General features: G+C 39.5%; 2 protein-coding genes across 2 annotated transcripts; one reads left to right on the top strand and one right to left on the bottom strand.

Moving 5' to 3' along the window:
* Window positions 1–21,969: 21,969 nt before the first annotated feature.
* Window positions 21,970–58,114, top strand: TRPM5 (transient receptor potential cation channel, subfamily M, member 5). The gene is made up of 24 exons (XM_010079098.1): window positions 21,970–22,086; window positions 23,076–23,256; window positions 23,408–23,574; window positions 26,879–27,059; window positions 29,502–29,566; window positions 31,454–31,645; window positions 32,931–33,033; window positions 33,900–34,018; window positions 34,248–34,595; window positions 36,795–36,926; window positions 38,034–38,157; window positions 40,206–40,351; window positions 41,118–41,230; window positions 42,357–42,452; window positions 44,805–45,063; window positions 46,345–46,463; window positions 46,992–47,124; window positions 49,554–49,728; window positions 52,178–52,346; window positions 53,086–53,264; window positions 54,367–54,499; window positions 55,791–55,863; window positions 56,884–56,974; window positions 58,014–58,114. Exons 1-24 carry the CDS (start codon window positions 21,970–21,972, stop codon window positions 58,112–58,114), a joined length of 3,516 nt encoding a protein of 1,171 aa, XP_010077400.1.
* Window positions 58,115–61,488: 3,374 nt separating this feature from the next.
* Window positions 61,489–62,529, bottom strand: TSSC4 (tumor suppressing subtransferable candidate 4). The gene has a single exon (XM_010079097.1). It carries the CDS (start codon window positions 62,527–62,529, stop codon window positions 61,489–61,491), a length of 1,041 nt encoding a protein of 346 aa, XP_010077399.1.
* Window positions 62,530–65,063: the final 2,534 nt, after the last annotated feature.

Raw genomic sequence — 65,063 nt, 5'->3', positions numbered from 1 at the left:
CTCCCTCAGCACCCGCAGGTGCATCCCATTTTGTATTTTAATTTGCAACATTTTCAGGGTGAATACTTTAACATGGTAATGGCAAGTCCTGTTTTTTCCCTTCACGTGTAGCCATGCCATGGCATTAATCATGCTAATTTTGTAAAACAGCAGAATTATTTCAGTGGAAGAAGAGAAAAAAAATCCAGAGAGCACAGTTTATACATGGAAGGAGCTAAAAATGGGAAGAGGAGACAGATGAGTGTTAAATTTGTTTATGGAGCCAGGTAGCTGGGATTTGATAGTGAAGAGAACAGAAAAATGTGTTAGATAAAGAGGATACAGGCTTTACATTTTAAGGTGGAACTACTACACTGAATCATTTCTTAGAACCATAATAGTTCAGTCTACTTTGAGTATTTACAGAACTGTAGCAAAATGAATAATAACCATGATATTTGTAATTTCACAGTTTGGAAGTAATGTTTTAAATCTTTTTGTCTTTAAGAGGATTTTGATTGTAGAAAAGAGATGTGATAAGTCACTAAAGTATGATGATAATACACCCGTGAAGCTGATGGTAAAGCTCCCAATTCTAGAAATTTAATCAGAGCAGGACTGGTAAAGCATTCCTGAAAATCCCACCCCTGGGCTATAGTAGAGCAGAAGTGCCTGTACCAGCTTGGGGTTGCGTCTCTGTTATCCTGTACCAAGTTATGATCGGTGTTATGCATGCCTTGTCAGATATGCTCAATACATGCTATCTTTTCACTTTGTGCCTGCCTTAGAATTGTATAAGATCCTACTCCTAAATCACTGCTGAACGTTTACAAGCCGGAATTGGTGCAGCCAGTTACAAAGAGACACCTTGATCTTTTATGTGATTACTTCCCTGTGGAAGCTAAGACTCAAACAAACAGTAAGTATCTGAGTGTTCTCTCTTTTCTGAAAGCCTTTAACACTTATGTTGCAATTACAGGTTGTACCAGTTCTCCACTGGCATGGAAATCACCTTGTTTGCTGTTAGATTACTTTGGGGAATGTTTTTTTTTTTCTTTGTTCTGCTTTTAAAATGCCATTTTCCATTTCTGGACAGCTATAGGGGACATGGTAACTTTTGTCAAGGAGAGAGAAAAGAAAGGTGTTTTGTCTTAATTTTTGAATTATTTTTCTTGAATTAGAGCAAATATTTTGTTACATACATTTTCTGGAGAGTCCACAGTTTAATCAATCAGTACATCCTTTTAAAAATACAGACAGGGATGAAGGTAAATACAACACAGCACTGAGGTTAGAATAAAGTCCTAGTTTATATACTTTCATATAGCAAAAACTGTATGATAATAACTTTTGAAATATTCTCTATCAATTAAAAAATTCTGTTCACAGAGGTGTGTCACTACTTTAGAAATATTCCTTTTAAAAGCTGCAAAACAACTAAGTACCTAGACCTTATGATTCAAAGCAGAGGCAAGAGAAGTGTAAAGAGATAAAAGAATTTGCTTCATCTATAAATCCTGGGAAGATTATGGTTTAGCCATTTCAGTGGGGAGACAAAGATATATGTAAGCTTTCATTCATTCGTAAAGTTGCCATTAATAACAGTTTTCCGAGTACCTGTACACATTTTTGACTGGACACGTTGGTAATCTTATTTACCATTCTTTTTAATTGACCACATTCTACAACTGGTATGCTTTTATGCCAGCTTAACTTCAGGTTTTAAATTTAAGTAAAGTTTTGTTACAGGCTCTTGAATACATTCATGCTTCTTATGTATAAATCCAGCAGATTTTCCCTGATGACAGACATTGCTAGTCAAACAACTTAGGTAGCACACCAGTAGTAACTCCAGATATGGAGAGTGTAAATTATTTGAAACTGAAATGTGCCCCCCAAAAGCCTGACCATTAAGATAAAAACCCAATAATGTGCAGTTATTGCAGGAAGTTCGTCCTTCTCCACTAGTACCTAGTGGTCACTTAGCTGTGCAGCTAGGGAAAATCCCCAGGTTAGTTCAGCTCACTTTTTCCTTCAAGTGAATTTCTTCCAGCTTCCTTGATCAGGAAGATCTTGAGTTACTCTTGTCATTGCTCTACCTGCACTTTAGGCATCTATTAACCTTTGCTGTCTAGGCTTTCTCTGAGTCAACATAAGCAGTAGCACCATCAAGAAGTACCAGGGTAAGAATGTCAAGGGAAGGTGACACCTTTGCCAGTCATTCAAAAAGCACCAGAGTACAGTGCTGGTAATTAGGACAAGTGCTGCACAGAAAGACAAAGGAGATGTTCATCCTTAAGGATTACAGAGATTATGGCAGCCTAGTGGATGGGCAAAGTATGTCCCAGACCATACATTCAATAAATTGTTGCCTGAAAACTAGACAATATAGCCACGTCTATCCTGAAATGCTGCCTTCAGTGGCAAATGCGCTATCTACAGAGTAGGACTTGGAAAAACAAAACACAACCTATCTTCCTCCTCTTAAATTTAAAAAGCAGGAACAACCTAGCAAGCTAGCAATTGATCAGTTTTAAGTCAGAGACCACATTAATGAATCACTTCATAAAAAGACTAATCGCTGTCAAAAAGACAGACTTTTAGAAGTGTTTATGCAGTCTGCTCTTATATCAGTCTCTTTAAAGACAAATGGGGCAGACAGAGAAGAGCTGATAACTTTCTATTTAGAAAGTTTAAACTGGGTTTTAATTCTCCCCCCTCTTTGCTGGTGGGTTATTTTTATCTGTGGATGCAGTAAGTTCAGGAATCTGATCAGTAGGGAGAAATAACGTTGCAGAAGATAGTAGCATGCACCAGATATCTGGAGTTGGAGGCAATTCAGTCCAGCAGCTGACAATTCTGATTAATATTATCTGTTTGAATGCTGTCTTACTGCATGGTTATGTCTACATTTATAGCCTCTTTTTTACAATGTTTCATGGGTTTTTAAAGCATATTGATGCTGTCCTTGGAAGGAAAGTTATTGTCTGCCAATGCTCAGGTTTTAAGTCCTAAAGTAAAGTTTCAAGAAAGGTTCTGAGCATATATTTAGACTTACAGAACACAAACAATTTTTTTGTTTTGTTTTCATGTGTTCAAAGTTATGTATATGTTTAAATGATTAACTGCTCTGCAACTTAAATTTGAACCTTGCAAGGTAAAATATATATATATATATATTTGCTATTTGTCCATAGGATTAGTCCTGCTATTTACAATAGTACCTTTGTTCTTTGTTTTCAATGAAAAAGTGTCCAAAAAATAAAAGTAAAACCCCTTCCAAGTCAGACTGAGCAAGCATATATCTGCAACAATACTTGGTAGACTCTTAATTTTTCTTGTCAATGAACATTCATTTTTATGAAAGGCTAGTACCAGCCAACTGGTATTTGGGCTTATGTCAATAAAGATCAAGTTTTTTCTTCTCTATCCTGTTAGCCTGTTCTATTTGCTATTGTTGCTGTTTGTCCAAAAGCTTCCAGGTATAAGTGATTCTGAATAATTCAGGTCCTAAATGAAACACGACTTCACGGCAGAGCCCTTGAAGGGCTCACTGGCAGTAAGAAGAAAAAAGCAGAGCTAGAAATGTAGGTGAACTGCTTGGGTGCATCACATCTTGTAAACATCCATTTCAACAGTTTCTTCCTGCTCCCAACCTACTTGCAAATCTTGAATAAAGCATCAGGAGGTAAAATAAAATCTAAAACTTGTGAAAGCCTGATAAAACTAAGAGGGGATACCTTTACAAGATCTCAGTTACAATTTCTGACAGGCAGACACACTTCTGATCTGTTTCAGCATTTGCCCGTGGTGTGCCATCCTCCCTGGTTCTTTCATATGGTTAATCATTCATCAATTTTCATATTTGAAAAAGGATTCTTCTAAGTATCACTCCAAAAGAGGCTGACAAAATACTACAACCTTCATTTTCATCATTGCGGAAGATGTGGTATATTTTTATCTCAGAAACACGTGAGGCTCAATGGGCATTTGATTATTCACATAATACCATACAGGATACATTCTGCATATTCTTACGCAAAGGTATCTGAGGGCAGAGTGACTAGTGGCATTCTTCAGATGAAGAGATCGTTACATCATCATCTTGCATCAAAAGAAAATTCTCCTCCTTGCATTAGTCACAAACCCTCTCCTGGTTAGATTAAAACCAGTATCGAATAACACCGCTGAATAGGCTCCAAATAAATTAACTGAACTTTTCAAATTCCCCCAAAATTTTTTGCTCCATAGTTACTTATGGAGGGGACTGTGCTTAATAAAAGGATGTTCTGGTATTTCAGGAAGGATTTCACTCTTAACAGCTGAAGCAAGTAAAGAAATCACTAGTTATCACTAAATCTCCTCCTGGTCAAGGAACACTTCCTGCCTGCGGCCACGTTAATCTGTAACATATAATAGCCTACTTCACACATCTGGAATGACATGAGATAGATAATCGTTCTTCTTCACCCCACTTGGCAACCCACTTTTGATGTCAGGAGTCATCAGTCTGCCAGTTCAGGGTAACTGTGGTTGAATGCGTCTTTTAATTGCAGGCAGTTCATTGGAAAACTTCACTGGGATGTTCGACACCTGCAATGCAAGGAATACAGTGCTGATTCTGTAGCAGAAGCAAAGATTTTTCCAACAGTAATTCAAAGAGCTTTCTAATGCCCCAAACAAAAAAACAACAAATAATAGTAGAAAGGTACTCAGCAAGTAACCTCTCAATGCAAACAAAAGGGAAGCTACAAAACTTAGTAGATAGACCACGGGAGACCTGTGCAACAATCAGCTCTGCCAAACTGGAATTTCAGGTTGCTTTCATCTCACAAAATAAGTGTTCGTTTCACTAGTACCATTCTAACAGGTAAAGCTAAACAATGAAATACAATTTAAGGTCTTGCAAAAATTCTTTTAACCTGTTGCATAACAGTGTTTTAATGACAAATTCTAGTCCCATCCCTGACCTTTTGCTAATTGGGCTAACTGCAATTCTTTGTGTCCTCATTTTCAGTGTCTCAGAAGCACAGTCACTTATATTAGCAGGATTTCATGTTTTACAGTAGCTATGCTAAAGCTTGCTGAAAGCAAGCAGAGCTCTACACAGCTCCAAAACTTTGTGTGTGGAGAACACCACAACTACTTCTGCAGTATTGCAGAGGTGTAAAAGGGAACATTAGAGTGCCCTTGTCATGTCCCTGATTGATTGCTAATTACAAACCCAGTGATCCAAGTGATAGCATAACTAGTTTTTAGAAAGCATTTGTATGCATGGTGAGGCACTACCATTTGTTAAGTGGGGTATTAAACTGCTGTTCAAATTTGAAATAAGCTGAGGGCTCTGCTTAAGTACCATTCAGGGAGAAACTAAGCTTATCGATTTCAGACTGCACTGCATCCAAATGCTGCTCTTCTCAGAAACTCTGAAAAGAGACTAACTGTATTTGCTTTGTACTCCTGAAAAGAGCAACACATAACCTTACTGCTAAGTTACACGTCTTGAAAGCAGATGTGCTAACCTCACTAATTCAGTGAGGGGAAAACAACCCTCCAAACTCATATCCTGCTAGGAGAAAAGAAGTTGCTTTTTCTTGACAAAAATCTGAGATGATAACTTGATTCATATTCCCTATTATTTCAGAGAACATTATAAACAAACAACAATTCATTTGACCTGCAAAGTTTTTGGTTTTCTCTTTAAACACACCAAATACTTCAAAATAGCGTTTACAAATGTTTTTGTATATTCTATTCCTGGAGTTCCCTCTAGTGGCTAAAGTATCAAGTTTAGCTGGTCTGGCTTAACAGGCTACAGGTGTTTTGTCTCTTTTTTGTAGATACTTCTGATAATAGACATAAATACTTGAACATTGATATTCCTCCTTCTAAATAAACTGAAAATGAAATAAAATTATTTGTTACATTAAGAAAAAGGAAAAATAATTGGCACTTTATGAATAAGGAAGCTATTTCTTACAGTTAGAAAACTGTGTTACTGATTGAAAGCCTGATCAGCTTTGCCATTCAGCCACCACCACAGGTTTTTTTTTTCTTTTGCAGGTCTATTTTAAGACACGAAGAGGTAATACCTTATAATCAGAATGTCCTCTGACACAGCAAGTCGTTTATTTGAGAAGCCTGTCTTGTTCAGGTATGACAATTGATTTAATAATCTGATGTGTAAACCTCTTTTTAGGGTACATATGTTTTTAAAGAGAAGTTAAAATACTCTGAGGAGTAAGTTCGCATTTTAAATTCAGAGTTTTTTAGAACTCAGCAACTGTGGTTCTAAATTACAGGCTAAGGAAAGAAAGTTTTTTAGTAGACAGACATTTGTTGCTACTTTTTTAAACTGGAGATACCTGTGTGACTAACAGGCAAATCTCCATTTAAGTTCCAGGCTAGAATTTATCATGCTGGCTAAAATGCCTTGACAGGTGTAGACATACTAAAAATACAGTTCTGCAGAGATGACATCTTAAGCAACACTGCTTCTCGCTATTCTCCTGGTTCCTCTCATTCTGCAGTAATAAGGCTGTTCACCTTGAGATCCCAGATGCATCGACAAAGACTGAAAAGTCCCACTGTCCCCCCTTTCAGCTGCACCCATTTAAAATTAATTGGCCACAGACATGCCTGCCTGTTTCTAGTGCAGAGCCAGCTGATCACAGCCTAACTGATCCTCAATGTGACAGGCTCCCTTATATGTTCACACAAATGGCAACAACAGAATTGTTCATTAAAGTGTTACATTTTGAGCTAGGGGAGAAATAGGACAAAGTAACTTTTAGAAATCATCCTATTTTTGAAAATAGGAGACCTGATATTCTAAAGGGAAGATGATCCAGTGACTTCTTTTGATGCAACAAAGCCCAAAATATAACTCATTTACCTATCTGCCATAAACTGAGTCATAATATGGTAATTTAATGCAGCTGGGGATCTGACCATAGCATCTTTTCAGTACTGACTTACATGGTCTTTGCAGGGTCTTTTCAATATAGAGGGTCCTCCTGTCCGGTTTTCACATGGTGTAGATCACACTTAACAGCAGATGAATCTCTTTACATGTAAAACTGTGGTCTCTCCTGCACTAGTAGTTTATGACTCCCAAAATGTTGGTGACAAGGTAGAGAACATGAGAGTATTTTATAAGAAAAAGGTTGATGCCTTAGCCCATGTTTCCCACTGAAAACATGTCTCTGATTGGACTTCTGTTAATAATCTAGGCAAATATTTGAAAGAGAATAGCATAATATTTGACATTTACCATTACAAGCAACAATACATGAAAATTAAATCCTAATAAACTTAGTAGTTTGAAGGGTAAAAAGAAAACAAAGAAAAAGAGGGTGGACTTTAACTTGATGTATTACCCAGGTTTGCATAATAAATAATACAAAAGTATCAAAGAGAGCACCAAATTCTTGTATGTTGAATTTAAGAAAGTTTTTTCAGTCTTCCATCAGAGGAAAATTCCAGTCCCTAACCTTGGACTTGAATGACCAGAGTTCAGCTCCCAGTTCTCCCACAGACTTCCTGTGTGACCTCTAGTGTGCCATTGTTCTTATTTGTGCCTCAGGTTCTTAATTTGTAAATGGGATAATAGCACTGTCCTCCTTTGTAGCTATGACGATAAATGCAGCTGCTTGTTAAGCATCCACATTTGCTGAGGAAGAGGAGAAACAGGATTAGTCAGTATAAAGGTAGGAATGCTTTGAAACACCATATAGTGTTCTTGTATGCAGACAGAATGAATTAACATTGGGATTTTAAATCAAGACATGTTTTGAATGGAAACACAAACTTCAATTAATGCTTTAACTGCTGCTGATACCAAACAGAGATTCTTCCTCTTCCTTGTACTTGCCATTGCTGTGGAACTTCACCACGTGAACATGGAAATGGGCGTAACCTGGATTATCAGCCACATAGTAACAGACTGAGTTGTCATCGATAAGATGATGAAGAGGGTAAATTTAGACTAGACATTAGGAAGAAATTTTTCACTATGAGGGTGGTGAGGCAGTGGCCCAGGTTGCCCAGAGAAGCTGTGGATGCCCCATCCCTGGAGGGGTTCAAGGCCAGGCTGGATGAGGCTTTGAGCAACCTGGGCTAGTGGAGGGTGTCCCTGCCCATGGCAGGGGGTGGAACTGGATGATCTTTAAGGTCCCTTCCAACCCAAACCATTCTATGATTCTATGATAACACTGATCTTTTAAATTACAGGCCAACCACTGTACAAATTAAAAACAAACACAGCCCATCACAACTTCAATGGCTGGGGTTAATAATCGGAGGGGGAGAAATGTTAATCTGTTGAGGATGCAGCGACTCAAACATTGTGTTAGAAGACACAGTCGACTCAATGATCATTCAAATAAAAATTTCACCTTATAAAGCAAAGGAATGTAAGTAAAAAGTCATTGCATATACATTGGCAGAGTGAGCAAGACAGTGGGAAGGGTGGAATAAACGGTGTCATGAATTTGCAGTATAGCAGGTGCATTCAGCAGCTTACAAAACTTTCAATCTCAAGGATCTGTAAGATAGTAATCAACAATGAATCAAGCATTATTTCCTTCTTAGCAGATTGACATGAAGGCTGGAAAGCTACCAGGAAGAGAGACAGATGCAGGGTGTGGTGACTGGTCAGAGTGGCCAGGAAGCCTTACTAGAACTCTCCAGAAAATGTAATGAAACTGTCTAGGAAATGGGTTAGTAATAAACACCATACATTACAATCTGGTTCAGTTTTCAGAGAACATTTCTTGATTAAGGTCCTGCTTAATTCCAGGTTTTTATACTTAAGCAACTGTCACTGTTGTAACAAAGATCAAAGACTTTTTATGACTGTGATGCAGTGGAATTTAACACAATTATATTCCCAGTAATATAAGCATTAACAGAAACAGGGATAGTTAAAAAACGGTGACATGTGGACATACAAAAGAAATTACAAAGCAATCCGGAAAAATTGCACAGGTCATTACAAGAGATACAAAATCTGCTGTTCTCTGGAACAGACAGAATTTGGATGTCTGACTGTTTTATGTCATTTTATATTCTAATCAAAGAAGTGTGTCAGAGATACATTTTCTAAAGGTTTTAGAAACAAAGCACAAAGGAATTCAGACCTGCAGAAGACAGACAAATTTAAAGCCTATGACAACAGCAAAATCTGTACTGAGGACACTGAATATTTATGACCTACATCAACTTATGCCAAGAAAACCAAAGCCCCAATAAAAACATATAGGAGTCATACAACTTATTTTGACAGTGAAATACAAAAATATTTGAAGAAACATTACCATGATCATGAAAAAGTTGAAAAGCTCGGGCATATCTTTGTCTCCTTCAGAGTAGCTTTGATTTACAGCAGTCAACTGAGCTGCAATAATTTATACCAAATGAGGTCTGTTATAGATCAAGAAAGCCCCACAAGCAAGTTACCTAGGGAGGCATGGTGATGCAACATTTGTACTCTAGATACAGAATAAATCCCTTAAATTAATTCACTTTTAAGGCTGACATGCTGTGCATCAAAACTGGAAGTTATCAGTGAAGATAAGTGGACAGTGTTTGTTTAGAAACCTAAATCGTTAAGAGAGCATTTAGACTGCACACATGTGCTCTGGGAAATTTGTTAAAGATTTCCATAGCTGGGGAAGGCATGCAACTCTTCCCAAAGGGAATGAAGGATTAGTTACTGATGCAGTTACTCAACATCCAAATTATTGTAATAATTTCAAAAGTTAATTTAGCAAATACATTCACAGCTAAAGTCTTGGTTGTCTGTTTCTGGTAACTCTATGCGCCATTACTGCTACAGAGAAATGCTCATTATTTGCATCTCCATCTGTTCCACAGGGCTTATTTTCATCCCAGAGAAGAGCTATGGGTATTATTATACACTAGCAATGTTTACTTTTATTGTCACAGGGACAGGTGTGCCAAGTAATCTGGTAACATCTTCCCAAATAGGGAAAGGGAGCAGCAGCAAATAGCACTAGTAGCAAGAGCCACCTCAGTGCAACTCGGCCCTGCAGATGGACGGTCATGCCTCTTGCAAGGGACAGGCAGCAGGTAGGATCACTAATATGCTACATAAATTAAGAGATGCTTGTGATTCAACCAAGAAGAGATCATTACTTACTCCACATTTTCCTTCGCCTTCATCATATGTGAGTAATCAGCAGTGATACAAAACACTCATTGCTACTATTTCTTCCTTTTGAATAATGAAGTATATGTAAAACTTCCAGATTTTCTGTACCAGGAATTTCAGAAGCTATTTGTTCAGTCCTTTGTCTATGTTCTAGACTGCTTTCTGTAGTGCTTTTCTGCTCAGCAATTTGGTTTTCTAAATGAATTGTAGCTAACTTACTGTATTTGTCCTGTTCTACAATTAGACGTCAGCAATGTTCTAGTATTGCGCTCTCCACTGTTAAGCCAACATTTTAGCTTGCGCTAGGAATAACCCTTTGAATCTTCATAGATTGTATCTGGCATATCTTGTATCTGGCTGATGTGATTGTATCAGGCTACTGTTTTGGCCTGATATTAGCAGACTGCAGAACTATTATGGTCAGGCAGTTGTCTCCTATACAGCTGTTTCTGAGACAGCAAAGTACTACTCTCCTGCACTGTAGGTTTATCCTCTATGGGATTCTTCTACTAGCCCCGTGAGTTTAGGACATGAGTATGTGCTGACATAACTGTGCTACTCTGTTTTCCTCTTTCAAGTGTTTACTGTTCTCTCCTCGTCCTCAGCCCTTGAAGACAATTCCCAACAGTATCTCAGGGCACAGATGATGTCTTCAGCTCTGCATCTATTTAATATTTGCTGTTCTAAACTTTTCATGTATTTTTTATTTTATAAGACTGCACTCAGAACAGCAGACTATCTGAATGTTAGGTGACAGAGTGAAGCTAGAAAAAGCCCCCTTTATTTGAAGCTTTCTGATAAAAGACAGTCAGCTGCCTGTAAAGACTCTACATTCAGACAGGATTTCAGGGAACACAGCCAGAAATGCTACCAGGCCAGAGTTTGGCTAATTTTATTCTTCATTAACTCTTCATTTTCATCTGGGAAAGCATTTTCTCCTAGTGAATTAAAAGAAATAAAATCAGTTAAAAATAAAGGCAAAAGTCATCCTTGTCTGTGGTAAATTCTTTGAACTTTGTAGAATTCTTTTTATTCTAACAGATAGCTCAAGGGAGCTGCTCACGTAAATAAAATTAGGTACATGCATTCTCAAAGCACTAAGTCTGTTATCTTCAAAATGGGCTTTTTAAGACCTTCATAGAAGCAAACTGAATGTCTGCTATTTGGTATCACCCCAGATGATATGTAGCCTGTTTCAGTTTTATACTTAATATAATTCAGCATTTTATGCTACATATATTTTTATTTCATCAATATTATAATCATAGCCCACGTGGAACAGGGCACAGCATATTGACAGTAATACCAGCAGTTACACATTTCTACAGGTACATTTTAACTTTGCACTTTGGTAGCCAGTAATAATTTCAGAGTTCTAGTTTCTAGCTGTTTTCATGAGACTTGTGGCAAGTGAGAAAGCGGCTTTTAATATTTTCTAGACTTGCATTCTGTAAGTAGCTAGAAGGTACACTTTCACCTACATGGGTTTTGTTCCTCTTCTCAGGACCAAATTATGCTGGGTGAGGCCAAAGCCAGTTCCATGCAACTCAGAGTTTGGCTGTTGAAGAGGAAGAGGTATTTCCAGAGTAGTCAGGAGGCATACAGGGCTTAGTGCTTTTATTGGCTGGTTTGACCATAAGTTTAAACAGGCCTTGATGAACTACAAACAACCACCACAAAAAAATCACTGTCTGCTGTCTAAGAGAGGAAATCTTTCATTGCATGTAGCTTCCTTCAGCCATCTGCAAAGAATAAAATTCATTAATGATTTACAAATCAGTTTGGTCAGTTACGGAGCAAACCCTTAAGAGATAACAGGGAATTTCTATAAATATTCTTGTTCATTCCTTCACCTCCAAGTTTCATCTCTGAGGTTTCAAGCAGGAAAAAAAAAAAAAACTGAACAGGGCAACACTTTGAATGTGTATAAACATCAAGTGAAAGGAAGCATCTGTTATTCTGTTTCTCTCCTACAGCATGTTAACCTCTGTCAAGCACAGAACTCACTATGTTTGAAGATTTACCTCCTGCTTATAACTGGTTATGGCTGTGAGCACACCTGCCAGCAGAACTGTTCTAGACAGGGAGAGCATGTGCGTAGGGGCAAGGAACAGCGGCTTTGAGTACACAGTGAATTTGACAGACTTGGAGTCCCTGTGCCAGCACATGCCTCTTGTTCATCTGCAGGCAGAGGGGTTCTGGAGTATCCCAAACATATAAGAATCATCGAGTTCCCTCTTTCTCCTGTACACTGAAGCAGTCCTTAACAACCTCAGGACAACCATTTTCATCTATATGCCATGTTCAGACACTTTCTTCTGTGCCTTGCAGTTTTATAATCTCCTCATTCATTTTGATCTGATCTGAACCTATCTGATAAGTAACCTGAGGAAGAGTGCCAAAGAGCAAATTGACTATGATTTGCTGCAACTGTGGGAGAAAAATCAATACTATCCGGAGGAAAAAATAAAGGACAGGCTTCCTTGTAGTGGGTGATGGGCATATATTTAAAATATAGGCTTAGCAGGGCTTGCTGTATGCAAGAGACTTAAATTTCTGGAAAAAAAGATTTTAAAAAATACATCATAGTGCATTCAGTGGGCCTGATTCCTAAATGTACAACACAGCCCAGTAAACTCAGGTCCTTCAGCCCAAGGCTTCCTGAAATTCATAACCACATCCAAATATAACTTCAGTTTTGTAGTTAATGGAAAGGATAGAGAGATTCTTGTCTTATCGAGGGAAAAACTTAGAACAGCTGATGACCAGTTTTGCTATTACCATTTGTGCACAATGCACCAAGTTCAAAATTGTGTCTGCAGTTTTGTTATATTTAAGAAACAAACCAGACTATTTTCCTAAGGTTTGGAATTCTCAAAGTACACCTTGCATATGGTTTATGCAAAAGAGATTCTCAGTTTTGAATATACTTTCCCTTCAAGCTTACAAAATTTCCCTAAAGCACTGACAAGCTCTTCTAAATAGGAGATGATGAAAGCAGTCCCACAAGGAAACACAGTGAAGGGGTTTTTTTCACCTGTAAAAATTGTTCTTTTCTATAAAAGAATGTGTGGCTACAGGCATGAAATTAAAAAAAAAAAATTGTACACATGACAAACTTAAAAAGAGGTAAAGATTACTTTAGCATAGCATGAGAAGTGGAATTTGTAAAGATTGATACTTAGCTTAATGCTAGGGGGTAACTGTGAAGTCAGCTCTTGGCATCAAGAGAAACATTTGTGAATTTTGCAGATTCTACAAGTATGTTATATTAAATGAAGGAAAAATACCAGCTGATCTGAGCAAAACTACCCTAGGTTGTTTCAAGCCTTTCTAGTTCCCAGGTGGTGATCCTTTTTATTTTCTAACACATCTGCTTTCAGTAGTATTCATTGTGTCCTTTGCTTTCAATAGTACTCATTTGCCAGTGTCCATGCACAATCCAGCTTCCACTCAAATTTTCAGGTATGGTTTTGTCTGCCTTACTATTGCTCTTCCCGAAGCACTTGTTTTGAATTGGAACTATTCCCATGTTCTTGTATTTTCTTTCCGCATGAACTATGGCTGTGATTTTGCAATACATTATTTACAGGACTTTGCGCATTATGCTCTGTACCACATTAATGAAGTGATTTTGCTGAAAAATGACCTGGCAAAAATGAGTTCTTTTTAAGTGAACTTAGTCTGATTCACTGTGAGGCCACACAAAGAGTTGTGCTGGCACAGCTTCAAAGTGGCGTGCCATGCTGTGGGAACAGAGCAGTGAAGGTCCAGGAGTATCTGAAGCTAGTGTCAGCCTCCCCTACACCCCCTATACAATGTTCTATGTAATCCCAGCCAATTCCTTTATTCTAATTGAGCAGTGTTGCTGTGTGTTTTCTCTCATCTGTTCCATCTGCTCCTTCCCTTGTTTACTTCCCTGATGTCTACATGTCCCTTTTATCACCTCTCCACCCTCTCAGGCTTTCTCCCCAGAATAAATCCACTTCTGTGAAATTCACTGGCTGACATCCATCCGTATGCAAATTTCTGCAGACTCACTAAAAGTACATTACTCAAATAGCCTCTGGTGCTCTTTACTGTGTTAAGCAGATGAAGACAGAAACAAAAAATACAAAGTACCTATATTTGCATTAGCATTTTGCACATTCATTTGTTAAAGGCTTGGTGCTAACCCTATCCAAACCAAAGCACAATCCGCTCTCCGAGAAACCAATGGGAAGTCTCCTGTGAATACTTGATTTGCCTCACACATCCTTGTGTCCTGGCACTTACAGAAAGGATCAGGCTCCAGAGGCATACCCTAGAAATGTTAAACAAAGCCTGCGCTGGTTCAGTAACAAGGCTCTTGTTAAACACATCTTTTTATAGCTTGTTGTTGTTGATAGGGTTTTAAAAATATTTTTCCCCCTCTCTGACATTTTATTCTGATTATTGACCATGCATGGATACAGTAAAGAGGAATTATTTGCAATAACATCCTATAACAACTGCTGTTCTAGAAAGGAAACTGACAACACTGATGTTTTTGAAAGCTTCTAGTGGGGCCAATTCACAAAAATATATCTAGAAACTTAACCCAGACTTCTGTTTTACTAGGCCATTTCTATGCTTCACTTCTTTGCATGATTTTGCTTCAAGTTCCTTGTTTCTATTAATGTTTGCCCTTGTCTGGCCTTGTGTCTGCAAACTCATAAAATCTCTGGTTAGTGAACACATTCCCAAGGTCGCTGTCAACCTCAACTAGCCTCTCTCTCTCTCCCCTAGTCAAAGTATGGAAAAACCTTCCCATAGGTTATTTGCTGTGTACTTCTCGTATCCCTCCAGATCTCATCTCTGGCAGTTAATGACTTTTCTTAGCCCTCCTCTCTGAACCCGAGAGAAGCGTAGTTCAAGTTGCACTTGTCGTGACAGTCACATCTCTTTTGTTCTCTTTTTCTATTTGTGCAGTTCTCAAAGATTTATTTGCTACAGGCATGACAAAACCTGATACAGGACAGCTGGCCATGATTTCTGCCGGTGTATTTCACCATCCCTAGGTCTTTATGCTTTATTTAGCAATTCCTTGGCAATCATGGCAGATTATTCTGCTTTGTCATTAGGCTGTAATGCAGAAACATTTCATGTATTGTTACCAGAATTTGACTGTGCTAATTCCTGACAAACATTTTCCAAAGCTGCAACATAAATATAACCAAGACGTGTATAATTGCACATAGATGTATATATATACATAAGTCTCTCTTACAGATACACTTGCATTTACTTGCCCTAACAAATACTTCTTTTCGTCTTATATAATATAATCATATTCCCATGGCAGGTTTAGATATTTTTCCCTTCCTGGATTCTATTTAATGCCTTCTCATACCTCCCCTTCTCCATGGTATTTACCTTTCATTAAAATACTGGTTTTGTTTCTTCACAGTTAAACAAACACACCAGTTAGAGTTCATCCAGTTAATCTTTGGAGCACAGGCTGAAACTGCATATGAATTTTGCAGTCTTTACTCTGCCCTTCACCTCTCTGCTTTTCTTTATTCTGATTCCCTGCATCTGCTTTGTTCTTCATGTACATTATGTTTTAATTCAAAACAAGAATGAAAACAGGGCTACTATCTGAAGCAAACAATTCCATTAGACTGTTGCTGGCACTGGCCCAGTAAATGCAATGATGCAATTTTCCTTGAGTGAGTACTTGCACTAAAGTCAGGAGGAGCATTTGCATTAGGAAAGTTACATAAGCATGTGTGTATCTTGACGATCAGAGCTGCGGATGTATATCCAGCTCTTAGGGGTGTGATAACATGCAGGTTCAGGTCAAGTTCTCTGGGTCACAATATAAAGACTCCGTCACAATCGAGGACTGCAGCCTGGTTGCTTTACTTGCTCCCTAACCAATGGTATAAAGGTTTAATTCTCTCCAATGAAGTATTTCTCTGAGTATAGTTACTATTGTGTCCCTGGGCAGCTTTGTTACCGTTCATCCCTTGGGCCCATTACTTGCTGTCCTAGCCACAAATATAAAGAACACATCCTTCCTATCATCCTTTTGCACTGCTAGGCTACTACATTCTCCTTTTCCCTTCCTGCAGTCTTCTCTAATTTTGATTACACAATTCTAACTTGCTCAAGCTTTCCTTCTCTTTTTGTAGAAGGTCTCTGTCCTTGTTGTTGCTCCTTCTCAAACCTTCTCCAGCTGGTTTGTAATTCCCTTGAAACCTGGCACCCACACCCTGCAGCTAAAGCTGTCCTGATGAACAGCCAATGGCTTCACCCAGGCTGTCCTGTTTGTACTGTCCTGTACGGCATTTCTCTCTCGCAAGAGCAGTATAGCATTGCTCACTTGAGTTTGCTCTGCCTGTAACCCCGAGATCCTTTCCAGCAAGACTGCAATTTAGCCAATGGTATCCTGTTATGTGTGTTGGAAGCTGACTGCTCCTGCTCAAGCAATGTTCATTGTCTCCATTGCAGTTTCCCCCTTACTACTCACTTGTGTCATTACTGTGAGGCCTCTTTTTTTCCGACTAATAGTTAAGCCTCACTTTTTGTCAGGGTTGCTGGCTTATCCTGCACCGGTAAGGGCACAGTAAGCTTCCTTTAAAGTTTATAAACCAATTGATTTGCTCCATCTGCCACTGCATCTAAGGGGGGCTTTGGGACTGATTTAACATCAACAATACTGGGCTGATTGTATTACTATATTTAATCATTTCACCTACATATTCAAATGTAGTCCTTGAGTGGGTGGAGGAATCCGATAGTGATTAAAAGTCAGGGTGTGTCCCAGCCTGCTGATCAGCACACTGGCATGAAGGAGAATTCTTACTACTGCTAAGTCCTGAGAGCTAATGAGTACAGTACGCCTACTCTCTTAATCAAACCATTTACCCTTGAAGACAATAATTGAGGTCACACCATCCCTTGACTGGGCCCAATTTCACAAGATATGTTTGAAAGGCTCAAATTTGACCTCTCTTCCTTCTTCACAGCCTAACCTGGGTTAAAGTCTAAAGGAAGAATGTGTGTCCGTTTCATCCTTGTCACCCATCTGGAGGTGAACCATCAGTCATTTGTTGCCTCACAAGGAAGAGGAGCTGCACATTCACCATGGGCTAAGGGGCAGCAACAATAGCTGGAAAGAGCCTGTGGAAAACTGGGAGAAACAGCAACAGGAGTTGTAGGAGAAAAGGAGACTGGGGAGAGAAGGCATGGCAGAGGAGGGGTGGGAAAGCAGGGACAGGAGGGAGAACAGTCCAGAAAAGGATGTTCATAGGTGTCAAAATGTTTCTCAGTAGTTCTGATCTCATCACTTTTTCTTGATAAATCCTTCAGGAAAGAATCCCTGCAGGGATCCCTTCCCTACATCCATCATAACTGTCCCCCTGAAGTTTTACCTCCCTGCCAAGAAATCTAGCATGCCCAAATAAGAAGTTAGGACCTTCCAAAATGAAGGACTCAACAGCAGTAGGACCTGCAAACTCCAGCGTCACAAGCACTGGTTGTACAATGGTACAATTCTAACTGCTCCTGTTTACGAGGTTAAAGAAATAATGATTCATGAGACCGGCTGACACCTGAACTGATTTAATCAGGCCATCTCTAATGTAAATTATATTGACTCACATTTCCAGGTGTAGGTGGAACTGGCGATAGTCTTTTCCTCATAATTATCTTAACTTGCTTTGCTAGTTAGAAATAGTTTTCTAGGTTATATTTCCAATCACGTAATCATTAGAGGGACATTCTTTCCATAGATGTTTGTATTTATAGTCAATGGGAACATCTAGGACAGAATTTGACCTAGAAACTTAAATATATAGCAGCAGCCTAGATACAAAAATCTGTACTTAAGTCTGAACCAGAACTAAAGTAAGATTGTTCCATATATACATATGTACACAAAGTTTAAAATATGAATGCACAGATTGGAGTAGGCAAGATTTTTGTGGCTTTTTTTTCCTCCCACCCTTTAAGTATTTCTGATTGTTCACCTTTAAGTAATCTTTTTATCAAATTTATTACAATGGCATTCTCACAGATAATGGAGAAAAATGTGAAAAAACTTTAAGCATTAGGATTTTTTAAAAGTTGGAAGTTTCTAAAAAGTTTAATAGAAAATAGTATGTGGAAAGGGAGAAAATTATGAAGTTATAGTTGTCAGCCATTTGTTTTTCATCTAGCTGTCTTTATAGCCTTTGTCTCCTCTTTGCTTTCCTCCCTACCTTTCCTCTCATCCACGAAGTGCTTAGACCATGCTCCTCTTTCTGTCTATCTGCCTATTCTTTCCCAAGGCATGGACTTATTCCAGACCCTTACAATTAAACAATACTCCATGATGTTAAAGTGATGCAAGCTGACCGAAGTTAAGCTGACTGCAGTGGAATGTCATGACTGCGACCACAAAGATTTGACCCAATTGCTGTGACCTGACAACACTTGCAATCTAGTACAGCCTGAAGTCTCAAAGCAACAGCCCCCGAAACCACTAGAGACTTACATTAAATCTGGAACCAAGAAGGACAAGACTGAATTAAACCTAGGAGAAAGGCACTTCCAAAAACCTAATTGTGTTACACAGTTTGTTAATACATGCTTACTTTGCTTGTTAGAGGAGTGAGCGAGGTGTCCACATGCTTTTTAAGAACAGAAGACTTCACAATCCAGGAGGAAATGACAGAGCTGACTATATAATGTTCTGAATATATTCAAATATTAGGGACATAACGGAGTCTGTGTGCTGACTGATCAGTATCTGGCAAAGCTCCACTGCAGGGGTGGTAAGGTGATGTGCAGCACTTGAGCAGATCCAGGCAGTGTTCTGCAATTCTGCCCGTAACAGCAAGGGGTTACTCTGCAGCAGCTGAGTCAGCTATAGAGGGAGGTAAGGTAACATACAGTGTGATCAGCCTTTGTGCTTAAGAACCACATCTGCAAATCTTACACAGCAGACGAATCTGGTGATTTTGCAATATTAATAATATAAGGAACTCCTGGTTTTGTTTTTTTTCCACTTGTACAGTATCTATAGAGAAGCCTTTAAAATCTTCTTCCCCACCCCTTTAAATACCAAAACTACATTTCCTTGCTCCATTAGCACCATTGGGTGGAACGTTGCACTGACACGGAACCCTAGCACCTGTACATTACTGCAGTCATACTGGAAGTCACAGGATATCTCCTACCTGTTTTTTGAATTCCAAGGAATAAAAAGCAAGAAAAACTGTCAAATCGCACCAAAAACAAAACCAACAAAAACCCCACACAAAACACACACAAAAACCAAGCCTACAGTCCAGGATCTCATCTACTGTAGATTCTCAGCTCCGTATAGCGCTACACTGTATTCTTGCATGGACACCATTCAGAATCCTGCGTAATTTTTTACTTCTTTTGCCATTCTGTCAGTACCACTTTTCTGCTCTCGATACTGGAAGAATTCCTGGCTTGGAATATGAACGCAATAACAGCTGTAGAAGATCATAACAAATTCCATTTAGCTCTGTATCCCATCACAGACAGCAGCCTGGAGGGATGCTGGAGAAGCGGTATAAGAACAAAATGGAAAGATTAAGTAATACTTCCCCAAAATAAGCTCTCAGTCTCTAATGCCATGGTTCTGAGACTGCTCAATTAAAAAAAAAAAAAAAAAAAAGGGAAGGGAGAGAAATAGTGCCCTGTGCAGTGAGTGCCCTGTTCGGTGCCCGTTACCAGCTGCCTTCCTCACTTTTCAGTCTTATAAAAGCTTGTGAACAAAGCTTCTATTTCTGTATCTTATTTTTTTTGTCTCCTTCCCTGTTGTTCACTACCATTGAGAATCAGAATTCCTAAACAGAAAACCGAATAACGTGCTATTTTTTGGAAATAAAAAAATCTAAATGCAATAATATTCCTTTTAAATCTCAGCAGTGCAGTGTCTTTATTCCAAAAGAAAAGTCACAGATAAACACATGATCAAATTTTGCAAGCTAGAATCTAGAACTAGACTTAACATTAACCACTTGGGGCCTATCTATGAGGCCAAATTAACTATCAGATTACTTTGTAAATTGCTGTCTATTCCAAGTTCATTACTTGTGTGTAGATAAAATAATTGTGTACTATCTAGGACAGTGATGAATGGTGACTAAATGTACCTTGGTAATTTGGCCCTGAATACTTTTTTCTAATCAAATCCTTTGTTCTGTCAGCAAGCTCCAGGAAGTGATTTCTGTACTTCAGAATAGTAAAAATGTGTTATTATGGCTCTGTATTAACTATTTTTTTTCCAGAATGCTGTCTTCTGTGCTCCTAGGAGATAAAACTGTATCTCTAGTGTAAAAGTGGACTGAAACAAAACAGTGGGCTTTGCTGTGACTACCACTATTGATAATCCAAAAGGAGTTCTTTTAGGTAAGACTCTTAACTGGACTATTATGACATCCTACTGTTCAGAATAAACTGTTAATTCTCTCCAGAAGTGACTAGCATGCAGGCAGAGAGAAGAACGAGAAAGCAGTGATCTCTGAGAGCAGTTTGGGAGGTGGATACAGAGATGTGGAATAGCTGTAGGGGAAACAAATCATGAGAGGGTCCATAACCACTTTTCAGAGGCAGATCAGAGAAAAGGGCAACTCCAAACAACGTTTTCGCAGAAAACATAAAAGAGAATAAAATAGAGGCAGCAGTGGTGAAGCAGCCAGGATACAGGCTCCCGAGAGACTTGCCAGCCCAAGGGAATAGCTGGAGCGCTTGCTCCCTCTACTGGAGCATCCTCATGGACCCGTAAGAGACTTGCTAGTTTGACCCACTTCTAAGATCTCTTGGACTATGAAATGGAGACTGACACAGGGTTGATTAACCTTGCTGGCTTACTATCACAAGGATGTTTTTAAAGGACTGAATGTGTACTTAAACATGCAGATGAAGGCAGAGGGGAGAGAGCTATTTCATTGCTTTTGTTTTGAAAAGAAACAAAATAAGGCATACAAGTTGAAATCTGTGCTTTTCAAATCATGATTATATCAGTTCAGTCAAACTTGAACGTAGGAAAAGCAAGCAGACCTTTTCAGTGTCTCATGTAATGTAGAAGAACAATTCTTGCTATATGACCTTTGCTCTCAGATAGATTACTCACCATCATTCCCATAGCCATGCATAGAGAAAACCACCTGCCTTTTTGAACTGTGTGTTCTCGTCAAGTACAGCCTGGACTTAAATACTTGGCTGAGGAGGAAATAGCCTGTTCCCACAGCAAACAGAAAGTAAACCTCTCCGAAAGTATCTTCAGACAAATACAATGTCATCAGTCAGTTATTTAGCGTTCACGTTGGATAACATAAGTCATAGTAGCATGATGCATAATGACATCACAAAACCATGACTCAGACACTCACTGACAAAGGTCTACTCCTGCTTGCAATAGTTTGGGGCCAAGGCTCCTTTTTCTTGTAGAATTCAGGTCACCCTTGGGCTTCGAGACTCACCACATGACTTTGGACAGATTGCAGGATCTTACATCCTGCAACTCAGCTGACTGCTAAATCAGAGTTGAGAGTGCCTTACTCCTTCGTGCCTTTTTATAACTTAAATTACATCACTTTGGTGTGGAATCTGCCTCCTCCTGTATATAATGTTCAACATTTGCTACAAACACTTCCAATTATAGCTGAACCTTAGAAGCATAGAAGTAAGGGAGTAAAATATTTGATTAAAAACTCAGCTAGCTGTAAATTAATGGATTTTGTGTCCTTTCCAGTTTACACAGCTTCTCATTTTCCACTTTTCTGTCATCTCAGTCATCACCTTGGTCTACTGGTGATCACCTTGCGAATTCAATGGAGGAAACGGAAACCAAGCTCTGGAGCAGTGACAAAGAGGAAGCTTTCAAAAGAGAACTGCCATATTGTACAGGAGAAATAGACTTCACAGCTTCTGGGAAGAAACGTGGGAAGGTACAGCACTGAGGAGTTTTAAGTCTTTCACACTATTGCTGTTGTTCAGCTGTTATTTCTTTGAATTAAATATGTAAACTGTAATAGTGAGGGTCCATGTGCCACAGTGTGAGGCAGCACATTGTACTCAAAGGAGAGACCATACCTTCCTGAACATGAATGTGATATAAAATAAGGCCTATTAATATACAGAAATCAATCACTTGACTTACACTGGCATGCCACAGGTACACTTGATCACTTTTTCCTTTAAAAAAAAAAAAAAAAAAACCTCAATCATGTGCCCAGCTTCCTTCATTTTGCATCATCTCCCTGTTTTAACCTCTTTCTGCCAAAAATTAATCGCTATGGATTTCAACATTTCAAACGTACTTTGGAGCCTTTTCAAGACTCTCCTTAAAGCACTCTCTGTTCTGCTAATATGCAGAGAAGGATGTACATGGACAGACCCACCTCTTCACTAGTCCTGTGCATAAACTACTGCTAGAGCAGAAGGAATTTCTAGGATCAGAAATCTGCCTTAAGATTTTGCTTCATCATAAAATCTTAAGCCCAAAGCCAACATATATGCAGAACAGGAAGAAGTGATAGATTCATGTGATATGTTCTTGAAAACCAGACATGAAATCAGGTAAATATTTCAGCTAGTGCAGAAGCAAGAAACACCTAAGAAATTTGTTGGCTTTGCTGGACTGCCATGGAACTGAAGACAGTTCAAGAGGAATAGCAGGATTAAAGGAGAGAACAGTATGTCAGTCTGCAACACAGAATTAACCTGTGCAAGTGACCCAACTAGTGGGATGACAATTATACAGAAGCCTACTATATTCATGCCGGTATTTAGTTCTCTGTCAGGTCTTGCTCAAATAAATTTTTCTTAAATAGCCAAGTTGATGATGAATTTCTCTCTGCATTCACCATGAACAACATACCCACTATATCCTGCAGTCCCATTGTCATTCCGTGGTTTTTTGTTTTGTTTGTTGAAGTTTATTAAGGTCCCAAGTACCATTCATCCTGGAATTATATTCGAAGTTATGCTCAACAAATGGAAGCTACCTGCTCCCAATTTGGTTGTCTCTCTAGCAGTGGAAGAAGAAAATCTCCAGATTAAACCTTGGCTACGGGACACCTTAAAAAAAGGACTTATAAAGGCAGCTCAAAGCACAGGTTAGTGCTTTAGGCTTTAAAGAAAGTTACCCATCTACAGCTGATCTATCTAAAAAAACCTTAAATCCACTACTGCAAGTAACGTTGCTTGACACACAAACATGTTCATTTATAAATAAATGATCTAACTATTTTTTAAAAATAATTTCAGGTGCCTGGATTTTTACCAGTGCTTTACGTGTGGGAATAACAAGACACTTAGTACAAGCAGTCCGAGACCATGCGCTGGCTAGTACCTCATCCAAAGTAAAAGTGATTGCCATAGGAATAACTTCACTCAGAAAAATTCAGCACAGAGAAATTCTGGACAACACAAAGGTATTTTTCACTTATTCTACTCATGAGACTGGGTTGTTCCATAAGGAAGCTGCACCTTTACAAAATTTGGAAGCAGTAGGCAGAAGAATGTTGATCTCACTTGAAAACAAAAGTGGGGTTTAAAGTGTGTGTTGGGGGAAAACAGAAATAAAGAACAGGACAAACTTAGACCCTAATGATTCTGTGCCCTGTGCACTCAGTACACTTGGCAGCAATTCTGCACATATCCAGCAGGTGACAACATTAGACATTAGCTCAGTGACCAGAGTAAGGATGAACATCAGGAAAAAATAATGCATCATAAGGTACCTTGAATAATTTTTTTTTCCCCTTGTCCACTTACTGCAGAAGCACTTACTCCAAGTTATTTCATCAATACTGTAAAAAGTATATTTTCTAGTATGGAACACAATCCACAAATACTTCAAGACCAAGTTTTCTTAAGCAGTCATTGAATTGGTGTCTAATATGCAAAAATCTTGCTCAACACACCCAGCCAAAATTGCTAGCCATGCAGGATTTTGTCTGTACTTCACAATTCAGGTCAAAGCAATCAAAATTCCTGGGGAAAAAAAGAAAAAAAAAACCAAACCACAAACACCTAATAAAAAAAAAAAAGTTGCTGAAGATATCAAGGAAAGTTGATGCTGAATTGACCTGGAGGTGTAGAAAAACAAAAAATTATGGCACGGCCTTCTTATGACTGGATATACAGTCTGTCCTAAGCAGAATTTTATAACAACAAAGTAGATGTGTAGTAACAGTGAATGGCAGCTCCTCTGTGTTATTTTACCTCCCCGCAGAAGCTAAGAAACAAATGACAAACACAGCCCTTTGAACTCGCCCCTAGTTCTTCTCTCAGATAGGCTGGGAGACTGCCAGACCCTCTCAGCAATTTATTGTCATTGGGCTTCCCCTTTTTCCATCCTTTTTGCTGAGGACAGCCACCTGTGTGCTCTACCAGGTGGGACTCTTTAGCTGGAACACTTCAACCTATTTGTGTGGCTGAACTGGTCCAAAAGGACCTCAGAGGAAAGTATTTGGTTCACTGCATTTGTGAATTTTGTTCAGGAAAGTTGCTTTGGCGAATGTAAATTAATTATTTCACATCCTTCTCAGGCTAAGTGATCAAAATTCATCTGGATCTTTCCCAACCAGAAGGTACAAAACAAGTGCACTGGTCTTTTTATGGCATTAGATTTTCTCCCCCTCAACTAAAGCCTGATTTTTTTTGTTAAGGAATATTTAGTGTAGAGTGTTCCTGACCCTATGAGTTCTGGCATTGCTTCCACCCAAAGACATTCTGGATTTTAGTCAGTAACTTTAAGACAAAGGAACTATAGACAGGGATGTTGATCTAAACCCAGTTCTCTTTATACTTGGCACTAACACAAGCAGCTTGTTGTATAAAATAGAGCTAACAATCCACACTAGCGAGGAGAAAAACAAGCCCTGAATTCAGTGGATCCCTCCCATCTCTTCTGTGTTAATGGTATGCCTTAAACATCACTGAAAGATCCCTGCCACGTTTCAGAGAATAAATAGGAAAATCCCCGAGGGCCTTTTTCAATGGTTTCTTGTGCCTCCCAGTCCTAATGAAATGCCAGATCTTTGTGAGTAGGCTTCATGTTAAATGGCAGCAGAACATAGGCACGTCCTCTGTCAAAACAACATTTGAAGGCAAATTAATTGTATCAAGAAGCTTTCCCCAACAAATGAGAGACAGAGAGAAGGAGGTAAAAGAAACTTGTGGCACTTGCTGTTTGTAAAGGACATGCAAATTTACTGCTATGTCCCCTGGAACAGCCTCTGATGTTCTGCTCTTCCCAGAGCTGCTGTCAGGGAAAGAAGCCATAGGAACACACCAGATTATAGCCTTTTCCACCTTGCTTTGAAGGAGATGTCTCCCATTTGACTGTATGCAGCTTAATTTCAGAAAGCCACTTAGGGGCATGCTATGCAGTGTGCTCAACTCTTCTACCCGCAGCACGAATTTTTATGCAGTAGTAGTGGTGCTATGAGCTCCTGCTGATATTTTCACTGCCTCTCCAACATCAGCCTTAGCCTTGGCTGTGGAGAAGAACCTGGACAGCCCCCGGGTTGGGCTTCCTCCAGGATTCAATTGGGCACCTGCTCTTCCTAGCAGACACTGCCAATGCTGAGGTTAGGAAAGGCTCCACAGAAGATCTGGCTCTTAAAAACCAGAACATAAATCTCTGCCATACCTTAATGACAGCTAGGTTACTTGCACAGTTACACTGCAGTGTCTAGAAAGGCTTTAACATCTGTCTGTGTCCACAAAATTAGTGGGAGGAGTAATGCAATACAGAAGCACAATAGCCAAATGGACAGTTTAAGTTTTGTTCATCAACTCAAAGGCTGCAGGAGCTGGAAAAGAGACATGATAGAAGGAAATTCTGATTTTAAACAATTGCTTTAGTCTGGCTTACTTGTAACAGAACAACGATTACAGAGATGAAAAAGAAGAATAACCAGGCATTTACAGCCTGGCTTGCAGCTAACAATGATACACCAAAGTGGGTGTGCAACAGTGGGAATGACAGATTTGTTAAGGAAGTAAGGAGAACTTGAAAAAGTGTGTGCATGGAAGATCATATGTAGCGCAATCCTCAGAACAAGAGACTATAACAGGGGTTCTGTTTCACCAAGACAGTGGTTTTATGCAAAAATTCATTAATAATTTCAAGATGTAACACCGCTCACCCAAAATAAAATATAAGAAGATAGCACTTTCTCAAGTCTGCCTGTCAGTCACTCTTTTAGAATGCCATTTCCAAACTGAGAATAACCATTAGACCTTATATAACCCTGTCAATTAAATAAAGCTGCATTTAAATTGGTACAGACACATAGGAGACTAACTTATCTCCTGGGCTAAACATGGACAAAATGCTACTGAAATAAGTAGGTTTGCCCCTGTTTTCACTGGCTGAGACATCACCGCTCCATTCACAATTGTTGGGTCTCATGGCCCCTTTCCATTTGTCCAACAAACATTTCCAAAACCTCTGAATGAATGCCCATGTTTCAGAAAGCTTACATCACTATATTTTGCAGAGCCCAAGAGGGAAACTTCAGGGACTTCAGTTTTCAGTCCTGTAAAATCTGGCACCTTCCAGAAGGAACACATTCTCCTCCTCCATCCTTTTCAAAGAGTCTATCCAAGTGTCTCAAAGGTGTTGTGCTATGTCATGGTGCAGACAACACAAAAACAGAGATGAAGCACATAAAAACATGGACTGTGTTTTGTAGAGAACACCAACATCTCTCTTCCTCTCTCTAGAATGAGAGTCTTGTACACTACCAATCAGATGATAATATCCAAGGCCCGCTTTATTCCCTGGACCACAACCATTCCCATTTTATTTTGGTGGATCATGTAACACCAGATGAGGCAGATGGAACCATTAAGCTACGTCTCACCTTGGAAAAGCACATTTCAGAACAGCGTACTGGATATGATGGTAAGTAGACTCTATATAGGCACGTTAATTTCAATAATACTGATATTAGTGATACTTGTGGGCCCCCAGCCTTATCAAAGGAAAGTCCAGTTGTCAAGTTGGACAATCATCTACATAGGCAAGATCAAGTAAACACATTTGTCATTATGTAAGAGACAGAGCTAGGGTGACTTCTGAAGTTGAGAAAGCTGCTCTTCGAACCAAAAATCCTGACTTTTATCACATTTCCTTAAACATAGCCCAAAGCTGATCTTCAAAGCATAGCTCAAATTGCCTCAAAACACAATGAATGGAAAATGAATCCAGCTTTAAGTGCCTTAACCAGTGGCTCCAAGAGATGGATGTTCACTGTTGTATACTTTTATCCCCTCTCGCACACAGGGTCTTGAATTGCTCCCACACTGGAAGAAAAGACTTGTTCCAAAGCCCTCTGAAGTATTTTAAACCATGTTTACTTCGGTAAAATCTTGTCCTGGGTAAACAATGTAGCATCTAATGGCCATCTAAATCTATGTGACTTTTTTTATAATGAGAATTGAGTGCTGGGCAGGCCTCCCACTGCCATTTGCAGAAAGAATTCAGTTGCAGTGCTAATACAATGACTTTTACCTTTTCTTTGTTCCTTTAATACCTGCAGTACTAGCACAGCTGAAGCAGAGGGAGAGCTCACTTATTCACACTTGAATGCATCAATGGAATATTCAGTTACATAGCCCACAGTATGGTTGCACAGATGTACCCGAGAGCGTGAACACACCCAGAGAATGCCTAGCTGGTGACTCAGACAGAAAAGATCCCAGTTGGACTGTAATGGTAGGCTGAGGCTGCAGTGCTGAGAGTTAGAAAGTAGCCTCTTTCTTCTTGCAAAGCAAACCCAATTGAACAAATCTCAGTGGAACATTTTTCTGTCAAAAAATGCTGATTCTTTGACAAATATTTCCCTGGGCCATACTGAATTCAGTGATACCTGCTATAAACAAAACTAATGTAATTAATTTAATCTCTTTGGTATTCAAGCTGAGAAAAGCTATGCGACATTACTGAAATAAAACACTTTAGTAAGGTCATGTAGAATTTCCCTATTAAAAAAATACCTAGAAGTCATTCAGAAGAAATTTTTGAGATGCTGAATATTCTTTGCAATTAAGGACTTCCTACCTTCCCAGCATAAAGTCAGAATCCCCCCCACCCCTCCTCTAGCTAAATTTTATCTAAATCTATGGTAAATGAAGAACATTTGAAGCCATAAACATATCTTGAGGAATGTGTAGTCACAGAGGTGACTCTTCAAACTGGAACATCACTTTACAGAGGTATGGCAATGCTACACCATTCACTAAAACAAATGAAGTTACTTGCCAATCACGTCCTGGCTACAGCTCAGTTCTACCTTATCCCTGTAGAGATCCAACAAGTTTTAAGTAGCAATCTGTACACTGCTCTGGGAGACCTACAAAGTAAAACACCAAAAAATTGCTCAAACCAAATGCCTTTTATCTTCCAACTGAAAGAGGCATCTCATGATGCTGCTGCTTTGATGGAACCCTTTTAGGCCACTCTGTAGTCCCCATCAGGGAGTTCAGGGAGGATCAGGGAGTTCAGCATTTACAGTACAAACCATTTAGAAATAAGTGGGCCCCTGTGGTTTTTTTTTGCCTACATTGTTTCTTCCCCTGCGACCCTGACATAAGTGAAATATTTCATTAGCATTTATTTCAAATGTATAAGATTATGTTATTAATAATCACCACATTAGACTGTGCTGAATGAAATCTCAATCTGTTTAAGCAGAGTAGTAAAGAGTATATGGTTCCTATCAACTATCTGATTTATCTTACCCTGGCTGGCTTACATAGTCAGTCTCTTGGAATTCTTAAATCCTCCTTTTATCAGGCTTTTCTCCTGGATTCCACCACGCCTTCCTGCACAGCCCAGGCACATGCATAACACCTGGGACAAACTGACAGATTTTCACTTCTAACTGTATCTTAATATAAATCATGGTAGCTGCCCTTCTGAAAACCTAAGTTTTGTCTTGCACCCTAATGCAGCTCCATCCCTCCACTATCTGATCGCCTTGCAGTAAATAAGTACCTTAAAGTCAACAGCGCTGTGCCATACAACAAGTGCCAACATCCTTATTTTGGAGTTGAGGCGTACTGAGGTGAGAACAGATGGAACTGCTTCCCAGGGATCACACAGGACACGCAAGGCAAAGGTGCCTTTGTCCTGAATCTGAGCCTAGGACCCTACCTGCTAGGTCACAGGGTCCTTCTCTTCTTTTGCCACTTGCTTCTGCAACTGCCTGTGTTCTGCAGGCTCATGTTCTGGTAGGTACCAGAACAGCACATAACAGGAGAAGTACTTTCAAGCAGTTGTCAGAAACACAAGAGTTTTGTGAAAGCTCTTAACTTTTTAAGAATTAAACTGTCTGTTTCACAGGAACAGGTAGCATCGAGATCCCTGTTCTTTGCTTACTGGTAAATGGAGGACCAGGCACACTGGAGGTAAGAACCTATTTGCCATTTCAGAAAAATAAATCAAATGGTGCTAAGTAATTAATGGAAAATTTGGCTGGATGACAAACACATGTATTGGCACTTTACGTAAATTCAAAATTTGTATCTATAAACCATTAAGAACTGAAGTCTGTTATATTAAATTTGCCAGTATTTGTTTGGGAGAAATATTTCCTTTTGAGTAGGTGCCAGCTGATCATTAAAGCTGCCAGCTTCTACAGGGAGAAGAAGGAATACAAAACTGAAACAAACCCACAGAAGCCAGCTCCAAATCTAGTGAAATAGAAATACTGTGCTATTACTCAAGATCACATACAAAAAAAAAAAAAAAAGATTAATTGTTCAGTGCTGTCCAGTTACAGTGAGACAACTGTCTCTGTCACAGGGCTCAGAGCAAGTACAAGACCATGTTTGCTAGATATGCCATTTAAACCTAGTGTCCTAGTTCTACTCAGTAAACATGTATTGTAGGATAGAAGACGAGAGTTGTTTGCTAACAATCCCACAACTTCTTCAGCAAAGGATCAGGTTTGATTTTTTCCAAGCAGTTTTGCAACTTCAAAAACCTGGCAATTATGAGATACTCTTTGATTTCTATTTTACTTTTTCTGCTTTGGTTTTTTGGTGTTTTTTGGGGTTTTTTTGCTACTTTGTAGCAGCCTGTCTGTCCACGCGGCTTTTTTTTAATAGTACTCTCAGATGAAAAGAAGAAGTCTGCAGTACCTTTAGAGAGACATTATCCATAATTCAAAGTTTCCAAGTGATGAGACTGCCACACAAGCTGGCAACCTCTTTCAGAATGATGACTCGCTTCTGGTGACGTTTTCTAGTTTCGGTTTCCATTCACTGTATCTTGTCGTATCTCTGTCAGCTGGACTAGAACACACACTGGTATTAGTGTCTCACTGTTTAAACTAGGATTATGTCACCTCTTGAGATTTCCTTCTAGAAGCTAAATATGGCAGCATTTTCTTTATCTTGGGTGTTGAAACATCACATATCACAACCTATAAATCCTGTTTTCAAAGTCTGAGGGAACAAAGTGATTTGGATAGCAAAGGTGACTGGCTGGAGCTGCCCTAAATTTACATTTGTGCTGGGAACAGATAACTGATTGCACTTCTTCAGAGTGTTACCTTCTTAAATACAAATTGGGTAATACACACCAAGGACTACAACAGTTGTTAAAAAACCAGAACAAAACTAAACTAAAAAAACAACCAAACGTACACAACAAGTGAATCAATAGTGAGATTCATAGACTCTCATGAGCTTCTTGCATAACTGCAGAGTAAGAAATAGATCAGCAGCGAATAGTTATTATTTCAATTACGATGCCGTGGATTCTGCTTTCCTCTCCCAACAACCTGCCTGACTCATTGTAGTTGCACAAGTAATAGAACTACCAGCCTTTAACTCTTGTAGCTGCTATGCTTCAGTATTTTTTCCTGTGACCCAATGTTATTCCCACAGGCAAATTCCTGATTTTCAGAACACATCACCAGGTTTAGCAGCCAGAAGAGCCTGCTGAGAATTTCCGTATAGTGCTCCTCTTGCACTTGACTACACTGAAACACAAACTGCAGGGGTGGGATAGGGGGGAAGTCAGGGACAAAGAAGTTTTATGTGTTGTTCGTCAAAATCAGGTTGAGTAGCTACTCAGCAGATGCATCATGAAAAGAATTCTAGTCAGGGGCCTCTACGTGGATGACCTGCTACAGAATCAGAAAAATCCTAATAGCTTAGAGAGTCTGGACTGACTCCATAGTGAATCTGGTTTATGTACATGTTTATTCCTAGTTTGCAAGAAACCCTTCTTTTGATAATATTTTCTTTTCATATATGAATTCTAAAAATGTACTTTTTAAACTACAGAGAATTTGCAGCGGTTTGGAAAATTCTGCTCCCTGGCTTATCCTAGCAGGGTCTGGAGGCACAGCTGACATCTTAGCTGCATTCATGAACGACCCGCAGCTTATCACACCAGAAGCTGTTGAAAAGCAATTTAAGGAGAAATTCCCTGCAGAAAGCTTCTTGTGGAAGGACATTCTCCAGTGGACAGCAACAGTGAGCTCATCTGTTTGATCATGGTGTTCACAAGCTCTCTCCGATCATTTCTAGCTTCGGTAGTCCATTCAGTACAGGTTTGACAAGAAGCTGCCCAGAAGTTTTGGGAACTCCAGTGTTCAGACACTAGTGTCATAGAATACCTCTCTAACATTAAAATCAAGTGCTCAGTTGATCATACAAACTACTTTGTCCTAGTGATCCAGCTGAACACTTAGGCCTCTGTCCTTCTTCAGCCATTTCCTCAAGTAACAGCCAGGAACCCCCCACTCCTCTGGAGGACGTGGAGCATTATTTACACTCCACAGCTGTAGAGCTTGTGCAGCTGTGACAGAGAGACCCAATTCATGATCTACAGCTGTTACATGGAAACCCAATTGTGGATAAGCACAAATAAATTAAAAAGAAAGAAGGGTGTTTATAAATTATCTATTGTCAGTTATGTGTGTTCTTAAAAAAGAAAGAACAGATTCGCAGATTTTCCTTACTCTTTGTCTTGAGGCACACTTGCTGGACTTAAACCACTACACATAAGTGTTTAGAGACAAAAAAACACATTGACATAGTCTTTATGTGAAGATTAAAGAGTGCTGTGTGCCTCTGAGATAAACCAAGCCCACTTGACCTGACCGACTACTTATTCTTTGCAGTCCCTGCTGGAATCCTTAGCTTTGAAAGTTCCACGTATTAATTCCATATGGGAGAACTTTGCCAGATCACTAACAAAAGGGTATGGAAGGGCATCTAGAAGCAATATTGCCAGATGCTCACCAAGTTTTGGTGCAGCTGCACTGCAAGAAAGAAAACTCAATAAATAGAGAAGCAAAAGGAAAGAGTACTCTATGTAGCAGCATTTGAGGACTTTTGCTCAAAGATTTACAGACTATGCTTTTAAATAAACAACTCAGAGTAAAACTCAAATGTCAAAGCAGGAAAAGGTAAAACAACGTGGTATGCTGTCCACAGCATGACCAGGAGTCAAATAAGAATGTGAGTTAAGGAAGGATCTTTTAATTAAGGTACTGCTGTGGTTCTCAGGATATCCATGTTCTGTTCCTCCTATTCTACTAGGAGATTTTGGAAAAGGTAGTAACTCCCTCCTTGCCTTAGGACTTATTTATATATGGGAAACTAATAATGATTGTCTTCTTGCCAAACCTCAGCTTTACAATCAGAACAGAAGTTTTGGGGAAATATTGTATGGGTGATCTCCATCAGGCTCTTTGGTATTAATATATAGCAGTAGGACAATGCATAATATTATTTTTGTTTCAACTCCCAATAGATTCAGAACATTATTTCACACCAGCATCTTCTAACTCTGCACAACTTCGAGCAAGATGGTGCAGAAGAACTAGACACAGTCATTTTAAAAGCTTTAGTAAAAGGTAAGAACAATAAATACAGCACAGAGTAATACTTGTCTTGAGTTCTTCCATGCCATAAATTTAATTTCATTCTTGTCCAGAGGAAGTTCAGTTGTCTGTTGGATCAGATTTCATCGCTGATGCAGAGTTCTTCTGCTTGCTTATTGACAAATTAACTGTGGCAGTCACCATAGGTCTTATAACCTTGCTTTAAACTAGTCTTTGCTTTTTAATCTCATGCTGTCATTAGTACAATTTTAATTGCTCCTTTATTTCACTGCTTGCTTCTCTTACTAGTAGAGATTATAGAAGAACTGAAATATACTGCAGCAGTTATGCCAATTACAAGCCATTAAAAAAAATAACAAAAAAACCCCTCACAAGCCTGCAAGGATACCTGAACTGCCTTAGTTCCAGAAAGATTCCATTTCTCCTATAAGAAATCTTCACTGTATCTTCTGAAAGAAGACATACTTGCTCTGCCACCCATTTCAGTTCATGTTAATCTGTTTGTGTTAGCCTAAATTTAGCATGCGGACAAAAAGACATTTTATTCCTAATGTGCTAATTGAAACAAGACAAAAAAAAAACAATAGCCAGTCCTGTCCCTACCTTCTGTAAGTCAGAGTCTCTCTTAAAATCCTACAGACATTTAAACTTGATGTTTTAATAGATAATTCAGCTAACAAAAAAATTATATTTTTTAAATATTAATATTTCTTAAGTTAGGAAAAAAAAATGCTGTGAAGGGTTCCTGGTTAAGCAACCCACAGATCTGTGCTAGCTGAAGGAGAGCTTGCATTGCCAATCAAATTACCAATACTATATTAAATTAAACATAACAAGTGTAAAGTACTGAGTTTATTTGCATTTCCTATTTTTGCCAGCCTGTAAAAGTCACAGTCAGGAGGCTCAGGAATATCTGGATGAACTGAAGCTGGCAGTGGCCTGGAATAGAGTGGACATAGCTAAAAGCGAAATATTCAATGGTGACGTGGAGTGGAAGGTACCAGGTTTTATTGCATGCTATTTGTGTATTTTAACGTTAAGGCTTACACAGACATCTTGTCACAGAGAAATGAAGAGCGTTCTAGCTCTCTTTCTCATTGTACCCACTGTTGACCTGGTGGAAGACAAAATGTACATGTCCTCATGTTAAATGTTACTTCCCTCCTCATCCATCCGTGATTACCCCAAAAAGCTTTTTTTTTTTTCTCTCCCCATCATCAATCTAGTCCTGTGACCTGGAAGACGTGATGATGGACGCTCTGGTCAACGACAAACCAGAATTTGTAAAATTATTTATTGACAATGGGGCTAACATCTCTGAATTCCTGACATATAGTCGTCTGCAGAGACTCTACTGTTCCATTTCTCAGAAATGTCTCCTCTATGAGCTTCTACTGAAGAAACATGAAGAAAGCAAGCTGACCTTGGCAGGGCTCACTGGTCAACAGCATAAGGAGCAGGACATCTGCCCACACTTCACTCTCAGTGAGGTCTCTAGAGTTCTCAAGGATTTTCTCCATGAAGCATGTAAAGGTTTCTATCAAGACCACAGACATGGAGGCAAGAAGAAATCTGTGAGTTACAACTTTCCATCATAGTCCTACTCCCCTCCAATTCAGAATTTGAAAAATGTTTTAACTAGGTCTAGCCCTTGGGGGTGGGGCAGGGAAGGAAAGGGAAGATGAAAGAAACAGTTTCTCATTCCTGTTTTCAGTTTGTTATTATTACAGCTAAAATGGTTTAATTTCAAAATTAAAAAGGAGAATAAAGGAATTGCTAAGTTAGGCTGCGATTCCTCTTTCTCCGCCACTGCACGTGGGGTTTTCTGCAGGGTTTTACTGTGCCTTGAACTAGGGCTAAGGTACGGCCCCTGTTTCAGAACCTGCAGGGGCCCCTGTATCTCACACTTCTAGCACAACTTCCACAGACCATTCCTCATTTTAGCACCTGGCACAGGGAGAACAGTTTGTTGATCTTATTAGCCTCACATGCATAAGAACAGGTTCAATGAAAGGTATTTAAGGAATATGAAGAGATAGATTTATGTTTATGCCTTTAGATCATTATAGTCTTGTTACTGAGTGACATAACACACAGCAAGAAATAAGAACAATTGTGTGAAGTGACCCTGACAAGCACCCTGGCCAATACATGGAAAGGGTAACATGTGATGGGTACCACTGTGCAATGCCTGTAGTACGCTGTCCACAATCATGCCAGAGATATACCATAATTTTGGCATTTTGACAGTATATTGAACATTGAAACTCATAAGTACCAAAGTTCTTGCAAGAGCACCAGAAGTAAGTTTGGATGCATGATTTCAAAACAGAGAGGTACAGAGAAATTTCACTAAGATCAGTTTTTTAGACACTAAGCAATTAAACCTCTTGATATTTGCCAAGTTCGTTTCATCTTAAAACTGTTGAAGCTAAAAAAATTATTAAAAAATAAATTCTCACTCAAGAGCTTAAATCACTTTTGCTTTGATAAATCCTAGCTAAATTAATTAGCAGTATGAAAAGATAAGTTTTAATCTAGTCAGGATTTCTTTCTTCACAAGGACAGACAATCTGGGACAATACCTTTGAAGTCATTAAGCGGAAGCCAGACTTACAAATTTCACAGAAATAAAAAATTGCCCCTGCAATCTTACTTATCTTTGTGGGATTTGGCAGCATGTGAGCTAAAGCCAAGTGCTATAGATCAGGCCCAGTTCAGACAGCAGATCACACAGCCTACTAGCTTTTCCCTTTAAAAGTTTCTTCCCATGGCTGCCACCCGTGGCTCAATCCCATTACCACTGGCAGCAGAAAGGGCATCACTGTACTGGGATACCAGTGTCACTGCTGCTAAATTGTGTCATATTTCAAGCTAGGATTTAGCGGTTACAAAGACTGATGAGACTTTTGGGATATCTTTGTCTCTTGCAAGGTTTTCAGTGCAACTCAGTTGATTAAATAGCTTTCTACAAACTGAAGAAAAAACCCCAAACACCAACACCCCCCCAAAATGCCATTAAAATACATTTGAACAGAATACCATAGTTTAGGTGATTAAACAAAAAATATGCTCACTAAAACTTGTTTTATTTAAAAAAAAATAAACAAAATAAAATCCATTCTGGCTGCTTCTAATTAACACAATACACATAAAGGAAGTTTTTAAATACACTTAAAACTCAAAACTTGACCTAAGTTGCCACACTTCCTCTGGAGAGTTTTTTTTATCAAATACAAGAGGAATAAGCAGTGTTCCACTTACAATACTACCTGCATGAGGGAGAGGTTTCTCAAAGGAAAGACTAAAAAGAGGGCATCGACGTACTCTATTCTTGTCCTGTACAGAGCCTTGGCAAGATTTATTTCTGTTGAAATAAAATGCCTTTTGTTCCCTTTTCTCTGAAACCACGTCCTCTGTGGCAGTTGAGCAGAACCCAGTATAACTGAAGGCAAGCTCCTATTAGTTAATCACAGGTTTGTCTTGTATGATATTACACACCAGTGGTGAAACCCTGCCCTTAATAAAGTCAATGCCATCGATTTCAATGGAGTCACGGTTTCATCCAGAACATTCTCACACATATTGAGTTAAATCAAGGACACAGAGGTCCTTTGACTCAGTACAGAATGAACTAATTACCTCTCAGTCCTACAGAAAAGAAAAATCAAAAGAATACCAAGTAGCTGGCAAGGCCAAGAGCAGCTTAGATCATGTCTTTTGCAAGGAATGAGACTGCAAAGCAGGTTTTAATTTTACAAACTACATTTCAGGATAAAATGAATACAAAGCAATTACCTGGGCCCTTGGATATGAACCAGAAAAGTGAAAATCCTTGGAGGGATTTGTTTGTATGGGCAGTACTTCAAAACCGGCACAAGATGGCAAACTATTTCTGGGCTATGGTAAGCTTTGAGCTGTAGCTGCTTCAGGTGAAACATTCGCGTGTTTCAAGTATATGAGCTGGTTTTTGCTCAGTCTTGCAGCTCGGATGACAGATAAGTTTGTTTCTAAAATATGGGATGCAGCAATTTTCGGGGCTTTCATCTCCATGTGGTTTATGCCAGCAGAGGCCAGAGGGTGTGACAGCGAGGGAGGGCAGAGCAGGTATAAATCAGCACAGCCTGAAACACCGCTGGTTAACTGCAGCTGCAGAGTTGGCCCCCCTCTTCCCTGCTGCTGCTGACTCACCACTCTGTCTCAGGTTTTGTTCCTCCTACAATAAGTCAATTGTTTGGGTTCTAGCAAGATGGAGAGGGAAGAGGGTGCACTCCAGCATCTTCAGCTTACGTGCTGTATGCATAGGGAACAACAGCATCGCAGTCTCAAAGGCTGAGCTTCAAGCTGGCATAATTGTCTCCTGTTTTCCAGTCCTCCACAACCGAGGCCCTGTCTCATGCTTCTGGACTGCAATGCCATAGCTTCCCCCCGCCCAGAACCAGACACAGCTTTCAGGCTCCATCCCTGAGCTCCCAGGCAGCTGCATCTGGCACGGGGGAGTCATGAGGAGGGACAGACCGCAGCCCAGCTCTTCAGTCAGGGAGCGTGTGTGCGTGCAGACACATCTGCACCTTGCAGGGCCCTGTGTTTGTGGAGCCTGTTACCAGAAGGCACGTTTCTTTGCTGCGTGCCACTGTGCTCCCTCCTTTCCCATACGTCCTTCTGCAGGGTCTCAGCACAGACACGTTTGAGGTACCTTGGCACTGTGAGACTGTTTTGCTCTGTTTCCATAATGCACACTACCCCAAACCCCTCTGAGGTCGATCAAACCCAGACATCTCCAGCCTTAAGGCACAAGAACTACCAATGCGAGGTTGACAGTTCTCAAATATCACCAAAACTGTAATTTCAATCAACATTTTGGACTTTCAAGTCTGTATTTGAGGGAGGATTCTTCAAAGCAGGGACACCCATGAACTTTTTCGCTAGATGTGTTCCTTAGTGAAGCCTCCCCAGTTCAGAAATGCCCTCCAGTGTGTGGTAACAGCAGCCCCCCTTTTGATTTTCTATAGGGTCAGGAGGGTGTAGCTTCAGCTCTGGCAGCCTGCAAGATCCTTAAAGAGATGTCCCGCCTGGAGACAGAGACTGAAGGAGCACGTATAATGAAAGAGGCCAAGTATGAGCAGCTCGCTGTTGGTAAGTAACGGCACCTTTTTAACAGCATCAAAAATTTAAGAAGTGATTGCCATTGGAAGGCAAGCAAGTGAAAAAAATACCGTTTCAGTTGTTAAAGGTCAACTGTCATGAGTGATTTAACAGCCTTGCAGCCCAGGCAGTCCCAAACATTCCAGTACCACAGAAGGAGGACTCAAAACCCAATCATTTTGGAAAAATCAGTGTTCCAAGGCTGGCCCCTGGGATGTATGGAAGAAATTACTCTCCTGCTGCATGTTGGTATTTTAAGTGTCTGACCTTAGTACAAGGGGTGTTACAGCCACGGGCAAGAGAGAATAGCCGAAACACTTCTAGGCTCACAGCAGCCTGGTTTTCCTGCAATATCAAGCTTGCTCTGTAAGGGCCACTAGAGCAACAAGTTTCAAGGTTTGTCTTCGCTGCTAAAACTAATTTGGGATTACCTCACCCAGAAGAGGGCTAACTGCACTGCAAAACTGCAGTGAGGCTCAGGCTGGTTTCGCAGCAGATAAGCCGCCCCTCCCTACAGCGGTAAGCATTCAGGCGTAGGCAATACCGGAATGCCAAGCCCTCTCCTCTTCGCCTGCTTTAAAAACAGATGCCTGCACGCAGCTTCTCTGCTGATCTGACTTCAGTCTAATCCGTACCCGAAGGTAACACTGCTGTGAACAGAGGGATTTAAAATACGCCACATGTGGAAATACAGAGGCTCTTGCTCTCCCCTTAGAGGTAGTCCATCAAGCAGCTGAAGGCTCATGGAGACGTTGCTACATTATTTATACACAAAGCACATTTTTCACTCTTCTGTTTTTTGTAAATAATAATGTTGCTGTGAGAAGTCAGGTTCTCATATAATCACAGGGCTCCAGTAATTTCGTCATGGAATTACAGGGCAGTACACAGGAGTCTGCCCTTGGCTTTGGTAAGTATTAGATCAGATCCTCAGTTTTAATTTCTGGCCCAATAACACTGCCAATATTAAGGGGAGCAAACATTCTTTAAGAATGATAAATAGAACACCAACTGCAAACGAAGGCTGTATATCAGCTTATTTTTAGTGAATTGATCCCTTCCCCAGCCCTCGCAGTGTTAACAACAAGGTGTAGCCTGGCCTAGGGAAGGTACCCAGATAATCAAGTGAGTCAGCAGAATGGAACAGGCACAAGAAGTCTGGTCTTGTCTAATGAGAAAAACTTGACTTTTTGGACTATTTATCCTAGTTTCCAAGATCCAGGACCAGACTCTCTGTAAACAGAACTATTCCACAAGACTCTACCAAGTCTAGTATTATTTTATGTCAAATAGCTATGTCTTAAAACCAAGGATTTGTTGGCTACAAGCCAAAGCTCAGCAGCTCCTTTTGTTTAGTCTGTTCAGGAGAGCAGGGACAGCTTGGCAACTCATCCTTCAAAGCGTAAGTGGATCACCCAAGAGATACAGTTTTGCTTGATATTGCCTAAAGCTCCACATGAGGCAGCTACAGAAAAGGGACTATAACAAATACTGATATGTTTCCAATAAGTTTCTTATGCTGTCTGTAGAAGAACTGAAAAATAAAATTTTCTCCTCAGATCAAACAACAATAGGAAAAAAAACAAAACAAAACCAAACCAACTCAAAGCTGTTAGAAGCCCCAGGCTGAGAAGGGAGCATGGAGATAGAAAGAGGTGAGAGGGAGGTACTGTGAGATTTACTCCATACCTTTCTGCAAATAGTGGGAAGTTAAAAATTGGTGATTTTTTTTTTTAACCATGACAAATATATTTCATCTGCCCTCTGCCCCAACACATGCATAAAGCCATAGCAAGTTATTCTTGTGTCCAGCATCATTGCTCTCTCCCTCCCACCTCCTCTTAGCTTGCTCAGGCTCTTTTCAACTACTTCAGCCTTGCAGAAGTCTCTGGTGCACCAAGGAGCATCTGGCAGTGCTCAAGCTTTGCTGCCATCGAGCTGCACCCTACACACACCACTCTCTTGCCTTATATCCATTTTTTCAAATTTTTTCTTTTAAATTACAAGATCTGTTTGTCTGTGCTCCCTTTACTTGGCAGAACTGTTCAGTGAATGCTACCACAACAGCGAGGAGAGAGCCTTTGCACTGTTGGTGAGGAAAAATCAGTGCTGGAGCAAAACCACCTGCCTTCAGCTGGCTACAGAAGCGGACGCAAAGTCTTTCTTTGCACATGATGGTGTCCAGGTAAGTTTTACAGACCCTTCCCTCACCATTTCTACCCCAGGGCTTTTAAACATGATGTTGGACACAGAAGAGGATAGCACAGCAGCTGAACAATGTTATGAAAAGTATTCCCCCAAGAGACATTCTTTGGGGAGGGGACTCTTCCCTCTCGCTAGCACCATACAAAGAGGACATTATACCACATCCTTGACAAAGCAACACAGTTCCCCCTTTCCCCTCCTTTTCATCCAGTTGGCCCACAGACCAGTGCGCAGAGGAGACGGTTTAGCCCTTATTCCATCCTGGGCTTTTTCTTCCTCCTGTGTTCACGGAGAAGCATCAGGAAAGCACTTTAAATCTGCCTGAGGCATAATGAAGCAGCTCCAAGAAGTGAGGCAACTCCTTGTTCAGATTCAAGGAAGAGTTCACTGATAAATCAAATTACTATTCAGCTTTGTCCTTGCAACCTGAGTTCTCTCCATATACACAAAGCTAAATTAAGAGTGATGGTGCTTTTATCTCCCAGTGCCTGACCTGCACTTAGTACTACAGATGTTGCTTAATTCCACTTGGCTTCCTGTTCTTTCCACTGTCCTCTTCATAACTCTTTGCATACTCAACAACATCTGCAGAAGGACACGCAGAGCGCCTGTTTGCTCTGAAGGTGTGCCTGCTCTTCAGGTTTCCCGAGCATTCCCTGTCTCAGGAGCCACAGAACATAGGTGCACTTCATCTGCACTTGTGTTTTGGTGATGTTAAAGCCATCTCTTGTCTTCTTGACTTTCAGGCCTTCCTGACAAAAATATGGTGGGGAGACATGTCTACAAGCACACAGATCCTGAAGTTAATCTGTGGATTCTGGTGTCCTTTGCTAATCTACACAAATTTAATAGCATTCAGGTACAAACATAACTAGTTGGGTACAAGAGATAAGTCAGGGATGAACAATAAGCCATAAAAAATATCCAGACTCAAAATTTCTCACCTAAGTGATAAAAACAGTAATATTGCCTCAAAGTGTCAACAGATTATCATATTATCCGTATTATCAGATAGCTATGAGCAAAGCTTAAAAACACAGGACTGACAAGAAATCAATTACGATTTTCAAATTTAATGTCTTATAAGATCTCTATGTTAGTCTCTTGCAAGCATAGCTTTGGAGTTCGTAGTTTTCAGCTTTTTGTCACAGTGAAGATGGCTAGAATCTTAGGCTTTCTTTAAAAACAAAACAAAAGAAAAACAAAAAGCAGCCAAGATGCTCAGGCAGTCATAAGAATACAGGAACTGAAACTTTGAGAAAACTTCCTAATATTGTGAGAATCATATACAAATAATAAAAATTGGCATTATGGAATGGCATGCTGATATGAAATATGTGTTTCTTAACTGTTAAACTACATACAAACAAGTTTTCCTCTTGCTTTTTCAATTGTGACTTGAGACTTTCCTTATGCCAGCATCACTAAAGATAACCTTCTTGCCCTAGTGGCAGACAGATTCACAAATTCAAGGAATTTAATGTGTATTTTGGCAAAATTTTCATGGAAAGGCTTAAATTTTGATTCATAATCAAAGTAAACCTTTACAAATCTGCTCTGTTGAGGATATTTTTTTGCCTCCTTTTCCTGGAAATGCTAAAGTTGATACCATGTTCTCTACTGCTCCTGGCATTTCCTCTCTTAAATGCTACCAAGAATAACCAGGAACAGAGCATTGGGGTATTGTCTTCTAGGACTGACTGAGGGGTTTATTTCTGTTCAAATCATAAGTAATTTGAGGAAACTGAGCATCCTGCTCCATTTTTGTGAAGCATGCCAATTATCACTTGTCTGAATCTTGTGGGTGACTTCAGCCTTCTTACAAATAAACAGAACGTGCAGAGGTAAGGATTACACATTCTTTGATAGCTTCTCAGTGGAGCAAGTCCAAGATAAATACATGTTAACAGTTCTGTATGAATGCCGATTTAGTATGAAAAATTGCTAACCGTCATCCTTCAGCTAATGAGTTTATTTCCTTACAGTGAGGAAGAACAATCAAAGAATGAGCCAGAGCCATTCAGAGAGCTGGACAGTTTAGATACAGAGAGGACTCTCTTTTTTTCCAAGGAAGAAGATAGGTAAGTTTAAAAGTATTAGTTAATATCACTTTCGTGACAACAATCAAAGAACAGGATGCTTCTTGGGGATTAGTGACCAGCTAACGATTTAAGGAGCAGCTGAAGGACCAAGAAAGTCACTCCTCCTCAGAAAGTGCTGTGCCCTCTGATTACTGCTGTTGTTGCACTTCCAAAAGAATACAGACAATAAACAGGGATATAGCACTGTTTTAAGGAGACACAAATTGTTCTCAGTAGGTAATTTCTACAGAACAAGGAATCTGCTGAATACCTGAGGAATCAGAAAGCACTTGCTGAGATTTCCTTCAGCTCATGATGGCTGATATACATTGGATTTAGGAACTAAGCTGCTATCAGATTACTAAACTGAGCAGAAAGAAGGCTCCCAGCAAAACCTTACATTATTTAAGTGCATCACTACATACTTTCCTACAAAGGCAGCAACATAAGTACTTGCAAACATCAGTACCTGGGAATTTTATATTGTCAGCTTCCCACCATACTAGTGCTCTTTATTTCTGTTTTAAAAGATGGGCCCTGAGAAACCTGAAGTACAACAACAAACTTATGAGTTAGAGGGAGTGTTACACAAGTGGGTAACTGAGCACAAAGATTCTGACAGCTGATTGCGGTCATTCATAGATCTGTGAAACAGAACTTCTGAATCCCACCCTATACCTCTGCCGCACACTCGTTACCAAAACCTGGGAGGCTACAAGGAGTCCTCTTAATGGCTAAATAGCCACTTGTACTAAGCATGTGCTTTTCAGTGATTTAAACAGAACTTCAGAAACACACGAACAGCGGCAGCAAGAAAGCACGATCCGCAGTATGAAGTGCTGGACCAAGTAACATTAGGTTCTGTTTTTACTTCTGGCATTTAACTGCCATTATATTGGAGAAAATAATTTGTCCTTCTCGTTCCCTCCCTAACCTATAAAACAGGTGTAAGAGCATCTGCCTCCTGGGAGCTACTCGTAAGCAGTGTCATAAAGCACTTCCACATCCCAAGTGAAGCCAGGTTTGGTCGTTCCGTCATGTCCTCCAATTGCTATTATCTTCACAATTTATTTTAACAAAGAGGATCTCTTCTCACAGATCTATTTCAGCATATTACAGTAAAGCTGCAATTATCTGTTTATTATATTAGCCTGCTACCATGGGAACATATCTTATGATGTCATAAATTGAGAGGTAGTACAGAATCAGGCACACAGAAAAGACTGGCGGTGTGGAGAAACTTTTCCTTGAAACAAATGTATTTAATAATTAGAAAGAATGTCAGGGGAAATTAAAAACCAGGGAAGTGTCATTGTTTATTTGTTGCAAGTGAAATTTAAAACATACCCTAGTGCGCACATCCTTCATTAGAGATCGCACCTCTCAGAGTCAGAATCACAAAATTAAAGATCCAATAACATCCCTGCTTACACAGGAGAGCAATTTATGTGGAAACAAAACCTCACACTAAGATCAGATTGCTATCAAATCCAGGGAACCTGCATTTTCTGCACAGGATAATTTCCATTGCCAATAGATAGCACTTCATGTTCCAAAACACTGCAAAAACAACCCTAGATGTACAGGTTAAATTTCCCTTCAGTTACCAAAATACTTGCATAATTCCACAACAGTCAAAGAATACCTTAATAAATTATTTATTAGGTCAACTTTTTTTTGCTAAAAGGCTTCCTCTATATTACTTTTTCTGCAATTTACTCTCATTTAATTGTACAGGGGAGGATGCCAGCGCTTACAGTTGTGTAAAGGACTAAAGCATTCCTTCAGTAGTTCTTTCTGACTTTAGCAAGGACAGTCGAGAAACACATGCTTACTATGATCCAGCACTTTTGAGACTGGGTCAAGAAGGATAGCTTAAAATAACAGCAACAACAAGAACTTCTCCATGCAAACACTGCAAGAAATTTTGAGAGTCAAAATAATTAAGAGCTGACTAACGAACTATATTGGCCATTTGCTTTTCTTTCCTATTATTTAGGACGACAAAGAGCAATTAGCCCACTTCCCCCCTCCTTGTGTATTTGCACAGTGTTTGTACTACATGCAGGAAGACAATGAAGTTACAAATCAAATTAACACAACAAAACTGAAATAACAGGAATATGCATTTAAGTCTGATGTAGATTTGTTTTCTAAAACCTTATTTTTGACCTGAAATATTTCTGCTATGGTAATGTGATCACTCTGACTTCTACAGCCCTCCTCCTTGCCATCCCCAGCATCTGCCTGTTACTATCTTACCAGAAGCTTTATATAGAATAATACCGAGCCTATTCCCATGAACTAACTTTAGGACATTGTCACCAAGCCTATATTCTTTTTGTTTTGCAGAGGAAATGGTAAATTAGAAGAGCAGAGCCCTTCTGAAAACACAGCGTGGGTGACATTCATGTTTACTCGGTGGAAAAAATTCTGGAGTGCCCCTGTAACTGTATTTATAGGGAATGTTATAATGTACTTTGCTTTTCTGATTCTATTTACTTATGTCCTTTTACTGGACTTTAAACCACCTCCACCTGAGGGTCCATCTGCTAAAGAAATTATCCTTTACTTCTGGGTTTTTACCCTGGTCTTGGAAGAAATCCGACAGGTCAGTAACCTACAACACCTTAGTAATACTAGTAAAACTCAAGACACTATTTTGAATACACTTACAATCTGTATAACTGTACAAACTTGAAGATTGCAAGCATCAGGCGCAGTTTTGCACAGAACAGCAACACAGAACTTACCTTCTCCAAAGCACTCCACCTCTCTCTCCCAGAGCAAGCTCTTCCTCCACCATATAAAGCTCCACCTCTGTTTTTCCATCCTGCTCCAGCCACAGCCAAGTCAAGTGGGCTGCTAAGATTCAGGTGTCTTTCGTTTTGCAAAGTATCTCTCTGATTTCACTCCCACCACAAATAATGGAAGTTATATTCTACACCTGGAAACACAGCAGACAATTCTACATCCTTTTAAGAGATTCTTCCCTGAAGGGGACTGTTTAAAAAAACAAAACAAAACAAAAACAAACAAGTAAATGACTTCAGGTTATTTGTGTTTTTCCTAAAATACTTCTCAACTCAAAACATTAGCAGATCTCTTTTTGGTTTGCTCTTCTTAAAAAAAAAAAAAAAACCAAACAAATCAAACCAAACTTGCCCATTACTCTCCCAGTTACTGGTTTTGGAATGTCCTCAGCTCAACAACCGAAATAACGTACAAACAATGGTCCTAGTGTGTTGCCAACTGTGGGTGCATAAAGCTGTCTTCTTTAGACAAGAAGCTATTATAAACATTTACTCTGGAAGAACAAATAGGTGTTCATTATTTAAGCGATAGGGACAGTGCAGGGAATCACAGTTTGTTACGATTTATTTGAAATTATGCAGGAAGGCCATAACCAGAGGAGGACATGGAAATATTTGGATCAAAGAACATTTTATTAGAAACCTGTAAAACATGAAGAGTGCCAGGCTAAAACCCAATTCTTTGCCTAGATAGTAAAATGTGCACTCACTGACAACTCTAGTATACAAATGCCAAATCTGTTCGTGCTGTTTAGATAGCAATGTCTAGAAACTGAACTTTGACTGGAATGTGTTGTATTAACAGCCCAAATGCTGACAAAATCTTAAATCAGGCCTCAAAAAATCTTAGGGCTAATATAAGAATAAAAAGATTTGATTTTTTTTCTTTTTATCCAACTTTTGTGTTTCAAGACAGTAAACCGAGCTCATGTTTTCAAGCTTTTTTTCCCATTACACTAGGTATTAAGTTTTTGCCTGTTGCAATGAAAGAGAAAAAGGAAACGCGTATTATGCTAAAACTCACAATGAAATAGTGAAACTGGAAACAGGACAATACTGATGATTATTTCTCTTTTCAGAGTTTCTATACAGATGAAGACACAAATTTAGTGAAAAAATTTAAACTGTATATGGAGGATAACTGGAATAAATGTGATATGGTGACCATCTTCCTCTTCATCATTGGGGTAACCTGCAGGTATGTATCTGTTCCATGGGATGTAGTCAGCGTCAGTAGCAAGGGTTATGTACGTCAACCGACAGAAGTCTCATGTGTGCATGAGGACAGGCTATGACATTTACTTTTACAAGCTTTGAGACATGTTTCTGCAATAAAAGCCTCTCAAATTCTGTGGAATCATAGAAGTTGCTCCAGAGACCACAAAAAGACATATTGGTATGTTCAAACATACGTACAGAGCAGCTCTGCTTTTTTTGGCAATCACTTCTACTCAATGTATAATATCTTCTTTCCTTTTTTTTTTTTTTTCCAAACAAATCTCGTTGAAGCCAAGACAGAGAGTACAGTGTCCTTCCACCTTTTGGCTATTTCTCATCAATGTACAGACGTAACGTTACATTCCTCTCACAGGCTTATGCAAGCACAGCCGTGAAGCACTTCCCTTTTCCTAATGAGGCTATGCCTGGAAACTCAGTGTAAAATTTGAGAAAATGCTTCTCAGCAGTACTTGCTGAGATCTGATGTTTCATTTCATGTGTTCTGCAGGATGCTGAACTCGACTTTTCAAGCTGGCCGTACAATACTTGCCATTGATTTTATGGTGTTTACACTTAGACTTATACATATTTTTGCAATTCACAAACAACTTGGACCAAAGATCATAATTGTGGAAAGGATGGTAAGTGTGCAGTCTCTCTCAGATAAATACTTGTGCTTTTGGAAAAATGGAGAGTAGGAAGTCTTCTCTTTACAAAGGAAGTCCGTTTATAATCTGTCTTTATTTTTATATTTTTAAGGCTTGTCATTTTGGACATATTTCCTTATTTATCATGAGTATTAGATGCAATGTTTGAACTAGATCCTTCCAAAGAGCTCTGCAGTATAATCAGTTGGTCTCAATTTGCTACCTTGTACCTTACCTAATCATTTATCCTCATATCTGGCAGATGAAGAGTGGATCGTCTTTGCCTTACTGCTATTCCTCCTCCTTCATAATCTCTGTACTTTCAGAGCAACGACCTCAGACAGATGACAGGCATTTACAGAAGGGAAGGGCATTTCCTGAATTACTCTGCTCCGCTTGGGGACGTAGATCATGTTATTTTCTGGAAGCGTGAAAAAAAATCTGTGAAAAAGGATAGTTGCAAGTTTCCCACAGGAGTTATTATCACTTGTACTTTGTAGCTCCAAGTTACAATGAAAACATATTAGTACTTTGTGAGCATACGTTGGAAGATGTTGATAAAAGATTTTTATTTATTACCATTCTCCTGCAGGAAATGAGACATTAGGACTATAGTGACTGTGCTTGGGTATGTGTTGGTATGCTGAAGGAGCTTTTTATTTAGGCATGTTAATCCTCTAGGACAATTAGCTCGTGGTAACTGATTAATAGGAGTTCATCTAATTGTAAGTGCTATTATAGAATCTACAAATATTTGATTTGTGACTCACAGCAGAGCTCAGTAAAAGCCCTACAGTCTAAATAAGGCTATACATTGAATAAACAGAACTACCAAGCTATCTGGATTTGTCTATAAATGCAATAACCGGAATTCTAATATGACATTTGCTTGGAGTAGCAAAAGGGTAAATGGCAAATAAATATTTGTTCTTGAACATTATCTAGCGTACAGCATTAGCAGACTTTTATTTTAAGAGAACAAAACAGATCTACAGCTCCTAACCCTTCCTTGCTGCATACCAAGTTAAACCAAGGCACTGAATAAATATGGCGATGTGTCTGCTATGTTGGCATCTGAAGATAACATATAAGATAACACACAGATCAAGAAGATGCAAGTAAGAATATAAACAGCAGCCCAGTCAAACTGTAAAATGGGACCTTTCATCTTCCCCCCATCCAAGCCAACACAATGCCCTAGCTTTGGTAGTTCAATGATGAACCTTACATCAAATGAAAGCACACTGAAAGTTACTTCAGTAAATGATACCTTCAAAGGTTCATCGAGTGGGTTCAAGCAAGATAATTTCCCTTACTTAAACAGAGAAGCAATCCAAGATTGTATCTTATGGTCTTTCTCCTTTTCCACCTTGCAACAGAATTGCTGAAACCACTCTGGTAGCTGCTGAAATGGCAGCTCAATGCCAGAACAACGCCTGTTCACAGAGAGGGGGCAGACTGGAATAACATACGTCCAGATTTGCCACTGTTCTCTCTTAACTATTACATCATTACAGTCCTGCAGCATTGCCAAATTTTAAGTCGTCCACAAAACAAACTAGATGATTGGTGAAAGTTAGAGAGACATCAACTGTGTCTTGCCTGGCTTAGATACCATGTTTCTTAAGAGAACTCCAAGCAGCCTCCTGGAGGTCTGAAATGCCTCTGCTTTGGGGTAACTGCTCAGCCCAATAATCTAATTGAAATGAATCTACAGTCCCTAATGAACTCTGCCAGATTAGACCGAAAGAGGATGAAGTGTTCCTCTTCCACCAGGGAAAAATTATTGCACTTGAAATACATATTAGATTTTTTTTTTTTAAGTAAGTGGTTTAGGATTCAATTACTTCTGCTTCTGTAGAAAAACACAATGTTTAAAAGCAGGAAGTCCTGAAAACAATCTCTCAGATGCATTACTTAGCTTGAAAATCCAAGACAGAAGTAGATCCTTGCAGCCTTCAATGTCTGCTGTGTCAGTGGTTCAGCATTCCTCAATGAGCACCAGCTGTTACCAGGATTCACTGCTGCCGCAGAGCTCTTCTAATTCACAGTAAAGCAATCAATGGGACTGTGAGATCTCACAGAAAATCTGCATTTAAAGGTACAATGAAATTCACTTAAAAGGTAAAATGTGTTTCATTTGCAAATGTTAGATGATTGAAAAGCAAGGTTTAAATTTAAAACATGCCTTTATCTAAACATGCTATCAAAGAAAAATGCTGATTGCAGACCAAGAACAATATGGTAACTTCAAGAGAGGAATTCTTTACGTGGAACTGTATCCTATTCCACCTCCTTCACCCTAAACAAGCTGGTAAAGAAACAATTATTTGAGCTGTTTTCATCTAGAAAGACTACTGGTTTTTGACTATGCTGTTAACGTCACCTCTCCTCCTTTTCTCTCCTCCACCTCTCTTTTTTAGATGAAGGATGTTTTCTTCTTTCTATTTTTCTTGAGTGTGTGGCTCATTGCCTACGGTGTGACAACTCAAGCTCTGCTTCATCCTGATGACAGCCGAGTGGAATGGATATTCAGAAGGGTGCTTTATCGTCCGTACCTTCAGATATTTGGCCAGATTCCACTGGATGAAATAGACAGTGAGGAAATTTCTTTCTCCCCCAACTTGGCCATTTTTGAATGCACGCTTCTGATTAGAGCATGGAATTCCTTCCCAGTATTGCTTTTTTTTTTTTTTCACAATCAATCTTTGTCCTGCAGGTCAAAGCTTTTATGTTACGATGATATAAATAGTGTATTTGCAAAGAGATAATGTGCAGTGTGGAATTACATTAGAGCGTAAGGGTTGGCCCTATTTAAACAAGCTGTCTGAAATATTCACACAAGGATTTGCAGTTTTAAACACTGGCATACCTTCTTCCTCTTTAATCCATTTCCATTCAGTTTAACCTAGACAAAGATAACCCTGTGCAAACTGAAATACTAGCACCTCCATACCTTCTGGCCGTTGTTTAACATGAGAGTGTTAAAGCAGTACAGTTCTGCCCAAAAGCAAACACTTATCTTTTAGAATAAATATTCCTCTAGAGCATTTATTTGCTCTGGAGGTAAAGCTGCCCAAATCAAATCAAGTTAGTAATTGCATATGTGCAACATTTCAAACAAAGCAACATAAAAATAATCACAAGACATGGAAATACTTGTACATAAAGGTTCAAAGGCAACATTTCTGATGAGCAAGCAGGTAAAATACAGAATAGGTCATCTCCCAAAGAAGTCTGAAGTAGTGCCACAGCATTTAGCCAGAATAACGCTGAATGTGCTAAATGTCAGCGGTAATACTGAAGTAGGATTCAAACTTGAGGTAATATGGATGGAACCAAAAAAAATCCCATAGACAGAAGCAAACCAGTATGCATCCTTACATGTTCACTCTGCCTAGTAAGAAAAAGTATATGTCTTAGACAAGCCAAAAACGTCTGAACAAGACAAGACAACACTTAACTTTAAATGCCTACTGTGTAAGCAAGCATGGCTTCAATAAAGTAATTGGAGAGAAACAACTATTTCTGGAATAGGATTCACCTCATTTGGAAATAGGTCAGATGTAGCATTCCCTAGAAATGTGTGTTTCTCTCCACTGAGATTCCAAAGGGTGTCTTCCCCTGGATAAATAACTGGTTAAATGACAGAGAAAAACAGAATCAATTACACGGGCAACTTGCAGAAGGGAGTCATTTGTCCTGGGGCCCTCGGGGGCTCATTTGGTTTAACATCTTTATGAAACATGCAGAAAAGGAGATGGGTAATGAGGGGGACAAAATTTGCTGACAAAACTACATTACTGGGTAGTAAAGACTAAAGCTGACACCTAAGAGTTGCAGAGGACCCTCACGAGTGCTAAATCATCAAATGAAATGCCGTGTAGATAAAGATAAGGTAATGCACTCAAGGAAAGCAGTCCCAGCTGCGGTGAGCTTTGATAAAACTCTGTGCTCTAAGGGGTCACGGGGTTATCTGTGGCAGTGGGGAAAGGAATTATTAGTGAAAAAATGGAGAACAAAAAAGTAAATATCGTTCTGCTACTCTAAATTTGTGGATTTAATTCATAGCTGAGACAGGATACAGGGCTAGACCTCTAGTCTGATGCAGCAGAACCATTCTTACTAATCTCGACTGCAAGCTCAGATGTACCAAGTAGTCTGAACTTAGAATGAGGAACCCCATTCCCAGCTTTGACTGAGTTCTCTCCTCTAACACACGCACCAGCATGAGGACTGTGAAGACACAAGTATGTGGAGGAATACAACTGCTAAATACTGAAAGGTAGTTTGTCTTCAGGAACTCAAAACTAGTCTAGAAAGGGTTCAGCCTTTTCAATAGAATCCCCCTTTGCTGAACGCTGCTAAAAAGCCAGTTGTGACAGGCAACTTGCCACTGAGTGAGCAGCCACGTTCTGGAGGTCTGCATTGTCCTAGGGTTGCAAACCTCCTGCACATTAAAGCAATGTACACGACATGATTACATTTTCACAGAATTAAAGACATTGGATATTAGTTCACTTAAATGATCTATCGGCTGCAAGAATTGGCTCAGTAGCTCAAGCAGTCAAAGAACTGTCCTTTTAGGGTTAAGGGAGTCTTGTTTGTATAGTCCTGCTAGTAGTCAACAAGGACAATACAAAAATACAACCACAATAGTGGGTTTAAGCTTTTAATGATTGTAAAACATTCAGAACAAAATTATGCTGCTGTTTATTTGCAGCCAAGATTAAATCTCATTTTAGTAATCCATGTCATCATTGTCCTTGATTTGTATCTTAGCAGTAAAGGTACTAAATATACACATCCATCCATGTGACTAGTTGTTAAAAAAGACATGTTTAGAGATATTCAGTTTTTATTTGCATTGAAATAGCTATGAAATGCAGCACTCCAAATCTCAGGAACAGTTTGTAATTCTTGCCATTCTTTGTTGAAAGTCAGAGATTTTGCTCACCAAAATGCAAAGCTTTTGCTGCTCTAAGAAATGCATGTGGCAGTAGGATTTGTCAAAACTATTCTTTTATTTCTCTATCTTCCTTTGCAGCATCACGAATGTATCCCAGGAACTGTACATTGAATCCACTGCAGATTCTGCAGGAGAACTCGCCATCATGTCCTAACAGCTATGCCAACTGGCTTGTCATACTTCTGTTGGTCATCTTCCTACTAGTCACCAACGTTCTCCTTATGAACCTCCTGATTGCTATGTTCAGGTAAAAGCAATTTCAGTAAGTACCAAGACAGAGGCTGCAAAGGTTTAACTAAATGCCCACATTTCCTACATGGCTGTTGCCTATTCAGTTTGGCATACACTAGGAATTTTCCTACTGAATATTTTTTGATAGGTAGGCTTCTCTGATCATAGAGTTCTTAAGTTCTCATCATCTTTACTCTAGCAACATTAAAGACAAGACAAAAAGAAACCTCTTTTACTGCTAAAAATGGAATTAAACATGCAGAGAAGGGTCTGGATCCCTGGCTGTGCTGCGGCACAACTCTGCAGGTGCAAAGCAGCTGTAAACTTGGCAGACTTAACAGGGGATAATCAGCACGTGGGGGAAATGCTTGATGTCAACACAGCTAATAATGATTCATTTGGTTGAAGAACTGACATGGCATGTTTGCTGATCTTGCCTGAGTGAAGTGGAATTAGGTATCCCTGCCCATAGCAGGGGGGTTGGAACTAGATGATCTTTAAGGTCCTTTCCAACCCTATGCATTCTATGATTCTTAAAGAAAAAAAACCAAACCTAATGTATTTTTTAACATTTGAAGACTGCAACTGCAATTATTTTAGTATCGAAGAATTTGCACAAATTTTAGATTACATTAACGCTACATGCTGAACTTTTTTGTCCTTTTTTAAAGTAAATGTGGGACTATATTTTGTAATAATAAGCTTTAGCTTGTTAAGGTAAAACCACTTCTGTATTTTTTTTTCCCCAATTACAGTTACACTTTTCAAGTTGTTCAGGGCAATGCAGACATTTTCTGGAAAATTCAGCGCTACAACCTGATTGTAGAATATCACGGCCGGCCTGCCTTAGCACCACCATTTATCATTATTAACCACATAACTCTGGTTCTCAGAAGAATCTTCAACAAAATGGAACGTAAAAAAGAACATCTGGGTGAGCTGTTAACAAACATCTAGCAACTAGAGACCCTGACACTCTCCCAGGACATCCTGCACAGGCAAAACAGAAGAACAATTAAGATTTTCTTAAGCCAAGAGTCGCAATTAATTTCTAACAAGAAGTGCCAGGAGAGTACAAATGAAAAATTAAGGCTTATAATGTATCCTGTACTATAAACAGTTTCCCACAATGCATTTTTTATGCACCGTATTTATTACAACAAAGGTGTCAATATGAAACTGGTTAAAGGGGTTCGATTTCTGAAGAAATAACAATGGACAGGTTTAATGCATAATGAATAGTTATTTCATTTGCTCCTGAATTTTAGTAATTATTAAGTACAGACAATCCCAAAAACATACACGAAGTCTAAAAATCTACTAGGATCAGTGGCATTTCCCAATGCAGAGACATAGCTCCCTTTCAGACACACTCCTTCTGGCTATCAAAGCGTACTACTGAAGATTCTTTAAAAAATATATAAATATTTTTTTCCCTAAGAAGACGTAACTGACTGGTCAGGTTATACATTCAGTAGCGTTTGGAGCATACAGCAAGTGTGCCCTTTTAGCAATCTTTAGGAAGATACAAAACCAGTATGTTACATTCAAAAATACGTCTGTGAAATTGACATCTTTTGGTCTGTTGTTGTTTGGAACACTTAACAACAACAACATCAGGCTTTATTCTTCAAGTTGGTGGGATTTATTCACAGTTTTTCCTTCCTATTTGTAGTTGTTCTAATAAAGAAGCTCAGATGATAAAATGCATCTGAACATAAAGCTCTGCTCATTAAATACTTTGGCACTAAAATATGTCAGAAGTCTAGTAAGGTTGTAAATGAGCTTAAATGGAACCACAGAAATTGGTCCAGGCTGTTCTTTAGAACTCAGGAGTCATATTCTACTGCAAAAAGGTCTATTGCCTTCCATCACAAGAAAAAAAAAAAGAAAATACTTACTTCACACTGCATTTTCATCACATGACACTCCTGCAATGGCAGGACTTGACTTTTCTTCAGCATAGCAGTCTTCCATTACTCATATAAGAGAAAAGGGAACAAAATATAATTCTTAATTTCTTTTTCTGCCTACAGAACGAGATCTTCCAGTTGGCCTAGATCAAAAAATCATAACATGGGAGCTGGTGCAAAAAGAAAACTACCTTGTAAACCTTGAACAAGAAAGGAAAGAAAGCAATGAAGAAAGGCTGAAGGCCACATCTAATAAGTAAGTTATTCTGACTCCCAATAAGTGTACCTTGCAAGTCTTCAGCTTTGAATGAGATACACATCCAGGTGCTTGGAAAGCTTACATGAAGAGTCCAACTAGAATGCAGTTGGGAAATACACAGCCTATGAAAAATGTGAGAAGACAGCATCACTACCATATTAGAAGAGTTTTTGGCACTCTTGAAGTATGCACAATTACAGGCCTGTGAGCTCCAGCCAAATCTGCAGTCAAGCTCAAGGAAAATCATACTCATGAAGAAATGGCGGAAGAATAGTTCTTTTGCTATACTGCAGTGCATGTACTTCTATCCCCTGCAGGAATTCAACATCAGCTTTTGAACTGAAGTTCAAGATACCTTGAATTACCCCCGCCCACAGATGCAGAGGAACAACTGTTTACAGCTGTGTGGCATGGGACTACAGTTTCCACTAAAATTAATGATAGTGGCTCTAAAATTGCATTTCATTAATTGAGTCTCCATTTAAACACTTCTCTAAAATATCTCCCTGCTAGGAATATCACTTAAATTGGTTTAGTATTCAAAAGAAAGAAAGTGCTAAATTATTATTATTCAGAGGTTTACTCTGAATTAGTAAATGTTTACTTTGTGTCTTTAAGTGAAACAAAGTAGTTACATGCAGGGAAAACAGAAACATCTAAGGCAATACTGAAAGCCAGACAGCAAAGCCTTCTTTAGAGAAGCTTTTAACACCTACTTCAGCTGTTGGTGATAAAATTGCCTTCAAATAAAGCCGCATTGGGTGTGAAAGTTATCATAATAAGAAAGCACCAGGGAGATGTTCCTGTGCTGTTTTCTTTCTGTGCTTTCAAAACAAACCTCCCATGTAGCAGAGCCAGGAAGAGATAGGAAAAGGTTCTGTTCAGACTGGAACTGGCCTCAGTTCTCGCACCAGGATCAGTTCCCACCTGGTACAGCTGGGACATAAGTGGCTGGAGAGACAGAGCTGGACCTATGGATCCTTTCTGCTGTCCTCGATCTCCACAGCAGCTGGGGCTACGGGGTCCTTGGCAGAAGCTGAACAGCTGCTGTAATCTGTGTGAGTTTATAATGAGTCCCTGGGCAACAGGTGCATGAGAGTGTCCCAGAAATGCTGCTCTCTTCAGTGAATATTTGCAGGAACACCCCAAAAGGACAAAACTTCTAGGTGAATGTCTCAGCAGCGCAGAATTGCCAGTGAAAGGCCCATAGCTCTAGGAAGTTTTTGTGGTTTAGGATTTCTTCTGAAGCCTTTTCTTTTTGCTCAGCGTGTCTGCTTTGTTTTCACAGGGTGGATAATTTGTCTAAATATTTTAGTGGTTTGAAAGAACAAGAAAAGAGGTTTGAAGTTATGGAAGCCCAGGTAAGTAATAGTTTTACAGGCATTTATATCAGCTTTAGGATTTCACCATGTTTCTCTCATTTAATGGTGGTTTGGCAGACCCTGTTTAGGGATAAAGGGAAGGAGAAATGGTTGTACTATGGTTTCACTTTCCTTATTGTTTTCTCTCTGGTGATACACATACGTAAAGAAACATTTCTGACCTCCAGTAGAAAGGACAAAGTGGAATACAGCATTTCTTGCTCTCTTTCCTAGTTTACTTGAGAAGTGTTTATTTCCTTCATTAAGGATGCTTCTGGAAGCAAAAGCTTTATCTACCCCCCTCCATTCTCTTCCTTCTCCCAACCTTTTTCTTTAAAACTGTCAACTTTGAAAATACCTGTATTCTGTCTGATCTGACCTAGACTAATCTTCTTGACATAATTTTTTCTAATTTTCTTAATTATCAGATACCAACATCGCAAAGGGAAGTATCTAACATACAAATGTGAAACACAAATAATAGAAGGAAACCCTATCCTGAGTTTTTGATTACAAACCCTTGAAATATAAACAAACATTTTTTAAACAGTCTGAAAATGCTCAGCATTACCACGTGCTACATAGCACAACTGTTATTGTTTTCTTTGTCCCTAGAACTCCTCAGTGTAATTTTGGCCTCGCTGAAAGCTCCTTATCTTAATACTCCCATTGCAGTTTCCCTCTCCTTTCTTATCCATTTTATGGCTTCCTGAAAAAAGTCATGCTATTCAATGAACAATGTTGACATCAAATACAGGTCCAACAGGAACACACAAGAAATGCTTTAATAAGGTTGTGCCAGCTTGAGATAATGCAATATACTCACAAAAAAGGACGGTATTTAATACAAACCTTTCTCCAAGACAGTTCAACTATTTCTAAAAAAAAAAGAAAAAACAATAAATATACGTGGTATCTCCGATGCTGCTTCAGTCTGCTGCCTAGGCTATCTTTCTTGCAAATTGAACAATAAAGTATTACAAAAATTAACTGATGTAGAAATCACTACCTATTTTGTAGATTTGCTACTGTACAGCTGTTATCTCCTCAATGGCAGAGGTTTTAACTAAAACCAACCTCTTGTGCAACCAACCAGCTCCAAACTATACCCGTAAGTATTGAAAACAATCATGGAAAAGCTAATTAATACAGCTAAACAATTTAGTTTAAAAAATACAAGGAAAAAAAAAATTGGAAAGGAACCACATAAGGAGGTACCTAGAAGTAATGTAAACAAGGAACAGAATTCTCATACTTCAGAATTTAAAAAGTACTTTTTCCAAAATATATTTAAAAGCTTTGGGGAAAGGACCGTTGCTTAGTGTGATCTCATCCAGCATTAAGCATGTAAATATCTATTTGCCACAGGGTTTCTTGAGAGCATTGTCTTGGAGGTTTCTGAGCCAATGAGATAGTACTACCAAAGTATTACCAAAACATTTAATATGCATAACTATAATCATTAAAAATAAAAATTGAGCAAGCCTCCTACTTTGTTTTAATCAACACAGCTCATTTGCCTGCTGAGCTGCAACTGTTTCTGTCAGTTAAAAATCGTGTCCTGTGTCCCAGTGCTCCACTGTTTAAAACAGAGACAGAAACAGACTATTTCTCAGCCACCACAGGATGTTGAACACCATAAAGACTTTGGATATTCTTCTTAATTATCTATTTTGATATCTACCTATTACTATCTATTACACAAAAAGCCCTCCGAAACCCATAAACTGACCATATATATACTACATGGGAAAAAGAAGGAGCTGTAAACACAGCAAAGTTGTGATGTGGTAAGACCTCAAGTTACTCAGCCTTGAACTAACCTCACACTTGACTTAATTCCGTTAGAAGCTTATAAATCACATACGCAAATTGCTTCATTAGCAACATTCCACTAGGAAAACCCATCCTGTAGCATGTTCCCCAGATGTTTTAATACTGTAGCTGCATAAAAATCAGAAACTTAAATAGCTGAAAAATAAAAAGAAACCTGTTTTATAATTTACTGAACACATACAAAGTAACAGAATCTACAGTATCTTTTTATTTTGGATTATTTTCAACATTTTAAAGTTTCTTAAGCTATTACTATTATGTGCCCCTTGTCATAAGGCTTTTAAACAAGCACGTGGCTTTTACAATCCTATTAGGTGTGATGAACGCCAACGCAGAATTGCCTTTGCCAGAAAGAAGTGGAAGAGAAGAGCGTGCAGATCAGTCCAAGACTAACATCACATACAGTAATAATTAAATTTTCTTATTTCTTCAGATTAAACCTTTTGTCCTACTGAACTACTGTAGAAGTAACATCCTAATCTCAGGAACACCTAAGGCCCAGCTCTCAGCCTTTATCCAAGCACTGCCAATGTTTGACACTACTGAGGATTTCTTGGTCTTCCTCTTGCAATTTCTTGGGCTTTCTTCCCTCCTGCTCCTATATCCCTTGGTCCTTTCTCCAAAATTGCATTCCACAAATAGCACAAAAAACTGTCTCCTCCGGGATGACTCTACCACCTTATTTTCTAAATATGACCTGCCTTCTGTTCTCCAAATCCCATACCCTGAATCAAACACCATCATTGCTAATTTCCACACTTCTCTGTTGAAGGGTGATCATTTACGCCTAAAAACCAAGCCAGTTTCTTGGCCAAGAAAGCAAGTTCGTATTTCTGAGTTGCTTAGAAAGGAAATCAAGAAATAGTTTCCACAGGAAAAGGCCTGGAATACTGAGCTATTACAATTCACACAGTTCCTGAAGTCCTTGCAACCCTCAAACAACTGCACTCACCGTCTTCCCACGCTGGCTTCTGTGAGGTCTTCCTTTGTCGGTTTTTGAGGGCTCCTCGCTCATCCCCAGAAATGGGAATCTCATTGCATGGTCCTCAAGTGTGTGGTGGCATGCAGTCACTTTCCAAACGCAAAGCAAGTGACCCTCCCGCAGTCAGAACCCCAGCCTCTGCTGCTTGCTTTTTTGTTTTAATGCCAGATCATAACTGCTGTCAGCCTGCTGCTATTAGAGATTTGCCTTTACGTATCACACTGCATGAACACTGCATCTACACCTAAGAGGTTTTCTGACTTAATTTTAGTTTTCTCTGTCAAAGGTCAGGGGGAAAAAAAAAAATTACTTAGTGATTTGAAAGCAAGAATGTATAGCAAGAATTTTTGTACAAACTAGGAATTTGGACTGTTTGTCATTTCTTTCATCACTTAAACTCGCATGTACGTTTTTAGCATTCAAAATGTAGCTGGCTTTATGAGAACTTTGTATGAAAAGATACACCAATAAAATGAATATTACTACCGTCCTTTAAAGGGAAATTTCTTGGAATCCTATAAACAGCACCAGAAGGGAGAAGTATTAGGTTGTGGTCATTCTTACACTGATAAGCTTCAAGTGAACCTAATTTCCTCCTGCATATAACACTGCTTCTATGCAACATAAACATAGGTTGTGCAAAAGCTTTCTCTTTTACCAGAGACAGAAAAAAATAGATCTGATACAAATACCTTTCCGACGAGTCTTTTATTAATATATATTAATCTTGTTATGATGTCTTCATAAGAAAACAGGCATTTGTCCTGTTTATTCCGCTGTGCCTCAGACCTCAGTGACCCCATCAACAGTGATGAAATTTCAGTACTGTCCTAACTGTTCTTCACCCCAGGCAAGCAGAAGTTATAAAACCAGTAAGTTTGTACTGAGGTACATTTTTTGTTAGGAAATAATGCATATCTTGCAACCAGCATGCCCTGCTCTTGGCAGCAGCTTCCATTCTGAAATGGCTGCTGTTTTAATTGTGATCAGCACATTCATTATCCACTGGAAACCAAATCTATCCATTTGGAATTGTTGTTTTGTCCCACTCACGTGCACTGGAACTGACGCATTTAGCAATGACCCATTACTTAATGTGCATCGACGTGTATACTGATGAGAAAATACATTCTGCTTTTAAAATTAAAAGGAGAATTTCAAAAGATGGAGCAACATTACTGATTTTAAACTGTTTTCTGTTTCTGCTGCCAAATGATGCATCTGTTCAAAGACAAAAACCCCCATGATTTGGGCCTACCAGTCAATTATTGATAAGATGCTGACACCCCCACAGAGGAAGTAACCTCCTCAAATATCCTTCAGAGTTTGAGCAAGCAAAGTATAGCAAGAAAGATCACAAATTCTGAAGCAGTAGTCTTTCACTACATGGCTATAAATACCAACATTGAAGTTGGTTAATGTAGAATACTGGCAAAAGAATGTCAGTCCAAACTGACCTGAACTAATTTGAGTTTCAAATCTTTCAAATAATTTAATATTTCGATCTTATTTATAAAATTTGTTAACATTCTGTGTGAAAAAATTATCTGACATTCATTGCAATGTGATTCATTGTATGAGGTGATTCTCTATATATTTTTAAATGATTGAAAATATTAAAACTGTGAATTTTAGGAGACTTGAGGGAGAAGTTACAAGAGGGCAAGCTTAGAGTAACATTCTAGAAGATTTTTGAGACAATTCTCAAATGAAATAAACTGAGTATTTGTTAAAACTCGTATAGCTGCATTAATCAGCAGGGTTCAAAATGATGAAGAAATCAAGCTGCAACTGACAGTTTATTGAATACCAAAAAAACAAAAAAGTATCCAGTTCTGGTGTAAATACCTCATTCCCACCAAATCCACACACAGAGTCAATGTGGAAGCAGGGCCACCTGGAAAGGACATACAAATGTGCAGGCCAAGAACCATCGCATCATAACCAGTATGAGGATATATAACAGTAAGAGGAAAAGCTGCTGCCCAACTTAACAACTGAAGCTGTTACAAATTCTGATCTACCCTCAACATGATGAGACTTTGCTGAAGCCATCCTGAGCATGTCTCCACCCAGGGTGTATCCAGAGTTGTACCACTCCGCAGGAATCATATTTTTTTAAAAATCTTTATCCTGTAACACTGAATAAGGTAAATATAAAGCCAACCTTAAAAAGAAAAATATTGGTTCTGCCAGTTCCCACCTGGGCCCTCCAAACTCATGATTGTGCACCATTGTGCTTTCACTCTCCATGGCAATGAGAGAAGGATGTATATTAAAAAATAAAAGGTTAAAAAAAAAAAAAAGAGGTTTTCCTCCCTGGGACAGGGCTGGGAGAAATCATGTCTAGTGGAAGACTATGTTTTATTTTCATTGTTTAAAAATCTCTACATAATGAATTAATCATCTTTGTTCCAGGATTCTAGAGGATTTGGGAGCAGCTCTAAATTTGGGGGTTAGTAGGAAGCCTTGCAGCCTTTTATCTAACACATCTTCTTCTTTGGTGTACAGGGCTACATCAGCTCAAGAGCAAGCTCCAGGGAGCTGCTCAAGCAAACAAAGCACCGTTTATTCTCTCCTGCTGGGGTGCAACTATCCTGTGCCCACAGACTTCTCACGAACAAAAAGTCTGGAGTACTTTAGATAGCTTAATTTCTAACAATATAAAATGTTCTTGGCGGCTACAATGCAAACCGTTAGACAAAAACCTATCACATTGTTTCCAGACCAGAAAAAATGTCAGAGAAAAAAACAAACATATCCAAAGACAATACAACGCCTTGGACGTCTCCAATGTGCTCCATCCTTCAGGACTCTTCCTCCTCCCCTTCATCATCTACTTTAGGTCGGAAATTTTTCCTGTTCTTCTTCTTACTGCAATGGAATCCAACTGTTTCCACCAAGGGCTCTTCACCTGCACCACTAAACCCTGCACTCAGCCTACCTTCTGTATTCAGGTCCCCCACCACCACGCACTCCTCCTCCTCTGTTGCCTTTCCACTTCCACTATCTAAGTGCCCCAGCTCTACCTTATCCTCCTCCCTCAAATCATCAGTCTTCTTAAGAGGTTTTCCTTTCAGATCTGTTTTCATATGTTTCTTATCATCCTCCCCTGCTGATGTTTTCTTTTCCAGTCCATCAACACCCCTTTTTATTGGTTTGGTGAAGACAATCCTCCCAGCTCCACAGCTGGAAGGGTCCTGGTTGAAGTATGGGGTATAGCTATCTTGACTAGCTGAGCTTTTTTCCTCCCCTCTTTTCTTCAAACCCTCTAGAAATTCCATGGCCACCGCCCTGTTAGTCTTGTCAGTAGACTCTGAAACTCCATCTAGGCTGTATTTGGTCCAGCGCTCTGGGTGTGCCACATAGTCAGGCACTGCAGGAGAGGTTTTGGGAGCCTGCAGTGGTTTGGCTTGCTTTCTCAGGCTTTCTGGAACTGTGTTACTTGAAACTGTGGCTGGAGGCAATGGACGTTTAAATCTCCCATCAACAACATTATCCTCAGGCATTGAGGGCACAGACAACTTGGCTGCCTCTTCCAGGCAATCAAAAATGCTCTGGCTACGAAGAGAGAACGTAGAACTCATGCCCCTCAGATGGAACGGCTGGACAGGAGATCTGTGACTGATGTTTGAAGATTCAGGGGTTCCCCCCGATCTGTAATCCCCATCATCTACAGATGGCTCCTCAGGAGATATTGTATCAACTTCCGCTTCATCCGCTAACCCCATGTCATCAGAATCAGAATCGCTGAGCGACACTGTGTCTGAGGGCAGAGCCCCGTCATAGTCTGTGGCACCACCAGCCACTGTCCCCAGAAAGGGTTCACCTCCATCCTGGTCTCCCATCTTTGAGCTATTACTCCACCGAGGTCTTTGACATAGGCCCAGGGACAGCTGCGAATACGGTTTTCCAAACGCCCAGTGAGTTTAGTGCCTAGAATACAAAGGAGCATAAAAATTCAACTGAGAAATGAGAATCAAATAGGAGACTATAATTCCATGCCATGCAAAATAATTATTACTGCAATATCACAGGCAGCTGTACTTCAGGGATGCCTAAGCAACTTTCCTTGAAATAAAAACATTACTTAAAGAATGAATGCACATAAAAATTAATACTTACACAAGACTCAATACAAGATATGAAGTAATTAAAAATAACATTGCACAGCAAATTTCATTAAAGGTTACAGCAGATTCAATTACTAAAAGTTGAGCATAATTTTTTTGAGCAAATCTGAATATCCCATTAACTGTCTTACACATCTTCCAAGAGACAGCAATGTCCTCTCCAAATTACATCCTACATTTATCATATTGTATAAATCCACAAAAACACATCCTAAAGTCTCATGCTTTCTTTTGACCATTATGATCCTTTACTGCATTAGCTACTTTACCTCCTGTCCCAATAACCATCAGGTTCTACTATAAAGGACACCATCACTGATCAAGGTCAGTGGCAGAAAAGCCACAAAAATATCAGGGCTACAGTTTCAGGATTGCTTTAAAGTAACATAAAGTACAAACTCCACTCCTTCCTTGGCTTTAAGCTCTCATGTCATTACTAGATTCCTGGAATCATAAAACGAGCCAGCTCAAGAAATCAGTCCCACTGGATTAAGAAAACTAATTGTACACGCCATACTTGTGCATGAAAACAAGGGGAGGGTGCAACCAAGGGTCTGCAAGAGCTGGTCCCTCAGTCAGTAAAAGACAGTGTGATCTGAAGCCTGACTGCCAGTAGCGGCTGCAATACCTGATTCACTCTGCCCCTGCTCGAAGGGAACTTGGCAGAACTGAGGCGCTTGGTGATCATACTACCACTAGCTGGGCAATCAGAAACAGACTTGGCAAACACACGCTTCAGTTCAGCTCACCAAAACCTGAACTACAGAAACAGTTCTAATATATTATTAGAATAAGCTCAACTACCTAATTATAGGTTCTTCTGGAATGATGCAGAAAACAGACATGGAAAGTCTGTTAGTCACTCACTTTCTCTTGAGACTGAGTCAGCTTCCCCTCCTGAGGGTCAGTTAAAGCCACCAAAGATCTCAGCACTTCCACCCTAGAAAACAAACATTTCCATCAAAATACTGGAAATGTAGTTTTAAAATGAGTTTTAAAAATAATTCCTTCCCTCTGAATCATCCAAAGCTGCAGAACTGAGTTCTAAATCTGACACAGACTCATGCTGATATTCCTGGATTTCTGGCAAAAAAACCAACACACAGCCTGATAAGGCAGGCACCACTTTATTTCCTCAGTCTCCACATTCACACTACCAACCTTATTGTGTAGAACAGAAGAGAGGGTTTTAAAAAATCAAACTGTAATTTGCATGTGCAGTAAACCATTACTACATGAACAGTATTAAATGCAGCTAAGAAAATAAAAAAATTGTAATTACGCATTGCAAGTACTAAATGCTGCAAAAAAGAGACCATGGATACCACAGAGTTGTGTTTTCAAAGAAAGGTCATTTTCACAGTTAGGGCCTGATTTTCATGAGGCATTAAAACATAGAAAAACTTCAAAAGAATTCAACAGACTGAGTGCTGTGTTCCATGTAAAGTCTGGTTGTCTTTGACAAAAGAGATTAATGATTGCTTTTGAAAACACTGCCCTCAATGTAACCTCTAAATGGGAACTAATAATCTGAAAATCATATATCCTTCTGCTTAGTTTTGTCACAGCAGCAATCCAAAACACAGCCTCTCCCTAGCTACTATGAAGAAAGTTAACTCTGTCTCAGCTGAAACCAGGACACACATGAAAGTAATGACTACAACCCAAAAGAGACACATAACTGATGACTAGAACAGCTGTGTTCAGATGGCAGTGTAAGCGTTCATCCCAGGCTGCGAATCAGGGTACATCTTGTCTGAGGGCAGTTACACAGAAAGGAAAAATTTTTCTCCTAAGGAGATGTTTTAGCCTTAACAGCATTAGCAGCCAAACACCCTGACCCTTACAGCAGACAGGCACACTCACAGGTTTGTTACAGAGGCATTATCCCAGCACAGCTCGGACAGGACGGCCTCTCTCTGCACAGGGAGGCCCCCATTAGACTGTTCCATCCTGGTCTTACGCAAACAGGCTCTGTGCATCCTCCTGCAGCCTGTGAGGAGAAGAGAGCCCAGTCACCCCAAACCACGGCCAAGAGCCCGCTCTCATCGCAGAGACAGCACTGCAGCAAAGCCTGCCGGCACCTGCCTGCCAACCGGGGCACGGTCGTTCGGGACGGTGCCCACAGAAGCTGCTAGGCCAAGAGAAAGGGCAGCAGCCCCCGCGCCCCAGCTCACACCTCCAGGGGCCACAACACCCCGGTGAGGGGAAACCACAGATCCCACGGCCTTGCCCAACACCACAGGTGC

This window comes from Pterocles gutturalis, unplaced genomic scaffold (assembly GCF_000699245.1).
Source record: "Pterocles gutturalis isolate BGI_N339 unplaced genomic scaffold, ASM69924v1 scaffold34748, whole genome shotgun sequence".
NCBI lineage: Eukaryota > Metazoa > Chordata > Aves > Pterocliformes > Pteroclidae > Pterocles > Pterocles gutturalis.
Note: the sequence above shows the minus strand (reverse complement) of the source record. Positions and strands in the feature narration are given on the sequence as shown.

Bases quoted from the DNA above. Each gene is read 5' to 3' on its own strand.
- TRPM5 (XM_010079098.1), top strand. From the start codon at position 21,970: ATGGAGGAAACGGAAACCAAGCTCTGGAGCAGTGACAAAGAGGAAGCT. The intron at 46,464-46,991 runs GTATGTATCTGT...TGTGTTCTGCAG, and splicing joins ATCATTGGGGTAACCTGCAG to GATGCTGAACTCGACTTTTC. The intron at 55,864-56,883 runs GTAAGTAATAGT...CCTATTTTGTAG, and splicing joins TTGAAGTTATGGAAGCCCAG to ATTTGCTACTGTACAGCTGT.
- TSSC4 (XM_010079097.1), bottom strand. From the start codon at position 62,529: ATGGGAGACCAGGATGGAGGTGAACCCTTTCTGGGGACAGTGGCTGGT.